This window comes from Excalfactoria chinensis, chromosome 2, assembly GCF_039878825.1.
Source record: "Excalfactoria chinensis isolate bCotChi1 chromosome 2, bCotChi1.hap2, whole genome shotgun sequence".
In the NCBI taxonomy this organism is placed as follows: Eukaryota; Metazoa; Chordata; class Aves; order Galliformes; family Phasianidae; genus Excalfactoria; species Excalfactoria chinensis.
Genome location: NC_092826.1, coordinates 25058497 through 25119444, shown reverse-complemented (window position 1 = coordinate 25119444; position 60948 = coordinate 25058497). Strand labels below are relative to the sequence as shown.

Here is a 60948-nt window from a genome sequence, read left to right as displayed (position 1 = left end):
ATGGAGTAAGAGATAATGGAGAGCATAGATCAACCAAGAAGGAAGCTGTTCTGAAATCCAGTCAGATCTCTAATTTGTATTACACCAGGAGTTCTCTCTTCAATCTCAAGGTTAAGATGTAGGTGTACAATTTGTCCTGTTGCCTCAGGAGAGGAGAGAAGAAAAATAGCTGGGGTAGATTCTCTCTTGAGTAGCCTCTAATTTTATCTTTTGTACCCAAAGGCGAAGTCACACTGAGCCCCTTGAATTCAACAAAACACAGCCCAAAGTACCATCTATTTCTTTTTCTTCTCTTTAGCTTCAACTTTAAGGATCTCTCCTTCTTCTGCTCTGGGGGATGGAGACATAGTGATGATCAGAGATTCATTAGTGGTTCCTCTGTGCATAACTGCACGTGGTTTAGGCTTAGTGTCTGCTTCTGGCTCTTCCTTTTGCGGAGGGGGTGCAGGTGTGGCTGCAGGCTCTGGTGGTTTCTTCTCCTCTATTTCAGTCTTCTCTGCTTCAGCTTCATGTTCCTATAACCAAAACATTAAATGTTTTCCAATGCTGCAGAACAAATTCAGGAAAAAGTCCCGTTCTGAATATACAGTGGTAAGGCACAGTACGGGGATACTAAGATTAAATAGGACTCAACTTGTATTCCACTGCTGGACTTTTCAATTTCCATGTGAAAATTACTATTTCAAGATCAGAAAACAATAAAACCTAGAAAGAGCTTGTGGGTAGTGATAATACCTGCTTCTCACTAATACAGCTGGACAAAGCAGTCATGTTTTCGTGCATGAAACCTTTCCTCAGGTCTCACCTTCTTTTATGTACTTATGCAAGCATACAAAGAAAAAGCATTATGTGATTCTGAACATACTCTCCAGTGCCCCAATTCCTTGGCCAAGCCTATTTGCACTAAAGTTTGCAAATATTCATTAAACTTGGTGAAGTTTCTGCTTCAATCTTGCTGTTGTAGTCACTCATTTAAGCAGAATTCTTTATTTCATTTGAAAGAAAGTAAGTAAAAACACAGCCCAGCAGTTACTATAAAAGCCAGAAAAGTATTCTGCCTCTTTTGGGCAAATACTTAGAACTGAACAATTTCATACTAATATGAATGTTTCTCTGAGCACAGAATAAGGTAGGACTTACTTAGCTGAAGTAAGTTTTCTCATAAATGCACAGTATCACATAGTTAGTCAGATCTAGCTGTGTGGTCTGTCTATACTTGAAATGTTGTCTTAAACATTTCTTATTAGCAAAGGTCTGACTTTGAATTGGAAAGCTCCCCGTACGCTTTAGTCAACTGGATTGGATTACTGCATTAGGACATTTGTGTTCACTTTTGTATGTATAAAATTAGAAGATCAGATGCTCTTTTTATCTTTTAGGGTCTCTTTTATTCTTTCTTTTCTTGAGGGTTTTTGTTTGCTGATGTTTTCCTTGCTCTTGTTTTAATCTGTTCTTCCTAGAGTCCAGATCAAGAAAGATTTGAGCCAAATTTTACAGTCCACATTTACAGAGATTAATTACCATGACTGTATCTCAGCTACTTGGAGTTTTTGCTACTGAGTGCTCTAAAGCTGCATTTCTGTCTGTTCCATTTGCCCAAGCCGTCCCGGTACACTTCCTACTTCTCTATCCAGCACTTGAAAGAATCTGTTCTATTATCTGTTATGTTACCTGGATGTCTTGTTCTCTCTTCATTTGCAGCAGCTTAGCAAGGCCTCCTTTTCCTTTAGCTCCAAACATTGCTTTAAACAGTTTTGGAGTTTCCTGTTTCTGTCCAAACAGACTGGCCAAGCCTCGGGGCTGCTGCACTGGTGGTCCAGGAGGAGGTTTCCCCTTCTCTTTCAGCAGCACCCTGGAGGTGGGAAGGAATGGGAACAAACAGCAGTGCAATGAAAGCTGGAGATGTTCTGGCAAAACTGAAATGTCATGCATGGATGAACAGCTGAAACTTATCCTAGATTCAATGGCAAAAGGGAAGGAGGTAAGGGTGAGGGCTTCACCAGCTTTGATAGTATCTAATAAATTGAAGGATACTGTTCTAATCTGAAGTTGCTTTTTCATTTCTTACAGCTTAAACTAGTGAAGGCTCAAGTTAAAGTACTACAAAGCAGACGTGTTTTATAAGGTGATAAATCCTTGCAGGGGAAGGATGCACGGACTCAGTACCTGAGATGGGAAGTCTCTCAGCCGAACTGCTGGATGCAAATTCAGAGAGCATTTATTACTCTATCTGGAGTTTAACTGATGCTTGAGTGAGTAACTGTTAACTACACTTTCAGTGTAGGTCATGTCAGATGGTGGTACATATTTCGGTCTTCTTCAGTAAATTACCCCGAGTATATGAAAGTTACTTGATTTTCACACCTTTCACTAGCTGTGCTGATTAACTGGAGGAAGTGAGAATGAATGGTGATGGTAGAAATACATACTTTGTAACTTTGGTAACACTGGTAATTTGATTCCAAATTTGAACACAACTGCAAATCTCTGTCAAAATAACACAGGTCTTCTGCTGGAGCCTAGTTTTTTCTGGAGACATGGCCGGCCATGCACAGAACATAAAATTACAAAACCTTGCTTAAGGTTGCTATCTAGTGTAGTGGAATTCCAGGGTCAGTCTGAACCAGTGGGTGAGCTGGGAGAGTATGTGAGTGCCTGGAGTGGCAGGGCGGTCTGGAGCCACCCTACTTCTGTGCAATCTGAGTCTGGGTGGGTTCCTCCCTTCCAGCTATCCTTTTCTCCTTTAGGGGACTGTACAAATGGGGGAGGGTCACATTCCTCAGCTCATCCCTTTCTCCAAGCTGTTACCAGGAGGGGTGAGTTAATTTCTTTTGATATCTTTTCCTATAGCGCCTATTACTCAAATGAAGGCTGTATCATTGCCATCATTTGCCCTACATGTAGAGAGGGCTTTGGGCCCACATGGGGATGTAGATACGAGGGACGGGTAATTATTAAACACCTACAATGGAGAGAAGTTACCTGAAGAAAGCAGAATGCAGTGATTTCAATGATTTAGCAGGATATGATTACAGTGGGCAAGGAAGCAGGTGATGAAGGTGTAGGACATTGAAACGGAAATAACAAGTAATGATGATTGTACCACTGTTTTGAAACAAGCTGGAAGTCAGGAAGGATAATTGCCAGGGATGATTAGTCAGTGAGCTTGTTCTGTCTTTCTACCTGTTGGTGTTGAAAACTAATCTCTGAAGACCACAAATGTGGAAATTCTTAACAGATGGGCAAGATCTGTGCAACTGACACTACCTTGCTTTGTGCCATGGGTATCATATCAGCCTACTTAGGGGCCCCTCACTGTGTCTGAGAGCCAAGAATATGTGCTATTGGTCTTCAGTAACTGAGTACCAGAGCTTACTTTTCTCAGTATTTCTTACTGTCATTGTGTGAGTCCACAGTAACTGGCTGGCACGTGGCACTTTGGAGAGAATTTAGGCTCTTCAGTGTCTTTGGCTTTCTGTATGGTTACAGATTGAGGCTTACTTTCGTTTTTGTCATACCTCATACTATGAGCTAGGAATGCCACGAATTCAACAGACAAAAAAGTTTCCTACAGAACAGATATTTAGGCTTTTCTGGAGGCACAGAATGCACAGCTTTCAGACCTGTGTGCTTATCTTTTGTCTTACCAGGTGTTACTTTAAATCAGCTTCTAACTGGTCCTTCAGATTTTGAAAAGCATGCAAGCCTATGAAGCCTATGGGTGCATCGAAGCGTATCTCTGCAGAACTAATTAGAGGTGTTTGGTTGCATCTTTGAAAACCTGCAGCTAAACACACATCTGTCTTGCATTTTCTGACTTGTCTATGTAAGGAGTTTTGTCCTGATATACATCTGTGCCTCTTGTTTTGTTACCTGAAGTGCAGCTGCATTCAGTATTCTATTTACCACATTTGCACAACTGTTGTAATCCCTGCCATGGAATCATGGCTTCCTGTATGTACTAGCAGACAAAATCTGACTTCTAAATACAAATGCGTTTACATTATTCTCCAGAGAAATGAATGGAAATATGGCTAGGAGCCACAACTGTCCATTCAAAAGCTAAACATAGTGATTTAAAAATTGTTCTTAGGACATACTTTGCTTTCTTCATCAGAAGTTTTTCTGAGTCAGGATAGTGCACCAAGATTTCATTGAGTGTTTTCTTGTCTAGAATGAAAAGGTTGGCAAAACCGTGAGCCACCACATTGGCAGTCCTTCGATTTCCTCCACCTGCGGCTAATAGGCTGCAATGAAAATAAACATTGTTATTCACCTTGCTGCTTGAGTGAGGAATCTCTGAAGTTGGTTCTCCACCTAAAACGTAACAAAAAAGCTTAGTAATGTACCCCAGTGTTCTGTCTGATTTCTCTAAAGTCCCTTTGCAGTTGTGATTGGAAATATCTTCTTATATCAAGAAGACATACTGTCACTTCTGGTCAGGATTGTTGGTGGACTGTGAAAAGTGTTGCTGGGAAGAGATGTATCACACAAACATAAAATCACTGAGATTGGATCAGACAACTAAGATCATCTATTCCAAACATCAACCCATCGCCACTATGCCCACTAACCATGTCTCTCAGTGCCACATCTCCGCACTTCTTGAAGACTTACAGGGATGGTGACTCTACCACCTCCCTGAGCAGCCTGTGCCAATGCACTGCTACTCTGTTAGAGAATAAATATTTCCTAATGTCCAGAGTGAACCTCCCCTGTTGCAGCCTGATCCCATTCCCTCTCATCCTATCACTGTTAACTGGGACAAAAGGCCAGCTCCGCACAACAAGGGTGATGAGATCTCCCTTGAGCCTCCACTTTTCCAGACTGAACAATCACAGTTCCCTCAGCCACTCCCATAAGACTTGTGCTCCAGACTCCTCACAGCTTTATTGCCCTTCTCTGGACACACATTTCTCCCTAAAGACACCACAGCAATGACCGCATTTGTTTTAGTCCTTGTGTGAACTTGGCATTTCCTCATTTTTATTGTTGAAAATGATTTAACATCATAGGGAGAGCAGTATAAGACCATTATAATGGAAGGCATATTTACAATGAATAAATGACTCCAAGAATTGTAATTTCCCTGAGTGAATAACTTCAGGGGGGTTTTGGTTTTCTCACATATCACATCTCACATTTGGATGTTGGCAAGTTTAACAATATGGATTTGGAAGGCCTTTCAAGCTGACAGTTACAAATCTTTCTGTCAGAAACTGAAGGCTATTTTGTTTAGAAAGTAAAGTGTTAGACCAGCTTAGCAAGCAGGCGTTGGACATCGGATTGGTGTGTACATGAAAAGTAAATTGTCCAGAAGAAAACAAAATGAAAAGAATTAATTGATCCTCTTTGATGTTAAGCAACAGAAGCAGCATTTTACTCTTAGTAGTAAAATTGCTTTATTGCTATTTAAGGAGATTCATCATAGAGATCTGTCCCTTAAATGTTTCACAGTGTGTTACTGTGTATAAAGTATATTTTATAATACCTAAACTTAGAGGTTATTAATAAAGGATAGTCAGGACCATATAAAAAATAAATTTATACTTATTATCAGTACTAACCAGGGTATACCAGTACTATTATTTAGTATTAAGGATATGAATATAGCATTTATAAGCATTAGATTCTACTGATAATATAATTGATTTATAAAGGATCACAAGACCTCTGAACTCTGTGTACGAGTCTGTTTTTACACAGGCACAAAGTTTTGCTGCTATCCAAGATAAGAATCAACCTATGAAGTCAAATATAAAATGCAGCATATTGTCTTCTTTTACAGTCCTGTACAGTTTCTCAGGCAGAAAAGTATTTGCACAATAAGAAAAACAGTTGAAGAAAATTGCAAACAGTTTTTGAGTTCTGATAAATCACTTCTCAACAAGTCATTGCACAATCATTTTCATGCTTTCCTAATAACCAGCTCATTTTGTTGAGGCAGATAGATAGAACTAAAGAGAACAGCACTTTTCTCACAGTGATGATGTGAGGTGAATTTCATGAGGGAGGCAGTCATTGTTCACACAGAATCCTGTTTGACTAAAGGCAGCATTATGGACTCTGTCTTGGCCATTCTGCTGAAAGTCATGTGATAGACTAAATCTTTACAAATAATTGGTATTGTCCTTGCAGTGGTTCTTGATGCTATAACATTTACAGTAATAAGGGAAATTGCCTTTTTACCTTATGGTTTTTACTGCAGTTAGCCTGAAATGATTTTATACTTGTATGAGATGATAACTTCTGAATTCTTATGATAGCAATTTAAACCGGGAGGTATGAAGTTGTCAAAGCAATGACTTAGCATATCTATTTCTTCTTTATAGCTGAGCTCAGTAGGAAGCAGTCATTCATTGAAATTAGCAAACTGATCCAGGGAATGGTGTGCATATCAACTGAATGTGCAGTGCGGTGGCTCCTCAACTGGGTATATCTGGAAAGAGCTGGTAAATAAGGAAGGAGTCCGGATCTGGCTTCTGATCTGAATGACAGACCTGAAATGGCAGAGCTCACTGAAAAGCAGCAGCTACTGCTGCTGGGCCAAAGTAGAAACTCAGTCTTTCACAAAACTGAATATTCCCTTTAGTTTTTGACTTTTTAAAGGGAAGTTAAAGTTGCAACACCCATTGAAAGGCTAAAAATGAAGCCAAGCATTTAGAAATCTTCCTGTCAAAAATACTGTGATTTTTCCAGAATTTCCATTTTCTGATGGGAAATTGTTCTAGTGAGATAATAATAAATGAATGAATTAGGACAGCTAGCTCAATGTGTACACTTCTCTGGGCTAATGAAGTTCTGTGCTGTAGTTTCCCTCTCTTGAATTTTTCCCTTTCTCAGTTGTCTGTGCAGACAGGCTCTCATTATGGCAGCGTTCTTTCTGCCTCTGTTTCTGAGATTATTTTGTTTCCCTAAGATGACATTATCAGTACAGGAAAGTAGTAATGAGGGTAAGATGTTAATTGGAAGGCAGCTCCTATTGCTTAATCTGTTTCTGCAATGATTTTTAAAACAGGATTGGCAAAGGACTGGCTTGAACATCAGTCTTGCTTTGGCCTTCTGGTATAATTCAGGAGATATTTTTGAAAGGAATGAACATTCTTTGTTGTCTTCAACTCCTTTGCCCGTAGAGACTTTATAAGCATGATTTATATGCATTTCGAACAGTGAGATTAAATAGCTAGTATCTTATAATTCATATCATTAGACTGCTCAGAATGAAACTGACATGATTGTCTACACAAATCATGATTAAAAAAATCAGGTGGAAACGATGGCAGTTCAATCCCAGATGCTAACCACACCACAAATACTGAAGGGAAAATTTGGATGTGCTAAATAAAGCAATATTTCATCCATTAAGGACTTTTTTTTTTCCTTTTCATTTTCCTCTGCTGTACAGTACTCAGAAGACCTTGACAGAGCTTATACAGAAGGGCACGGTATAAACTCATTTTCTAACATACTGCCACAAGGAAAAGGATAAATTCTGCTGGTATACTTATACTTAGTGCTTCATGTCTTCACTTTTCAATTCTGGAGATTTCTTCTAGTTGCTATGTGTTTTCTCATCAGGTTTATCCACTGCCTGTCATTTATATGCAAAGTAACGGGGTCTGTACCAGTATGCTGTCTCCACCAACACAGTGGGTCAATGATGAATAAAACAAGATGAGAAGTGTAGGTTAAAAGCATTGCTGAGGGCTTTGCTGGCCATCCCGGCAATTACGTGAAAAATAAAACATACTGGGAAATGAATCTTTAAAGGCAGCTGTGTAGATCTCATCTGGAAACAAGTCCTCACTTTTGTTAGATCAAAACATTAAAAATCCCTTCCTTGTTTTCAATTCAATCATGAACATTCCTCAGTATGAAAACAAATGTCCTCGCTCCAAATGCAAAACTAATAAATAATTGAAAACTCTGTATGTATTATATCTCTGAGATGCTGCAGCTTTTCTTTTACCCTTTCAGTTCATGTCCCTACCTGAAAACCACTGCATTCTCATTCTGCATAGTGCACAACATGCCATTTTCTATTGAAGTTCTCTCTGGTGTTGTATTGTCACACAGAGAAACATTTTAAAAATAACTTTATTGCAAAGAGCTGGTATACCCTCACTTTTCCACTCAAGGAAGAAGGTCTGTATCTATGGGGTATATCAAGTGTTCTCCACACACAGCTCTGAGAAGGCTCTGTACACCCATTGCTGTCAATAAATGGGAAAGTTTCCACTACCACAACAGGAGACGCAGCAGAAGATAAATATAAACCTAACACAAAGCTGATTACCACTTTTCAAAAGGCAGATTAAGGCTACCAGCGAGAGGATTAACAGTAACAGGAGTGCAGCTGGAAGAAATCAAGAATCCAGTTTATCACATGCAGCAGCACATGTATTTTGTTACTTTTCCTCAGGCCAAATCGGTGGGGGATGCAGTGCCTAAAATTTAGCTCTTAGTTGTCTAATTGGTGAACAAGGCACAGAAGAGCTAATGGATTTTGCGAAGCAGCTATGTGGAGAATAGTAAAAAAAATGCATTTGTAACCGTTTGAGAAAAACTTTCTTCTCCAGAGAAACTTAGACCCCCAAACCTGGTCTGTCAGACCCTTTTCTCTTTTGTATTCTCTTAAACAAATGCATCTGAAAATGTAGATACTGATTTTTGTCAACTTAATGTCTCCTTCAACTCCTAAATGAATCAATCATCTCTGTACTGATTATAGATTTCTTAGACTTTTTATCTCTTTCATTGGAAATTATCATTTTTACTCTCTAGTGTGTAAGGGCAGCTGGTCTCACTATACAGGCAATAAAATACATTTGGTCCTGCCTTTGTGCAGACTTTCGAACTGGGAGATGTGTTCAACCTTTTAAATCCTGAAGGAGAAACCCATCCATGTAGCCTTGTGTACATTACCCTGAATACATATTATACATTATTTGTTGTTTAAGAGTCTGAGATCTTGGCAGATTAGTCTCTGATGTTTCACTTACATGGACTTTCCCTCACTTATCTGTATATCCCTGCTCAGCATTCTCTTAGTTGGCCTCACCCAGCTTTCTAGCCTTTCCATGATATCTATCTCTCATACTTACCAGAGAGAAGCTAAACAACCATTTATTTAACCATTGACTATTTAACCATTTTTGAAGAAAGTGGTGGACTGACCTGATCTCCCCAAATACAGCTCCTGCTCGTAGTGTAACCAGGACTTTTGTGCCATCAGGGCCTCCAAGGACTTGAACTTCACCTTGTTTGATGATATACATCTCTCTGCCAATTTCTCCCTAGGCACAGAAACACATTCATATGTAATGATCACGATTTTTGGTTTTCTTTAAAGTAAAATCATCTCACAAACATCTATGTAAATGTCTCTCCCCTTTCTTATACATGGTTTTACCAGCATTACAGAGAAATAAATGTGCTTCTTTGCCTAGCACTGAGCACAATTGTAAGGACTGACTTAGCGTATCTAATTGATGAGAGACAGTATTTGAGCAGAAGTTAAACCATCCAGGCCAACCTGAAAAATGAAGACTAATAACAAGCAGGACTGTATCAGTCACTTTCATCCTCTGTTCTAGTGGAAACAAAAGTAATTCTTCAGCATATTTAATGAAGTGCAAAAAAGCCTGTGCTTTATAGTTTAAAAAACTTCAGTTTTCGTTCTCCTACTTCTAAGCTTCAGTTAACTAATTTACAAGGAAAATAAGAATAAACGATCATTCAAAAATTTGTCTAATTCTGTTTAATGACCGGATGGTTTAAGAGGTTATTAGCTTCCCTATTATCTTCCACAAGACCTGCTAGGATTCATCAGTATCATCATAAAAAGCAGGCAACCTGGAATAAACATGATCATAACAGTTCTCATAATATCTCGGTGACAGGCAAGTAATTACTTTTCTGCTTATGCTACTGGAGTATAGCAGCAATTTCAATTTAAAAGTCAAAATGCAGCAGCAGCTCCACCAGAATTGAAAACATATGGCTTATACTTCTATCTCATAATCTGCTTCTGCAAACCTGTATGTCAGAGCCTCCTAAGTGAAGTATGATGAGGCTAATGTGCATCCACATAGGAGCTCTCAAATTCCAACAGGATTTTATTAGCTGCTACAACTTATAATGTCAATAGGATTACCATGGTTGTTGGACCAAATAGACTTGGGATCACTTGGTCAGAAGATGAGCCATCTATCTTTGCTATATAAGGCTGTGTTTGAGCTAAAATTCTAGGGGACAATGCGACAGCATTCAGTTCGCAGTCTGGAGATGACACTGATTGAATACAGAGAAAGATCAGGTCCTGCTGTAGGGAGCAGTATGGGATGCACTGTATTTTCTACATTCTTGGGAATTCATCTCCAAAGTCTGTGATATGCAAATGAAGCACATGCAAATCATCACAGATTGAGATCTGTAGGCTACGTTTGTCTATATAACTATACAAAAATTGAGCTTGCTCCATTTTAAATACCCAGACTTCATGAGGTGTCACTGGATAAGTCATATTTACATTAAGAACTTTACCATGCTACTGTAATTTTGTTTGATAACAATAAAATCCATTGTCTTGTTCTAGGTTGAAACTTGAGAGCAAAGTTGTTATTATACACAGTATATTAATTATTTTTATATTATCTACTTCACTCAGAATTAATTTTATTTGAAGGCTACTTTTGACCTCTATCTGAACTCTTTTTCTAAAATACATATTATTATGTATTACTACACCGCAGAGCTCACCTTTTTGCAAACAAAATCACCAGGTAAATACACGATGGATTTCAACCTTAGCAGCATGTCATATATCATCTGAGTATCACATCCCTGTCAAAATAATCAGAATAATGCTGAATTGATTCAGGAACACACAAGTGATGATTAGTGCTTACACTGGATACAATGCATACATTGCATACAATGCATGTATGTACTATGCTTACACTAGTACATGTACAATCTGGGGTTTTTGAAGTCACATGTAAAAGGAAAACATGGCAAGGACCAGTTTATAAAGGAGATAAAAGAACTTTCATTTCAGATAGTGATAAAGTTCTTTTTGGGTCGACCATCTCTAACTTATTTTTAATGCAGTAAGCTTCTTTATACCTAAGTTTGACTACTGTAGAAATGCAGCATTTTTTGCTGTGGGTTGTAGATCTCTTAAGGAATATTTTTTAATACTGATCCAGAAAAAAAAATCAGATCATGTAAAATGCCAGTATGAATCTGTGAATTCCATGTCTTCAGAAAATATTGCAGAAACAGTTCTACTATGTAATGTTTAAACAGAGACATCACGATTTCTTGCAACTGCCCTAAAAAAACCCAAAAACACCTGTGAAGCTTAATGTATTTCAAGATTACTTCTGAAAATGCAATGTCTTCCCACTTATTGTGTCACAAATCCAATGTTAAGTACTGCATTAAAGTAACCTCTCTGGAAACCTATCATGATAACAATGAGAAAGCTCTTTGAACAAAATGTGACTGAAATACAGCTTTCACTACATCAAATTTATGTTCTCAGAACAGATAGTATATTGGTGATCTCTCAGACAGTGCTAAGCAGTAGACAGCAAGGTGAACTGTGTCAAAAATTGTATTCTTCTATGCCTGGCTCTTGTGGATAACTGTTTTGCAATCACTTAGGGTCTGAATATAACATCAGCTTTAACACGTGGGTATGAAAGGACTGTTTCTCAACCTCATTTGCTCCTTTTTATCTCAGATTTGACACACACAGAAAAATCCAAAGTCATCGCTTGGCTTTGTCCTGACCCGTCTACACTGACTTAGCTATATAATAGCCATAGTTTGCCTTGGGTATTAACAAATGTATTGTTTTGTGTAGCAAGAAGCAAACAAACAAGCTTTCCACCCTACAAATACCACACATTACTGCATCATTTTGTTAAAGTACTTGCTTTGAATAGGTCAACTTTATTGACAATGGCAAAGTTCACATCAATCGCAATGGCTAATTGCATTTTGGTTGGCATCTGCTCCAGTAATTCTGATTCATCTGTAAAAGAAAAGAAAAGAAAAAAACAAACAACATCAAAACATTGATAGATGGAAAAAATACAGACATAAATGAAGAAAGACTGTGTAAAAATGAGCATTGTATAGAAACATAACTTCACAGAAGTGAAGTGGTTGGTGAAGTAATTCTTGCATTCCTGAGTTCAAATGAAGAAGATAGGTAGTATGCCTTTTCTTTCTTTTAAATTATCTATGATGTCCAAACATATAACTGGAGTATTATGTAAATTAATACAATTTGTGACACAGTAAGTGTCATATGACTTTGGAGTTTTTTGCTTTTCTGAAGGAAACTGAACATCCTCCTCTCACCCTCAAAATTCAGTAAAGAAAAAAAGTACATTTCACCTTATAGCTATATCTGCAGAGATCACTCAGCTGCTACACAAATGGAATAGGAAAGCCTTACCCAGCATTCCCTGAGAGTCCCATGTGTATTCATACCAGGTTCGAACACGATTTTGAACCAGTTTTGGAATTGAGTATGTGTTCATATAAGAGACAGTGTTATCCATACAGGAACGATAGTAGTTCTGTCCCGCTGTAGCTGCTCCAATTACATCTCTCATCTGCAAACATCAGTTATGTTACTACACATTTCAACAAAACATTCTTCATTTGAGTATGTTGTCAACAACATAAAAAAGGAGTAAAACATTTGTTTACAAAATTCCTGATTAATTATACATTCAGTTCCATGTTTTATAGAGTTGCTTCATCTGCTTTTTCAAAAACATCAAAGACATAAGCTAGTTGTGTAAAGGAACAGCCTGCACTATAATTTTTAAAGAACTCATTTGTGTTTTCCCACTTATTCTGCTTTTATTTCTATAATTGGATGAAAAATATATATAATATTTTCTTAAATACCTGTAATAAAGATTCTCTAGATTTGTTGTGCCACACAAGCCAGAAATGAATCACTTAGTACCACAGAATCATAGAATGGCTTAGGTTGAAGGAGAACTTAAAGATCAGCAGGTCCAACCCCCTGACATGGGCAGGGCTACCACCCAGCAGATCAGGCTGCCCAGAGCCTCATCCAATTTGTCCTGGAGTGTGTCCAGGGATGGGGCATCCACAGCATCTCTGGGCAGCTGTGCCAGCACTCACCTCCCTCTGAGTGAAAAATTTCTTCCTAAAATCTAACATTAGGGTTTAAAGCCATTCATCCTTGTTCTATCACTAAAAACTGGGCCAAATTTCTGTAATAACATCATCTGGCATCAAGAGAACCAATATCCTGCCAGTTTTAAACTGTTAAGTGAATCTTGATCAGTCTTAAAAATCTACTTTGGGCTATAGGTTGATCTTGAACATTTTAGTGCAGGAACATGATTTAACATTCCAACAAAAGCATAAAGCATAATTTATTTTTTTTTGCAGAATGGTTTAATACTGCAGTGGAGCAGTGTGCTGCTGGGGTAAGTTCTGCTCCTGATTACAGAAATAAGATTGATCACAAAAGAAATAACAATCTTAAGATCCTTTTGTAAACAGGAATTGCAACAAACTACAATGAAGCTGTTTTAATAACAAGTTTTGATTCTGCAGTTAACTACACTGGTTGCCAAAAGCAAATCTTCTTTGACAGTTATATCGAATTAGCAAAATATAGACTTACATGCTTGTAAACTCTGAAGCTTAACCCAATAACTTGTACCGGTTTCATCTTTATCTTTTCATCTTAATTCTCCCAATAGCAGACATGTACAAATCAAAAGATCTGGAATGATTTGTACAGAAATCCAACATAAGACACAATCTGACATAGGAGCCACACCATTTATTTTTCTGGAGGCAAGGTAGTTTAAAACCTATGGATTTAAAGCTCAAATTTAACAGTTTCATGCTGGATATCATTCATGCTAGATTACGTTTGTTTTGAAAGTATAAATGATTTGCTTTGCTATAGGCTTTTATTTTTCTTTTCCCCTCCTGCCAAATGAAAGCCAAGATAAATATTCAGTTTTCTGGTTAGCAAGTATTTTGTGTCTTCTGGAAAAGAGCACAATTCTAGTCTGACAGAAATTTTGAGATTTCCATTAACAGCTTTAGGTCAGTTTGTGTGCAAAAGTTACAAAAATGGGAACTGAGTAAACGCATGCAGTGGCCAGAAGTAGTATGGATGATAGTGAAAAACAGGGACATCCATAATGAAGCTAAAGTTTTTCCTGGAACAAAATAGAACAAAACTGGGTATATTATCGCTACATTACAGTGCTCTGAATCTATATAATTACTGGATTTTTGACGTACCTGACCAATTAAGCTGGAGAAGACAAAGACACCCAAGAAAAAATTCAGCAGTTGAAAAACTATCTCAAACAGTGTTTGTGGTTCTGGAAGGCCACCAATGGTGATTAAAGTACGAACTGCCCAGTAGTAACACCTCAAGTACCTGTGGATACAGACAGGGATTTCGTTATCAAATGCAGGTATCAATATGATTGAAGCTAAATATATACATGCCTGGGTTGTCCATTTCAGTGATGCCAAAAACCTTCGACATTTTTTATGAACAGTTATAATTTTAGAAATGACAAGAGTTACGTAAATCACATGGAACAGAATATCCTCACTGACAACTAAAATGCAATATACAAAGAATGCATCAGTTGTTCCATGTTCTCCAGTCACTTTGTGGAGCAATGCGGAAGACTTCCATAGATGAAACTGCCTGCGTAGAAATTACTGCATTCGTGTTTGACCAGTGAATATACCAAGGTGTGGGTAGGCTGGAAGAAGCCATGGTGTAGAAAGAGACTTGACAGATTTAATGTGTAGCAGACTAGATACATGAATGTCTTGAAAGTGTCTTCCATGGGTTCACTTGATGATGGCAGTGAGAAGCTTTATGTTGCATATGACAACTGCAATGAAGTCACCTAATTTTTCTGTCCCTTTATTCACATTGTTTCTGGGCTGTCTTTTTTGTCTCTTCCTCTAATGTCATGTCAAACAGAAGTTATACCTTCTCACAAGCCTCAAGTCCAGCTGCTCCAAACCTCTGTGTAACGCAGGACAAGACTGACTTCTGCATTAACTTCTCCTAGTGGCTGCCCTACACAACCGTTTCCATCAACCCAGAGAACATTTTCTTGCCTTATTCACTGCTTTCCTCCACTCTTGGGAAGAGCCATCCATGGCTACTATATGAACATCCTTCAAGTGTTTCTCAAAAATTCTCTTAATCTGGAGGACAAATATAGCAGTAAGCAGTGGTCACTCATTAAGACTGTACTGCGACTTATGGGTTATATTGTCTTTTCCTGTACCCATTTGCTTTCTCTCACTTCCTCTACTCTAGAGAGAGACCTTTGACCAAAGATTTTTGTTCTTTATGTACAGTTTTCTTTACATAGCCCCCTGCATGACGAGAGCTTATTCCATTCAAGTTTATTAGAACAAACAAACAAACAAACAAAGGACCTGTACAGAATTCATTATTTGGATTTTGTGAGAATAGCCACATTAAATCTTTATGTAAATAAAGTGGCATCTCTATTATTCTTTTTAAAATTTCATGCTAAAACATGGCACTGTTAGTAGTCTAGCATCCCCCCATAGTATGCATCTGGGATGAATTAGTTTTGATCATTGCCATGAATGTGCTATTGTTTCCTTTTTTCCTGAGATAGCAACTAACTGTTGTAGGAATGGTTTTAAAAACCTCACACTCGTTAGAATATGACTTTATAAGTCTCTATACAATTAGATTTCGACTTTTGTAATGATTAAAAGTATGATTTCCTATCATTTCACTGATGACTGCATCCAAAACAATCAAGATTCTCTCTATTTGTTGAAATTTATTGAGCTTGAAACAAAAAAGCAAGCAAACAAAATCGAAACAACACAAGGAAACAAAAAAAAAGCCTCTCCCTCCCTTCCCCCCCTTTTCCCTCCCCAAAATAAGAAAGAAATTGTTTATGAGATGCATGTTTTGAGACAGTCCATCATGGATCTCCTCATGCATGCCTGTATTTTGAGGTCCCCTGATCTGATGCAGTCTTCAGGAGTATTTCTTAATTTGGTGCCTCTCCCTTCTCCCTTTAAATCCTTTCTTATTAAAATATGAACTCCACTCCTAAATGGTTCATATAATAATAATATTGGAGGGTCAGTTTTGAGCAATTAGAAGAGAGAACAAACTCACAAACAACTAGTTCCAATGAAGAATGTCCCATTCTAACTCACTTTAAAGTGTTTTCAAGTATTTCACCTAAAACATCAGAACTTTCCAAGCATTCTTTTTCATTGTTTTCACTGCAATCACATTTTTCTTGCTCTCAGATTAATGAAATGCAGTAGTGGTGATTACTTCTACCATAGTTTCTGTGTTCTAGATTTTAATAGACAGAACTGGTAGTTTCCATTCATTGCATAGGTGTCATTGTATAATTTTTCCTTGTTAGAGATGATGAAAGGAGAACTAAATTACAACAGTGCAAAATTTTCACTTAGGTTCAAAAAAAGCTTCACCTATTCATGCTCCAAGCAAAATGTGTGTAAGTGGCAGCTTTCAATCTGAGTTCTGTAGCATAGAGAAAAAGGAAGAGGAAGCCTCAGATCTGTGTTAGAAGAATTACAGATTTAGGCATAAAATGATGTCTCTAGCTTGTCTGAGAGGATTTGTCATATGGGGCAGGTTAATGTATTCATTTGTTATAGCTGTGAATTTTGTAGTGCCTGAAACACGCATAATTTGCAAGTATAAAAATGGAAGAAATTTGCAGTACTTCTCTGATAGTTATATAGGAAATGAAACTAATTAACAAACTCTCTCATTCACAATGGCCTTGAATGCCTGGATTGTTACGTCTACCATGATATTCTGTGATATAATTTCCATTCTGGTCATCTCTACCAGACACGGAAGAGGCTCCTTGGAGGAATTTAGGTGCCATAGCCATGCTTCTTTGAAGACTCTCAGGGCTTTTTGCAGAACTGCCCACCTTTTTCTAAGGACATCATTAATGCAGAGAATTTTTCTGTGATTTTACTTCAAAGAATTTTTTCTACTAGCAAAGTGACAGGATATTCACCGTCTCTTAGGCACAGCTTTTATATCTTCTCCATTTATTTATTTTACTGTTTGTTTTCATCAGACATAACAGCTGAACAGTTGAAATAGAAGGGAACGTGTTTCCTGAGAAATTAGACTGTAAGATTAGTTAGGGAATGACAGAAAAAAGAAACAGACTACAGCTTCAGTGGTGTCAGCAGCTCTGCTTCCAGTGAGCTAGAGAGTCTGGAAAACATCACTGCTTACCGTACAGCTTACTCGACTTCTGTATGATTACTGTTAGAGCAAACAACCTGAGACAAGAAGGGGATTTTCCCTTTGCACAGCACAGACAGGATGTTTATCCTTTAGGCAATCCAGCTTCTAGATTTTTTCCTAAAATATGTCGTAGGTATGAAAAAGTTTAGAAATACTGCATATAAGATACCTTGTAATGTTACACCAATAAAAATATCTCCCACATAAAAGTCTACTTCAGAACATGCTGAACTTTTTACATACTTTTGGTTAATCGAGCTGAATGAAACTTTTGTGCATACAGCTGTCAGATTTGAAGGTGGCATTCACACAGCTGAGTGAGGAATTATTTCAGGACTCCTCCCTGATTACAACCAGGACAGATTTGAAGTGGAATAGAGATGTTGTTAGGTGGTGTTCTAGTGATGTCCTTCTTAGTACTTATTTTTTCTTGAGTGAACTATTCATCGAGTAACAGTGGGCATGATGAGTTCAGACAGTGAGGTGAAAACTACAAAGGCTTATATAAAATATCGCTATGGGCAACAGGGCTGAAAGCATTAGATTTGACGTCTATAAGGCTTGGGCTGAGGTTTCACATTTTTTCCAGAGATACAGAATGGTCTCCATGGCAAACACAGTGAGTTTGACCCTCCAGGGTTATTTGTAAGCATGGTTTATTGCTGACATGCACATATGCAGCATCTTTTACAACATCTTTTAAAACAGTCTTACTGCATGTTGGGCACTGCAAACCAAAGGAGTTGAATTGTTCTAGGCACATACAGTGATCATATTAGGGTTTCAGAAGGAAGTTTTTCACACACAGGGTGGTGACACACAGGAACAGGTTGCCCAAGGAGGTTGTGGATGCCCCATCCCTGGAGGCATTCAAGGCCTGGCTGGATGTGGCTCTGGGCAGCCTGGTCTGGTGGCTGGCAACCCTGCACATAGCAGGGGGGTTGAAACTAGATCATTATTGAGGGTCCTTTTCAACCCAGGCCGTTCTATGATTCTATGATTCTATGTCCTGGGATTTCCAAATATCTGCTAAGTTGTGCCAGAGCTGGAAGGCAGCAATTTATAGAGAAACATTATTAGTATGTAAATGGATGCTTTGATTAGTACACATGCTGGGGAATTTTGCATTCCACTCATGGATGACTTGCAAATGGCAGAAAATATATATTATGAGCAAAGTGAAATGATTTGTACCTAACTTTATGTTGAATGGATGGGGTTGCATGAGAATTTGAGTTCCCTGGGTTTAATTTTCCTTAGAAGCAGTAGCAAGGGAGACAGATATGCCTGGGGGTCAATTCAAAACAATGACATTAGGTTCCTGCTTTGAATCACTTGCTAGAGAATTTGTTCATTTTCCCAAGGAATTAAACAAATCTCTTACATAGCTGAACTAGACTGAAAATAAACACATATGGTTCAAGTTGTTCACTTATCTATAATTAAGGGACCTTTTCAATATCCTGTTTCTCTCTCCACATAAATTCTGCATTATGGTGCTGCATCTGTGATGATATTCACTTGCATTTGTAAGGACTGAGGTCTGTTGCCTAATTACAGGAAGTTCATCAAATGCAGTTTAATGCAGGGAACATCCTGAGTGTCTGATTTGGGTATGTTGCAATGGGAGTAAAGCTTGGGTTTCAACATACCTGGGATTTTATTATACAGTCTAAGTTAAATTGAGGTGAAAGACTAATTGTATACATTCACCACCAGTGAGGATGAGGTAGATTAATGGGTTTTTGAAATGTATGGGAATATGTGCTTCTGTATATTTTATTTCATCATCTCAGTTTAAAGACTTAAATTACTAATCTATTATTATTTTAAATAATAAATTCTACCCTAAATCCCACATGATTTCAGTGTAACATCATTTGAAAAGTGTCTTCTCATGGAAAACATACCACTAAATGCTAAAACCTGCCCATTGCCAGAGCACAATTGCATTGTCTGTGGCGAGCAAATGACTTCTATCAATTATTCGCATGAATGAAAAGTAAAATATTTTTTACAGTGAAAAATAAGAATTTTCCATATGTTTTCTAGGCTAAAAAAAAAAACCAACACATTAAAAGCTTGAAGACTCAGTAAGCTCTCTACTTTGAGAGCCTTCAGATGGCTTAGTTGTAGTTATCTTGATTTTTAATTAGGAGGCAAGTACTCCCAAGAATGACATTAACTGAAAAAGCTGTGAAAGAACTTCAATATGCATTTTTCTTATGAGGTATCCAGAATACTTGATTGTGCAAGTAAATACCTGTGTATAAGTTTACTTACATAAGTGGTTCCCCTGAGCAACAAGCCTGCAAGCTTGCATCTGGTTGCAGTGTTCAAGCTGTGTTATTTTAGTTGTCCGTGAAAACTTCAGATGCCTTCTTTTTCTTTTTTTTTTTTTCTTCTTTTTTTATTTTATTTTTTTGCCCTAATTATAAAAAATCTATGCTACTTTACATGAAATGTGTTTTACTCCAAAGGCTATTTTTCTTACCCTTCAAAACAGTAACTTCACATCAAAGTTGTGAAGTACAAAACAATTTCAAGAAATAAGAGTATGTCTCCAAGCTATTAACAGAGAGGCGTGAAAAGTTGTTTAAAGAGTAATTTATGTCATCAACAGTACATTATATGTGGTTTTGCAAACAGCGTAATTAATGAACAAATTGAGTTTCTGTGTCATTCACTATTTTATGGTATTTGAAAGAAATGTAAATTATTTCATACACATGAAAATACTGGATATGATTTTATATAACGACACTCAGAATCTGCAAGGAATTCGCTTATTTTAATCTTGCCTCCTTTCCATCATTGTAATGAGTGTCCCTTATCTGGCACCCAGCCTTTTGCTGTCACAAGGAGTTTGTGAAAAGTGTGCCAACATCCACTCCTTCCCACTGGGGACACTCCTTGCTACATGGTTAAGCATGCCCTTCTCCAAAGATCAAAGAAATCCAGTAGAATTTCTTTCAGGCCAATCATAATGGTGTTTAGCCAGAATAAAAAGTTGTATTTTAATGACACAATGCTGTGTGGCAGAAAAAAAAACACCTGTGACTCCAATTTCCTTGAGGTATTGTTCTGCCATCCTTCTAACAGTTCCCATGGGCGCGGGTAATCAGTAACTTTAATTTATGGTTCTTGTCGCTTTCTAAATGTTTAATTAAGTTAGTGCTTAGTACTGACTCATAAACCCATAAAAGCTGAAAATAGTAAACCAATTATTCACTGCACCTGCCCTCCAAATATGTGTTAGTAATGAAAGCTGCTCTTCAGTAGTCATGGTGCTAAAAGTTAGCTACCCATGCACTTGTAAAGCAACACATACCCTGCATGAAAAGTCATGGGGAAGAGAGGGAATGCAGGAAGGAGTAAAATCAGGGAAAAATTCTTGCAAGATAGAAGTACTTACATGTTTCCTTGTCCATCGTATACCCATCTAGTACTGCCAAGTCCTTCATAGTCTGAAGCCCAATAATACAAGCATGCATTGATGTGCAAGATAAACAGCAAATATCCAGTGGTTCGAATGACCCTATAAAAGTAAACAGATTCCAAATTACAGATGACTGAATTCCTGTAAAAAGCTAATAGTTTTTTCTCCTTTAATATGGAACCTCTTGCTTTTTTTTCTTGTGTCACCACTGTATATACTAAACATCCAGTCTTCCTACGTTCACTCTTCTATGGATGCCAGCAGGTGAGCGCTGTTTCTCTGATTAAGTAGCTCCCTACCTGTATTTACTCTGTGAAAAAACAGCAAGCAAAAAATCCTTTTCTCTCATGTTTGTCCAAGATCGAATGATTATCTTTCCTAGCATGTTTGACACAGGATCATTTGCAAATTACGGTTTCCTGATAATTTCATAATCCACTCCTTTAACTGGCTATGAATATTTAGAGAAACGGGAAAGTATACTAATGAGGCTAGAATATCTCTGTTTGCCAAACCCCATTCAAGATAAGATAGGCTCCAAATCTGTGAGCCAGAGCCAAGAAATGTCTGAGGTCAGAAATGAAATGGTTTACAAGAGCTTTGCTAGGAAGCCTACAATAGATCCGCTAAATGGTATGATTTAGTGGCTATAGCAGGCGTTATATCATTCCTAATCCCAGTTCATACACTTATGAATGGTTCTTCAAATAACACCAATGATGAACTACTTAACAACTGAGTGTCTTTCTATTTAATACAGTAATGAACTCATTGTATATCCTCTGTTCAGTGGATGGGGATCAAAAGGAAGATCTCTTGGACTTATCTTTCCACTCAAACATTCAGGTAAATAGAAGGAAAAGTACAGGACTTGCCTAGACACACACAGGCTGCTCTTGTAATGACTGTGTCAACTAAAACTAAAGGCAGTACAATTTGAGTGCATAGTAGCTGAGAGAGAGGGTTGTTATATGAAAATTTAATAAAGTCTACTTGAATTAGATGTATAAAGTTAACAGGAGATCATATTTTTGTGGGTTCTTCCGTAGAATTCTCTCCTTTGCTTGTACATCTAGTGCCACTGCATGTCCTCCTTTACATCTCCATGCTACTGAGCACTCTGCCTACGTGCACTCTTCTTTAGGATGCCAGCAGGTGAGTGCCATTTCTCTGTTTAAATGTTCATGTGATTCTAGGACAGTTCTGTGTAGGACTGTAAGCTGTTAAGAACAGCAGATAGCTGACATAATCTATCAGTATTACAATACTGACCATTCTGGATCTAGTGCACCTGTTTGAATCCAGGCAAATGAACTGAGGCCTGCGTTTCATACTATGTATATTGTATTTCTCTGGGCAAGTACCAAATCCAGCATATTGGGTAGATAAGATGTATTAGCTTTTGCTGGCTCTATTTCTACAAATTCAAACTGGTGAGGTTGTGAAAAAAAAATAAGATTTTTCAACCTCTTTTTTGATTTTCTACATCACATAATATATCTTATTTGCAAGATATGAATATCAAGTTTGAAGAAAAATGTTGACATACATATGCTCAAGCTCATGACTTTATTTTATTTATTAAGTACAAACAAACAACTACTGAGGATTTGGCACTGCTATTAGAAACCTTATGATGTCATTCATTAGCTCTTTAGCCAAAGAAACTTTTGTCAGACTGTTCAACTAAGTAAATTTTTGACAGGAACTTTAGGGTGATGAACATATCACCTGAAAATAACTTCTATCCTTGAGCAGGCCAGTTGAGCTGAACAGGATTCCCTATATGAACGAAGCTTTACATTTATTATTTGAATTATTATAATAAAGAGAAAAATACTTTAAAAATATATCATTTTAAATAGAAAAGTTAAGACATACCAAATTCCATCCTGTACTTCACTGACAACTTATGAAATCAAACTGGTGCTCTTTGCCTGGTTTGCATGCTACAAGGATTTAATGAGCACATACCTGTAGATGTATGCTTTGTCCAGGATAGCTTCCAAGCGGTCATTGAATTCAAAGAATGTGTTATGCTGAATGGAAAAGAAGTGAAAGTAATCAAATCACTATCCTCAACCCCATGTCTTTTTCTTTTAATTGTTCACATACATATTCTGAAAATAATGTATTTTGCAGCAATCTAATTTTCTTTATAAGTTTATTTAAAAGATGAACTGCAAACCAAAGAGGAGAACTGAATAAAACAGTATTTTGGTTCTTAAGTGTCCCACTCATTCTAGAGGTCAGATTTCAGCAATTGCGCAAAGCCTGTCATAGCACAGAGAGCTCAAGAAGGGTTTGTCCTTGCCTGGAGGGAACCTGTCAACCCGTATCATGAAAGGGAGGGAGACGGCTGCTGCGTAGCCCCACCTCAGACATTCCATTGCACACCCCACATCTTTGGAGACTATAAAAAAGGTGGATTTATGATTTTTACATATGATGTGTACAGTTTATGCTGCCCTTAAAATTCCAACCCTTGCTTTTTAGAACCTGGCATTATCATCAGGAGTTTGGTTGGCTAGAGTATATCTTGACTTGTATTCTTTGTTGTTTTGTTTACTGATGTTGCATAGACTCAGGTGATTCCTGAAGACATTTTCCAATTTCTAAGCGCCATATTCCTAAATATTATAAACATCTTTTCACTGACTTTCAGAAGCATTTATGTGGGGTTAGTCATCTATCTCTAATGCAGAACTTACCTTTAGCATCCTATTTACTCTAAATGCTGGGTTGAATCCGAAGAAAAAGTATAAAACGTCAAATGGCAATACTGATATCAAATCGAGCTGTTGAAAAGAGATCAATTTAAACTTCAAAATAATCATAATGCATTTACTTGCTGTCAAAAACCTACTTCGAATAAATCATGATTGAATATAAAATTTCGACAGTCAGTATACTATGCCTATAACTTCCAAAGTACTGTTAGGGAAGATTATCTCTTTGGAAACAGTAAGAGCTTTGCTCTGCCCTACTTTTAAGCCTCTCGATTTTCACCTGTTTCATGGGGATTATTGACAGTGTCTCAGATGTTTAGCTATTAGTGCATTCTGTTATTTCAATTAGGGTTCCGACAAGACTGAAATGGTAGACATGTGGCTGGAAAGTAGAGGTGAAGAGAGTGATACACATGAGATTTCTACAGCTTTTAAGGTCAGGATGCTTGAAGCAGTCTGAGAGAGCATGAATTAGACTCTCTGCTTGCAGTCTGCAAAAGCCATCTGTTGCATACAAAATATTCATCATGGGATCATAGGATCTCATCATTATTAACTTCATCATTCTTATTATTGATACTGGTTTTTGTTATATTTTGCCTTTCCATATCATCCATAGATGTTGTACTTATGGATGTGGTTTAGTGGGCAATGCTGGTGATACGTGGATGGTTGAAGTAGATGAACTTAAAGGTCATTTCCAACCTTAATATTCTACGATTCTATGAATTTTATTAATTTTATTTTATCCAATTATCATTATTTAGAATTGCATCTATAACTATTATGTTTTACAATTAAATATTGTTTATGAGTACGAAGCAACATCATCTTCAAATAGAAGAACTAACATGCCATCAATTCTGCACTATCTGCCAGCATTTAAAATCAACAGTAATTTTCAGGGAAAGAAGAGATCCCACGTAATCCTTCTCACAGAAGCAACAATATTGATACCAGTAATGACGGATCTGCTTACCCGAAACTTTATAGTGCTGTGATAGAATTTCTTCATTTCCACTTTGTCTGACTACAGTAATCATGAAAAGAGAAAAAAGCAACATTAAGAATTGCATGTAAAGAATGACCTTTGCTACTCTACAGTAATAATATTCTTCTATTAATAAGGTTTTTTAATATTGCCATTAAAAACTGTCTGAAAGAATGGAGTAATATCCACTCCTCCAATGAAGAAATAGTATTTTCATTTGACACTTTTTTCTTAAGCCAAATTTCATTAGATCTAGATTTGGGGTTTATCTGCTTTTTATCCAAATCTGAGTTTTTGTCTAATGAAGTATGCTACATTTGCCTTTTTTCCTCTCAAAGTCTCTGTACCAGCTGTTGCTTGATGCAACACTTTTCAATTTTAAGGCCAAACTACATCAGTAGTTTCCAGAGAAATGAAAAGAAAGATTCTAATAGAGCTGTTCAAAATTAGCTCATTGAAAGCCAACGTTAACATACAAGCATTTTAAATATTATAATAATCAACGTTGCATTCATTAGTAATCATTAGACATTTATTTTTAAATTACTGTCCCTTGAAACTGATCTTGATACCTTAGTAAGAAGGGCTAATCAAAAGAGCAGAGAAATGTATCTATTATTATACTTACAGTATTTATACCAGGGTCATTTTTAAAATAGCCTTATAATCTTAAAGATATTTCCATTCTTTTTACTATCATCATTTAGGCATTATACTAAATGCAGGAGATCCAGCAGAAGATGATCTCTTCACCCACTAAAATCTATGAATTGTACAAACAGCTTCAGCAGTTTTATTTCAGGGAAATGAAAGGTCAGCTTCCTCCATTACAATTTCAACCTTGTTCATAAAACTTGAGTTTTGTAGGATTTCAGCAAGATTAGCAGTTACTGAATTGCTAGGCATGGAAAAATACACTGTATTGCACTGCAATCTATCTGCACTATATTTATGTAGTTCTATCTGAGGTTCCTCTGTAAATGTATTAGCAATTTCTTTTATGCACAATATATAAAATTCTACATAAAAGCAGTGAACTAAATCTAATTCCAAATTGATTTTGAATATATATAATTTTGATATTTTTGTTTGTTGGGCATAATAGTGTCATGCTGAAATTCTAAACTCATTTGTTTTGTGCATTTGGTTTTCTTCTATAAAATGTTAAAGAACTGAAAGTAGGAAAGATTAAAGAAAAGTCAATGCTCTATATTCCCTATTATATGCCAAAGGTAAGCCTTTACCCTTTTACAGGCATGCGCACATGGTTTTACTTTGTATTATTCTGTAAAAAGGTTATGTAAAACAGTAGCAAAAGGCAGAGTTGTTTATAAATATATATATGTTCCCCCTTAAAAAATTTCAAATAAATAATTATAAATATCCTGAGGTTACAGGAATTTATTCTGCTTTTGTAAAAAAATATATAAATAACCTCACAATCTGTAAGAAAACATTTACATACTGTCCAGCTCTAGCTGGACATGCACTGTCTTCTGCTGTGATTCCTGAACAACTTGAATGGAACGTCAAACGTTTCACATAAAACATGACAAAACATATACGCATGTATGAGTATATAATCATATAATCACTCTTTCCAGTAAAGATGCACCTATTTACTCCTGGTAAGAAAGCATTTTATGCTTATTTTGACTGTTGCATCTGTTATTTTCCAATCTGTTTTACTTTTTTAAAGAACTTCCATATGTCAGATTGCAGTGCTTGTCCAGAGTGCAGGTATTAGATACACTTTCTTCTTCCAAAACTGAATAATAAAAGGTCAGAGAAGACGAATACAGGTATACTTTGCTAACAAAAAAATTTGTGTAGACTTGACCTATTAGAAAGAACCATAGCATATTTCTATAATGCACTTCAATGCATAGTCACTACCGGTGGAAATCCTACTTCCAATACTTACAATTATATCTCCACCTCTTAAAAATTGCACTCGAGGTTGGAAAACCAGCAGGTCGCAGAGGTAGCAGATATCACAGATGATGTCTATGGCAAGCCAGTATATTGTGTTACTTGGAGTTTGGTATGGAAACACAAAGCGAAGGGGGATAAACCAGCAATTCCAGTTATAGGCCACTGTCACAAGCATAAGCCATGCTACGTACCGGCGATCTGAAAGACAGAACAATGCATCTGCAGACATGAAATCATATTATTTTCTTATTTTGCTAGACATAGTTATGTTAATGCAGAATTTGGGAACCTTCCCGCAGAGAGCTACCTATAATTATCCATTTTTTAAATAGCACAGGCTGATAAAGTGACACAGGTTGAAACTAAGAATTACAATAGCAATTGCAAAAGGGTAAATAGAAGAGTTCGTGGCAGCATACAAAATGTAATGCATCTGAAAAACTCAGAATGTTTTGTTGGTGCATGCTATAGCTGACAAGAATTATTTGGCCCTAATGTATGACACAGATTCTAGGTCAAGTGGCACTGAATATTAACTGTGGTTGTTTTATACACCAACTTTGTGGCAATAGAGAAATTACTCTGTCTTTCCATATCTTTGCTACTATCATCAGTTTTCACTCTTTTCCCTATTTGGAATGAAAGTTATTGAGGGTAGATTATATGTGTGCCTCTGAATTGCTAAACAGAATGTAATCCTTACTTTGGCTTGCAAGTACAATGTAAAACTGAGCCACTAATTCAGCATGTCTTTACCCCATTTTAAAACACAGCTTTTAATTTACCTGTGTATGAATCTATGCTGTCTGGTAGCTTTAGATAGCTAATGTACTTTTTCAGAGGAGGTTTTTTGAATTTACAGCACAGCATATCACAGTAGTGATCCTCTTCTGGCTTTGCTTCTGCTTCCTCTTTCTTTTCTTCTTTCTTTTCTTCTTTTGGTGGGGGCGGAGGCTTCTTCTTTGATGGTGCTAGTGACACAGAATGCCACAAAATGTGTCATTTTAACAATGGCTTAATTATGGTATCCGATTTTAACAAGTACAAGAGCCTCATCATATTAAACAACACTTGGCAGTGAATAAAGCTACAACTTATTGTAATATTGAGTGCATTAGAAAGCAGATTGGAGAATAAAATAACATTTGATATAAGCATGAACATCTACTATCATTAATAGTGATAGTAATACTAATAATAAATCACTAGTAATGATACTATCACTCAACTTCCTGTTGAGTCCAGTATATGTTACTGCAGTTTCTTGGACAGTTCCCAAAGCAAGTGCCATAAAAGACTGAGGTAATTCATAACTCAGCTTTCTTTAATTCACCTGTGCATATTTTGGTATATGATTGTTGCATATAATGTGTACAATTAGGATGGAGATAAGAAAAGATATCTCTGACATGGGCAGATTTCTCCCCTTGTGTAAGATCTGATATGCTTGACAGAGCAGGTGAAGCTAATGGGAAGCCTATGATTTTGTATGTTTCAAAGGTGAGAAAGCCTAGGGGCATTCCTTTGAGCTCTATTCTTCCATTTTATGCTGGATACTTTTGTCCACATATTTGTCCAATTAACTCTGGTTGCTTTACTTCTAAGTAAGCTACACAATCTTTGAAGCAGATTTAAGAAGTGGATCTACAGTGATTTGGGAAAGAAATAATTGTGAGTTCTATGAGGAGAACAAAAGAGGTAACTGAGCAAAGAGTAATTAAAATGAAAGTGGAATAATTTTCTTCATTGATACAGTTCATTTTACTTCTGACACTATTTTTTCTAGCTTATTAAAAACTGGATAAGGAATAAACATCTCAAAATGACAGAATATCAAATCACCACATTCGATTTTTTGTGAAAAAGAAATAATGTAAAACAAACTTTCCTCTAAAGAGGAAGAGCATTATATTTGTTTGATGTTTCATATTTTATCTAAAGTCAACGTTTAATGAATTTCAGATAAGTTTGCTCTGTTTGAAATGTGTAAGTAGAGTCCTCAGGGTGTCTCAAAGATTGCTGTCTTGGATAAAATGTTATTTATTTTCACACAACAGATCTAATCTCAGACTGACCTGTATCTACTAGTGAGAGAGATACGTTTCCTCATCAATTTTAGATTCATCATAATGAATAAAGATATTAGGATCTACTTTAAAATATATAAAACTGCTTGACAGAGACAATTCTAGACATTAATTGAGATTTTCCATCAAATTCTGCAGTGATGGGATTCAAAAGGAACTTGTACCATGGGATCTGGCTTACTGTAAATGTTTACAGATAGCTTGACTTCACTGGGCACAAACTAACCCATTTCAATGACTAAATGTGATGTGCTAAGAAAAACTTCCTGAAAAATTTCATCACAGCATTTTCTGTTTCAGCAAAGGAATTTCATCTTTCCACTCAACAGATGCACAACTATTTATTGTACTCTAGAGTCACTTACAAGCTGTAGGACTGCCTTCAGGGGAGGACAGCACTGGGTCTTTCAGCTTTTCTTTATAGGCTGTGGCCCTTTCCCGCATTTTTCTGACAATCTCCTGAAGCTGGGCATCAGCATATTCATTTGTTTGGAATCCTTGAGATGTTGCATTCTGTGTCCTGTTTAAAACAGAAGAGAAGAGCTTTATGCGATGAAAAGCTACGGAAGAAACTTCCAATTCTACAGTACAAGCAGAAGTCAAACATTAAGACTGGATCTTTATTGGACATGGTGTTTATTCATACCCTTTAATTCATTATTAGGTGGGCACATAAGTTAACTTATGTTGCTTTCTGTTTGTGTCCTCTGATACTGCTGGATACTAACAGCAATCTACAAGATAATGCAAACAGAGGAGTTCAGGATACTATACGCTCTATACAGCCTGCTATACAAATGAATTCCCACCATTACTTTTCACTAATTTCTTATTTGGCTACTTAAGGCATAGAGCTTATCCTATGTTTTGGCTAAGATACAAGGCATGTTCCCATCTGTGAAATAAAATGTGATATTTACTGTGGTATATCCAGAAGATGACAGGACACGACTGAGTTACAGACTCTGATGCAGTGATACAGGTGGTAAGAATATGCTAACGTTATTCATTTATTTGATCTAGGCTTTTTTTATGACTTTTAGATAAATGGAGGTTAAAAAAAAAAATCTCTTTTTAGCAACTGTAAACAAACTAATGGTGTTCTTCCTAAAAACTTCTCCCTCATTAAGAGGTCATGAATTCTGTGTTTACTCAGACTGGGAGTGACTCTAATACTACATTCCAGCATTCATCATTTCTTCAGACTTAGAGACCTTTAATTTTCAAGCACGTGCACTCACAAATTCTGCATTGACACTAATGGTTTTAATTGGATCTATACATATCACACACTTGATTAGAACATCTGGCTGAGAGTATTTCTTGTTTGACTACATTTGGGCTTATTCTCACTTGAAATTTCATCCTCAATTACTTCTTACTATGCAAGCTGGAGCCATTTTAGAGTACCAACCAGCTCCGCAAAGCATTTGGACTTCTATGCAGAGACTAGGATGTAGATTTTAAGGCAGAGATTCCGGAAGACTGTTTAGAAGAAATGGACCTGGGGATATCAGTTGATGCTCTGCTGAATATGAGCCAGCAGTGTGCTCAGGTGTCCAAGAAGGCCAATGGCATACTGGCTTGTATCAGAAATAGCGCTGCCAGCAGGAGCAGGGAAGTGATCATCCCTCTGTACTCAGCCATGGTAAGGCTGTACCTTGAGCCCTGTGTTCAGTTTGGGCCCCTAACAACATGAAAGACATCAAGACCCTGGAGCATGTCCAGACAAGGGCAAAGAAGCTGTGAGGGGTCTGGAACACAAGTCTCATGGGGAGTGGCTGAGGGAGCTGGGTTTGTACAGTCTGGAGAAGAGGAGGCTCAGGGGTGACCTTATTGCTCTCTACAAGAACTTGAAGAGAAATTATGGTGTGGTGGGAATCAGCTTCTTCTCTCAAGTAACTAGTAATAGAACTAAAGGGAATGGCCTCAAGTTGTGCCAGGGGAGATTCTGGTTGGATGTTAGGAAATATTTCTTCTCTGAGAGTGTGGTCAGGCGCTGGAACGGGCTACCCATGGAGGTGGTGGTGCCACCATCTCTGGAGGTGTTCAAGAAACTTCTAGATGTGCTGAGGGACATGGCTTAGTGGGAATTGTTGGTGATAGGTGGAAAGTTTGACTGGATGATCTTGTAGGTCTTTTCCAATCTTGGTGACTCTGAGATTCTATGATTTTGTTCTGTATCCTAGATGTAACCTTTTTTCAGCTGGTGCACCACAGTGTCAGAGACAGATGTGATTAGTGCAGGCAGTAAACCTGGTGGTTTACACCCACACTGGTTGCAGCTGCTTCATCTGTACTGAAATCCTGCCAGCTATGCTCGATATGGTGAGTACTGTCCTGTCTTTCTTAACAGTTTACCAGCTCTGTATCAAATAACATGGGGGTGAGGATGCTACAGTAAGAGAAGCAGCATATGAAGAGTGAAGCTTGAAATTACCCATTTTTGGAGAAGAAAAATAGAGAGAAAGTGGCATGACAATATCTTGGAGAAAGAAGTGAAAAATACAGCAAGGTAATCTTTGAATAAACACCATGTCTCCTGAACATTTAAATTTACTTTTATGTTCCTAACAGAAGGAGCTGTAACTAAAAAAGGAAAATGTCAGAGCTGTTTGAGAATCACAGTTTTCTGGAGACACAACACATATCATGTTGCCCGAAGAAGTGTAATATAAGGATGTGAAAATGCTACAGCAATAAAACCATTGGATGAAATGAAGATAAGTCATTAGAAGCAGAAAAAGCGCAAGTCTGAAGTATGTGCTTATCATTCCTCTAATTTAAGACTTCTGTAGATTCTATTTCTTAAAACTCCCCAGGATGGAGATTAATCAGACTGTTCTAATACACTTTTTCATCTCATCAAGGTTTATTTTGTATTACATTTTTCCTCTGCCATCTGCAGCATAATGAAATGCTTTTGTATTTTGAGCTAACATGTCACAATTAGTTTTACAGCTTCTAAGCAAGGAATTTCAAATAATTTCTGCTCTTCTCTGTTGTTGTATTTGCTCAGGGCATAAGCTATTTTATAAAAAAAATACACTTATCAGAAGTCTTGCGACAAAGGGCCCTGCTATCTGCTTTTGAGGAAGAAGCCAAAAAGATGTGTGGGATTTCTTGTTGTTTAACAGCCTCTGCAAAACAAGCTAAAGTCTACTTATCATAAACGTGGAGTTTTATCTCTGCAGTATAGCCCAAAGGAATCATGTTGTTATTTCTAACTGATTAGAAGATCTGTGAATCTGTTTAAAGGTATTTGCCACACAGTTGATAAGAAAATGATTTTCCTTGACATCTGATTTGCATGATTATTTTTTTTTCCTATGTTACTTTCTAATAATGAAATACTTAAATTTTCTGTGATTAACACAAATGGAAGAGGCTAGAAGTTGAAAACTGCTGATTTGAAGGTGCGTTTTGTGCCTTCTTATGAAGGTACACTTGAAAATATCTTCTCTAATGAAGCCCTTTCTAACTTTGATCTGTATCACTTTTAGTGGCACATGCCATGAGTATGTGATGCAGGTGCTGCAAGACTGCCTGTCACTGCATGTTGTGATCTGGGTGGAAACTGAGGCCTGGAGCAGCACTTCCAGCCTGTCCTCAGATCAATTCTCCAGCAGAGTTAGTTAAGGTGTTTTCTGCTTTTAGTTTGGAGATGTTCCTTTCACTCTATGTGTGCTCTTTAATGCGTAAGCCTTTTATTGACTCTATTTATGGGTATTTTACAAATTCATATACATAAGCACATATCTGCCAGTAGGACAAGTGTGAATGGCCATCAGGAACAAGAGCATATTTTCTGGGTATGAGAGCCTGCTAAAGTTGTTCAATGCTTTGAAGAGACCATATTCAATGAGAGTAATTAGTTCATCACACTACATTACAGTATTTTCTGATTGTGGTTCTCTACGACTCAGATATTTTGTACCTGTGAGAAGGGCTAATTTGACTTGATGGTTGGACTAGATGATCTTGGTGATCTTTTTCAACCTTAATGATTCTCTGATTTGCTGATTCTATGACTTATGTTTTTAACCTGCTCTGTGAAGGAGATAATGCCTCATTTGAATATATCATCGTGTTCATTCTAATCTCACAGATGTAATTACAGACTGTATTGATTTTGCACTGGGCTCTTTCTGGCTTTATTCTGTGTACAAAAGGTTTCAGAGGATGAATAAGCTTGTGGTATCAACCAGTTGCTGTTTTCCCTTTGCCTGTGTTACCTAGTTGAATATTTTGTGCTATGCTGGAGCAGATTTGCAAATTCAGCGGTAAATCTCCTTCCTTACTGACACACTACCTAGCTGGGCAGAAAAGCACTTCTTCACTTTTCTCAGCTGAGCTGTGCTGAATGCAAGGATTTGTCTCTAAGCTCATGCATTATTATTTAAGCAAATTTATATATGACCTTTATGCAGTATTTTACACTAGGCTTAGACCTATACTTACAAAAGCATGTATCCCTTTATAGAATGGAAGAACCTTCTGGAAGTAGTTACTTCACATGGCCCACAAAATGGAAAGTTAGGACCATATCTCATGTCCTGGTCATGTGGCTTGGTTATTACCTCAAACATGTTTTATATAGCAATAGCAAGATATCTAATGATAGAATTATAATATTAATGTATTTTTTAGACTTGTTAATATATATAATGATAGAGTGATAGCAATAATGAATTTTTTAAAGTATTTTTATCTTGTAGGTTTTCCCTTGATATAATTTCCCCCAGGTGAAGAAAAAATATTTAGGCACTTATAGCACAGCAGAAGAAAAAGGCCTTGAGAGAACAGGTTATGAAAATACAGCACTGTGTGTGCTAATGTATGTAACATCTTTTAAGTACTGCAGCTTTGAATCTTTCAGTGTTAAGAGTTCAAATAATACAGGAATCAAAATACAATGGGTGATTTTACAGTAAAGGAATTGTAACCTTTTCTAGTTTGCAATCTTGAGTTTAATTCCTTTCTTCTTTTTGGTCATGAATACCAAATACTGAGTTCAACTTTCTCTTTTATCTACCATGTCACCCTCTGGTGTATGAAAGACTATGAAAATGTATTTCATAAATGCATGCAGTCTGAAAAAAACCCAACATATTTCTTTCTCCTGAATTCAGTTATAATCCTTCTCTTTGCATCACTTAAAAAATCTTTCTCCTGTCTATCTGGGAATGCAGTTCTTGTTCTTGCAAGAGACCTTGTTTTTACTGAGCACTGACAAACTGACACCTGCGTCTTGACTAAATAATTTGTTGTCTTGAATAAATTATGTAGAACCTCTGTTTCAAATAACCAGTTTTCAGAAGAATCTGACAATGGATAGCTGTGCACATGTCTACAAACCACGATGGTATAGCTGAGAAAGATTTCAGTGTGACAGAAAAATGTAGACCTGGGCATCATGAAAGGTATTGATTCAGAGTCATCCTCAGCATACACTATCGATTCCTCTTTGGGTAGATTTACAGAGACCAGAACCCTACCTATATCTACTCCCACTTCCAATCTTAGATGACTTAGGGAACTTCATGGTTTTCTTCACGGCTTTGACTGTAGCTATTCTGATTAAGCTTTCTTCATAGTCAATAGAAAGCTTCCCTGAAGGAAGGTTCATGATAACTAAGATATGCTTCTTCTCTTGTTTATGAAAGGAGTCTATCTTCCTTTACCTGCACAGGTATTTTGTATAGGAATGGCCTGTTGTATTTTCTTCAAAAATTTGTTTAGTACAAAATGTAGTAGTCTGCTAATGATGATTAACAGGAAATGGAACTGGGAAGATTACAAAGTAGGATTAATTTCTACATGGGGAGATTAAACAATTTAGACTGAATAATAGAAATAAGAGCAAATCTAATGCTACGTAATGAAGACATTTATTTAAGAACAAATAGAATTTATTTTGTAAATGGTAGTATTTTCAATTGCAGGTGGCAAAAGATAAATATCCAATAGTTAAATATCCACAGCAGGGTGCCTAAGAACCATAATGTATTTTCGTTATGGCAACAGTGAAGACATAGACCTAGAATGCATCTGGCATTTTGTCTGTGAAGGAAGCATTAATGTAGGTATATAAGAAAATGGTTAGAATTATTCTGACCGTCTATACTCTAAAGGTGAATTCATTCAGGAAATGATAAAGTCTCTTAGAATGACTGAGGGCCCTGAAAACCTATCTTATAAACGAACAACAAAAGAGGTTGAGTAGGATCTTTAATTTAAGTATTAGTAGATAAACAGTCAGGGAGAAGAGATATTTGAGCTGAACAAAATTGTAACAAGAATAGATGTGGAGAGAAACAGTATGAATTAGTATGAAAGTTACTAAGCCTTTACAGGCTGCGAGAGCCTTTCAATGTGGACAGCCTTCTAATATTCTAGGATGTAAGGAAATTATCTCAAGTTACACCAGAGGAGGCTTAGATTGGATATCAAGAAGAATTTCTTCATGAACGTGTAATTAGGAAATAGAACGAGCTGCCCAGGGAAGTGGTAGAGTTTCAGTTCTTGGGGGAGAGATGTGTGTATGTGGCAGTTAGAGACATGGTTTAGTGGTGAACTCGGTATTAGGTGATGGCTGGATTTTATTTTATAGATCTTTTGCAACTTAAATGATTCTGTGATTCTGTGAGTGAGTAACAGCTGAAATAACTCTGATAATACTGCAAGATTGTATCAGCTAAGATCATTAAAGGTGTCTTAGACAGTGATTCCCTAAAATGTAATAAAACGGATACACAGGAAATCTTCAGAAAATTTGAAATACATAAAGACGGGGAAAGTGAATAAGTTAGTGAACATGCATAGGTGTCACTAGGTCAGTTATTATAAAAGATCTAAACCACTCAAATGTTAACAATGTGAGGTGAGCTTCATTCATATATGAGTTTAACATACATATTTGTGAGCTTATATGTCAGCTTCTATGTGAGCTTGACATACATATAATATTTTATGGACTTGAAATAAATTGTTGACACTTTCAATCCCATGGAATGTCAAGAAGTCATTGATTTAATTTTAATTTTCTTCATCAGTCTTAAATTCTGTATCATCCAGTTCCTCGTAATTTCTTTTTTTAAAGAGGAAAAGTGGCTGAGTGACACCCAACTTTAGTAATCTGAGAGATCATGTCTTTCCCCGTTTGCTGCATGTTCTGAAATACTGGCAGTATTTTAAATTTTCTTTGCTCTAAGAAAAGATAAAATATTTTTTTTTTAAATTTTCATTCTGTTTTAGGGCTGTGCTTACTTCACAATGTAATTTGAATTAAAATTGATGTTACTTTTCTCCTATTGTCCACTTTCTTGTATATTTGATTAATTTGAAGGTAACAATGTAATATTTGGGTGAGTACTTTTGATTGTATATACATTCAAGATAAGGCCATAAACGTTAATTAGCTTTAAGTGAACACCATGTAAATTAAACTACCCACTGCAATTGATGACTTTCCTTAGTTCAGAGTCTTTGTAAAGAAATTATGCTTGTTTGGGCCCTAAGCAAGTGTTTTGAAACAAGTTATAAAGACAATTCATTTTGCATATCTCATGTTTTATTCTTATAGCAAAATGGATAAAGAAGAAACATCATTCAAGGAAGCCACTGTCTATCTGAGTTATCTACTGACACTGGGCTCCAAACAGACTTCCTCATGCAGCACTGACAAAAATTTAATCACTGAGGCTGCGTGACATTCTTTCTGTTTAGTTCAAAGGTAGCAACTTCTTTGACAATCCTCTTAGTTATTCAATTGCAACAGGTTGTGAATCCTCTAATCTTCCTTACAGTACTCTCTAGGGAGACGGCTGCCTTAATACTGAACACATGGAATTCTGATTGAGGTACCAGACTAAAACGTGAATAAGATTTTATTTTGATTAGCAATTTTATGGTATGATATGTGCAAAACAAAGTAGGATATGTGTTGGAAGTACCAATTAACTTTTAAAAATCACCTTTCTTTAATGCCAGTAGTGATATGAAGTTGCTTAATTGCACTGGGTATTTACCATGATTTAAAAAATAAAGGCAGAATCATTTCTATCACTAATCACTCTAGAACAAAACAGAACCTTATAGGAAGGCACCATATGGGAATAAACAAAGCTGACGTGCCATTGGGTCATTCTTATTTGTAAGTGAGTAAGTCTCTGAGGTATCTGTCTCTTACCAGGAATGTTTAAAGATATTTTTTAGCACTTACACATAAGTGTTGTATACAGTTCATGAGCACACTGCAAATCCTTCTTTAAACTTTCTATTCTTTAATTTATAATAACTAAAGGGGAATATAAAGCTAAAATGAAAACATTACAATATTTCACAGTGTGAATTAAAAAAAAAATAAAGTTGCAATAAAGTTTCCCAAATGAAAAGCTTCAATTTCAGTTGACACTTCGATTTCCCGCCCGAATTCATTCAAATCCTAAAATATATATTCACACATGTGTAGGACTAGAGAGAACTTTTAGATGTGCTAAAATCCAATCTCCCACCACTCAAAAAGGGATGAAATACATCTGCACCATTCCAGACAGAAACTTGTTTAAACTTATTAAAAATATGTCTAGTAGTGTCTATTCCACAATTTTCCTAAAGTATCGATTTCAGTGCTTCACTAACCTCTTTGTAAGATGTTTTCTCAACAAAATTTGCCCAACAACTGTGAATACGGGATAAGAAGTATAGATTCGCCTTTCTATTTGGATTTTTTTTTCTTTTTTTTTTTTTTTTTAACATAGGTGTTTTCATTTTTTATTATTATTACTATTCGTAGGGAAAATGAAAGAAGTCTGGACTGCCAGACTACTTAGACTTCTCATCAGATCCCCCTGATGGGATCCCCAACATAGGATGACTTTGTCTAAAAGTCTAGTATATGAAAAATGAGCAAATAATTGGATACAAAGAATTTTAATGAAAAATATTGGGCAAGACTAGTTATAAGCATGAATACTAAACACTTGTTATAAAGTAAGGGACAGTATTACTTTATTGTATTATATCAAGTTTTATGGCATGCCTTAGTTTTATACATCTCTTAGATTTATAAATAAAGACACTGATGCCATTGCTATTGTTTGGTGCAAATATATTACACATACTAGCGTTCCTGTTGCAGAATTATGCAAATATTTAATAACCAAGATGACATTTTAAATAAATTATTTCTTCTTTCACCAAAAGGTACCTTCTTAATTTGAAAAGTGTTAGGTCAGCAGATTTTTACAAAATGCTTTTAATTAAGGAAGTAAATTACTGACAAAGTAGCAAGCTACAACCTTGTTTTCCTACATTTTCTAAACTAAGAAGTTTTACTGATTATGTAGTCAGAAGTAACTAGTTGTGAATATATCATTTAAAACGATGTGAGGAAAGAAAAGAGCACAACAACACTTCATATGTGTTTTCTTCTTTTTACTTCATATGTACTTTTTGTGTAGGACATTCTTGTCCTCTTACACTCTTCATTTAGTATTCAAGAAAACACTTAAAAACTCCTAAATCCATGATTTTTCCAACTTCATGCTACCTACTTGACTGCTCTACAGAGCAAATGGCATTAGATAGCATTGGCAACTGCAGAACAGAACAGAATTTAAAGGGTGTAGGAACATGCATTTCAGCTATATTTTCAACAAGTTTATTCCAATTCAGTACACCAACACATTGTTATTTATTTTTCGGGTTCTCTATTTAGCCACTGCAAAAACTACAATGCAGGCACTAAAAGTGGTGAGCTCTGACAGATAAGTAGATAAAAAATATAAGATTTAAGAAAATAATTTTGATTTTACAAAATGTACAGGGTGTGTTAAATCTATCTGCAATTTTATGTACTGCATTCTTTAGCTGGAAATGGCAAAAGAAAGGTATTTCTCTTTGGAAAATGTTTGCAACTCTTTTTAAAATGTGATTTTTCAGGATTGCTCAGCATTGACCTTGTTTTACTTTCTCCCAAGTCAATTAGAATTTAGAGCCATGAGTGTCATCTTTTTGGGTCCCTGGCATTCTAACAGTAAGCTATGGTTTTGGGAGGCTCTGTAGAGACTTGATATTGACCTCTTTCACCAAGGTGCTAAGATTTTGTTCTTCTGGTTCAGCATCATTTCTCTAGGATACATCTGCATGGTGAATTGATGTGTAGCACCTAGTGGATGGCAAGCACTAATAAGCACTCTAATTTTCTTGGTTGAGGTAATTGAGCTAAATGAAGTACATTACTCACAGAGCAGGCTACCAGCAGGAGTTCTCTTTATTAACCTGGCTATGCACCACATAGCAAATTGCCTCTTAATCTCTGTTTGTTTTGTTATCTTTTTTTGCTATTAGCCAAATTAGAGAGGAAAAAAAACATCTCCTTTATGGGCTTAAGAAAGGCTGGTATAACTTACTAGGTAATGGGATGTAGCTATGAAAAAGGCAAAATGCAAACACTTTTCAGTCTTCTTGAGCCACTTGATCTCATGACAGTTTGCAGCACAAGAGCTCTCCTGGAAAATGTTAAAGGCTGGGTTTCTGAATTTGCAAAAGCAGAACACTGTGTGGGAATGTTAAGCATATTTTATTTATTAATTACATTTTATTGAAATTTATTTCATGCATTTTAGTTGAATATGCTTTGTCAACAGTACCTAGATTGTGTAGGCAGCATATCAGATACAGTTTTTTGCTCTTTTCTGAACAGAACATTTTGAGGTGAAATGCAAGAGCATCTGAAGTCCTGGTTACCTACTGTATTTTTTTCTTCATGTACTGTTGGATATGTGGCCTGCAAGTATCAACTGTCATTTCACACAGCATTTTGCAGAGCAGGGTTCACCATCCTTGACTGGGGTTTTAGTGTACTACCATAATATAAATAGTACAATGTAATCATCTTGGTAACCTGAAAAGATGAAGCACTCTTACAACTTTATCCAGGCTTAAAGGCTTTTAAATTACACAGAAGAGTGAGGGGGTTATTAAAGGCTTCTTTATCCCCCCAATTTTTCTCTGATCTATGCTCTCAATTGTTTTGTGTACCATTCTTCCATCCTTTATGTTTTTGAGGTTTCTTCAGTTTCTCAGTCTCACTCCTTGGGGTCAGTATATTGTTAATTCTTCCTTAGGTATCTTTCTCACCTCTAATCACCGCTATGCCATTATCTTTTATATAGCTAGCTGTCTTAACCAACTGTCATGTGCACCAAGCACTGTGCTGACTTTCATGCTTCGGTGTAGGGTAATAACAAGGTCTTGTGTTTGTCTCTCCTGTGTCAACTTTGTAATTATGTCTTTTCAAAACTCCTCGTTAGATGTTGGGTTCCAAACAGTACCCTCACAAAGCAAATTATGGTGTCTTCTCTTGTGTATAAATGACTGTGCCACTCTTCTTGCAGAGCAAGGTGGTCTGGAGATCTTAGGGTGTAGGGATTTTTTGAATAAATTGTAACTTGAACCAAATTCAGCAACATTTTCTACTCATGGCTAAGACATTCCTTATACTTTGCGATTGATGAGGTGAATTTCTGTGTTTGTTTCACTGCAGAGCAGTAACTTTGCCAATGCTCATTTCAAAATATTTGAAGTTTTTTTTTTTTTTTTTTTTTTTTTTTTTTTTTTTTTTTTTTTTACATTTTAAAACCAAGAGAAACCATCAGAATGTCTTGTCTGTTCTGTTTGACAGAGCCCATTATTCTCAGTGTGCTGATCTCTTGAAACACTTGTCTGATTCTGCTAACTTTTGCAACTTCATTTCATCCTTCCTGTGCCTTTCAGTGGTCTCTCCATGTTGGTAGGATACAATACAAAAAGTGAGTGTTTCCAGCTGAATCTAGCTGATCCAATGACCACCTGGTTGCTCAAGTGCAGAACAAAGGGTGAGAAGATGGGACCAAGGAAAGGGCTGTCACGTCCTTTAGTCATCATCATGAACTCAGACTGGCAGAAGCTTCTCATCAGTTGTATCTATGATGGTGGTAACTTTTCTAAACTACATAGTGAAGTAACAAGGTAATGTTTCAAGTTATGAAGAAAAAGGTATTTTAAAATAAAAAGTACAAAAATGATAAATAATTATTTGAGTAAGCAAATTATCTGTTCCTGGAAGTGTGGCTGCTGCGCTCAGGGCCAGATCTAAAGCAGTGTCTTTGAGAGTTGTCCCTACCTTTGGCAACAGTGGGGAGAAGCACTGCAGTTCAGCCAGGCTGACCCCTGCCCAGGGACCCTCTGGCAGCTCCCTGCTCCTTAGGCAGGAGCAGTCTTTGCTGTTTCCTGAGGATGAGCCACATTTGCTTACATGCTGGAGAGTATCTTGACTGAAAGATACGCTGCATTTCAAAAAAATGGTATGACTATGTACATGAACACTTGTTTTTACAAACCCTCCCCAACAGAAAGAAATCTTGTTGTAATATGAAGGCAATAAGATGCCAGTGTCCTTTATAAGAGTGCAAATTAGGTTCTGACTGTTGTTCTGTTCCCTCATTTCTTGCTGTGAAGAGACAGCATGCTCTTAGCCTTCCTTCCTAGAAATTATTACTTCTCAGCAAATAGCTATTCATGGAAATGGACTATTGTTCTGTTGTGCTGTCATTAGAGGAGGAGGGAAGAAACAGTGCATTGGCAGAGAGTCAGACTTGTGTGGAATCCTATCTAAGCCATTAGCAAACAGGCACTTAAAAGTTTCAGTCTCTGTTGCAGTTCAGTGCCTTGGTAGCTGTCTGTAGGTCTGTGCTTTCAGATGTAGCATTGGGATGACTGTAGGAAAACTCAAGCTATGTCTTTCCACCATATATTAATGTCCATCACAGTGTACTTTTATATTTGAAAAATGAGTATGTGTCCAGTGGCAAAGCAAATTTTTTTTCTCGTCAACAAAGAGATTCTGTGGCAGTTTCCAGGAATAAATGCTGCCTTTATCAAAGTTGTCATTTACTTAGCAAGAGAAATAACCATTTTGTTGCTTCAGAGGAGACTCAGAAAGCTTCCTCCCTATTAATAGATAACACAGGCTGTGTTACATCATGAGTAAAAGTCTATTCTAATGCAGGTGAACTGGAAGGAAGACACATCTGGTGTGCACCCTGCAAACTGTCAGAAGTAGTCCTACTGACTTCAGATTACTGCATTAGTATGAATGCTCATAAAGCAATATTACCCAAACCTAAGGATTTTAAAATTTGAATTACGTAGAAGTTTGTAACTTCACCCTAGAGCATCGGAAGCTCCACATGAATATGCACTAGAACTTCTTTATGGTGAGGGTGATGGGGCACTGGAACAGGCTGCCCAGGGAAGTGGTGGAGTCTCCTTCTCTGGAGATATTCAAGACCCGCCTGGACGCCTACCTGCGTGACCTGGTGTAGGGAACCTGCTTTGGCAGGGGGGTGGGACTCAATGATCTCTGGAGGTCCCTTCCAACCCCTACCATTCTGTGATTCTGTGATTCTGTGAAATTCTGTATCGAGAAATACAGGCCCAATCTAACTGGAAAGTATCATGTTTCAAACATGGCTACTACCCTTATTCTTCCTTAATCTACATAAGTGAGCCTGCAGAGATACATTTTAAAAAAATGAAAGCTACAGTAAATGAAGATAAGGTGAAACTTTTTCTATTAATATCATTTCCATGATCATTTTCATTCACCTCAAATTCTGAATGTACTTATAAATTTATATAGCTTTTCTCATATAACGAAGGCAATTGTTTTCCTTAAAAATATTCTGGTAGGTAAATTTGAATGCATAGACAAAATAAAATAGTGAACTTGATTGACATTTTTGTTTGAATAGACTCCCATGAGTCTTAGGGACGATGAACTAAATTTGCCATTTTAAAATGATTCTCCCTCCAGCTCTGAAAGCTTTATAATAGATCTGTTTAGTTTAGTTTCATACAAATGTGATGACACTAGTGCCGTGCCTCTCAAGCCCTACTGCAGAACTGAGTGGCTAACTGTTCTCACAGTGGAATTCGCCAAGGATATATTGTCTTTTTAGAAGCTCTTCTAATTAGACTGACTAGATGCATCTAACTGCATGCATGGATGACAGTGCCTCAGAAGAGCTCTGAGAATGCTTAATAGAAACATTTTAAATTTCATTTTAACAGGCAGATTTTCTCTTACATTAAGCAACATGCCCTTTGTTTCATAAGCATGCTGTAATTGTGTTAACCAGAACTTACCAGTGGAACTGTAAATATATAATAATATACCCTACAGTCACAAAAAAAGGCTTAATCTTGGCTTTCATTGTTGACCTACTGAGTCACATTCAAATTACTGAGTTATTTATAATATTTACAGACACTTTAGTCAGAGCTGTTTTTGTTGCATGTATTATTTTATAGAGGCATATGCATTAGTATTTTGCTTGATTATTGCTTGTCACTGTACTGCAAAGTCTGTGTTGGTGAAGGAAAGGAAATAGCCAATCTTCTCCATAAATTAAATAACTACATGTCAGGAAAATGCTTCTGGTTTATGTCATCAGAATAATCAAAATATTATAACGCTAAAGGAAGTAGGAGGAGTTTCTACCCTGTTATGAACAGAGTATGTCCGTAATTTACCTTTCAAAGGGATCTCAGCAGGCTGGAAGACAGGAAAGTGAGAACTTCATGAATCTGTGCAAAGACACGTTCCTGCACCTGGATTAACCCCATGCAACTTGTAAAGGCTTGAGGCTGACTGAGTTGAAAACAGCTTTGCATTAAAGGATCTGAGAGTCCTGGCAGGCCAAATTTAATATGAATCCATATTAAATAATCAGTATTACCCAGTGTGTTCTTGCAGAAGGTTGGTCACTTCATTGCTTTAGAAAAAACACAGCCAGCTGACTGAGGAAGTGTGGTTATTTGTTCTTTTATGTGACTTGTGAGATGATATTTGTGTTCAGCTGTATCTTCTCCCATAAAAAAAGACACTGACAAAATAGTACAACACTAGCCTGGGGTTATTGGGATATCTGGGGACTAGGTGTATGAAGAGACACTAAGACATTTGGGTTTGTTGAGGTGAGAACAGAAGAGTTAAGAAAATAGAGGTAATTGCAGTGTTCTGTGACTCTGTGAGTAGTTATAGAGAATATGAATCCAGACTGTTCTTGGAGGTTTACAGCAAAAAGGCAAGGAATGAGGTAGACCAGATCACCCAGGGAAACTGTAGAATATCCATCTTTGGAGATTCAAAACTAGACTGAACAAAGCTCTGATCAACTTTTTCTAATTTGGAAACTGCGTCTAACCTCTAAATTCTTTGCAGACATTTGTTCCAGGTTCCTGTTGGTGCTGTAGTAAACATAGATTATTACAGGATTATACGTTCTTGGATTTCTCTCTCAGTCCTATTTTAATAAGTCAAAAACTTTAATAAGTTATAAAATAACTTATATAAAGTTAAAGCTTATATAAGTTATAATATAAACTTATATAAAATAACTTATAATAAAATTTAATAAGCCCTAAACAGGGCTTTTCCTCTGAACAAAAATTATTGTTTAATTTCTTTGTCTCTTCTCAGGAAAAGAGTGTTCTAATTAACTGATGGCATGTTCTAATGGTGTTTTAAGAGTATAACAGCAAAAATATGTACAGGGTAAAAATTTTTGAGCCAGGATAATGTGACAGACTTTCAGCTATTCACAGCAGGAACCTGGGGCTTACAACTTTGCTAAGGTAGAATGATAATAATTATCAGAATTGCTAGAGTTATTTTATATGAGTATTAAGTAAATCCTTTTCCTTATTCCTGCAATTTAGAATGAGATATCAAACAATCTATCAATAGCACATACTAAATGAATACTGTGTATATGTGGTTGTCTGAGAATTAAAATGTTCTTCAGATCTTTACAGTTCTGGAGACATCTCTAAGAACTGAAACACTGCACACCGAAATGTACAGTCACGGTATCAGGGATAAAAAACCTTCACATTTTCAAATTGATTTTACTCACTTGGCATTTTCTTTCCCATTATTGAGCTGATGCTGTTCTTGTTGAGTTGCCTTAGCTGGTTCTGTTGATTTTTCAGTTTGTGCAGTTTGTGAAGACTTGGCTGGTTTTTCTGGAACTCCCTCTGCATTTGGAAATAAATTTTAATTTGTGAATACTGATTTTTAAAGAATTACTACAGCAGTTTTAGAGGAATCAGAACTTGGCTTCCATTATCTCTTCAGTGCTTGTGACACTAATACTGAGACCTGGCTTTTGAATGATTTCCTGCATAAATCTGTTTCACTGTGAGTTGAACAGAACATGTTTATGCTGAGAGTGTCTTTTAGAATATGAAACTTACTGTGATTCTTAATCTTGATGCTTGTGTAAGTAGCTCAACAATGATTAATACACAGCTCCTCTAAATTTATAAACAACAGGAACATGTGCAGTATAGTAGAATTATAGTGTGTACATATTTTAAAAATAGAGGACAGATAGATAGGTCTGCAGAGATATACCTCATGAAATACAGGAGGAAAAATGAAAAGCAGTTTATTTGCTTAGGCATAGCAAATGCTGATAACATTACTTATGTTCCAGTGTTTGAACTGCATTGTATCTCTTGTTGCTTCAGCTGTCATGGTAGTCCTATTTGTTGCTGAGTAAATTATGATTATAATTATGCATCATTATGGATGTATGTACAACCTTGGCTAGTCTACTTCATTTTTATTTCAAGATTTCTTTTTTAAAATAAATTTAGTAAGAAGTTTGTTTCACTTTCCTGTATGCAAATGGCATATTCTCTTGCCACTTGAGAGAACTTATGTGATTAATTCTTCCAATTAGTCTTATTTATTTATTTTAAATGTATATGGTTGAAAAATAAGTTGAAAGCGGTCATCAGTCTGCCACTTTGCATAAAGGAGGAACAAACCCAGCCTTCATAAATACTTTTAAGTAATATGATTACAGAGGAAAAAGCTTGGCATGGAGACATTGTAGCAAATAAATGACAACCCTGTTGTTTATGTAGTATTTTAAATGCAAGACAGCTCAAAGGAAGTAAAACCTGGAGTATTTTTGATAGGGAGTTATTCATTTTGGAGGGGCACAAGCAGTCACAGTAGTAAACTGTAAGCTACCCAGCTGGAAGATCATTGCTTCAAAGTCACTGAAACAAAACTCAGTGAAGGAGAATGGGTCAGTTTGCTTACAGATAATCAAAACTATCCCTATATGACCATTATTCAGATTTGGGATTTTTTTTTTTTTTAATTTTTTTATTTTTTCCCATGCATCTCTTCAGAACAAGCACAATGTTTTTTGAGACGAGTTTCAGATTTTACAGAATGAACAATTGTTTACAGAACCAGTCAGGCATTTCTAGAGAGAATTCTTTTCTTAGTAATTAGGTTAAGAAGTGAGGATGCTCAGTGGGACTACCTGCTACTCTTACAGGAATTAGTGTCTTAACGAGGATCAAAGACCCAGTGTGGAGTAAGAAGATGAAATAAATGCTCCAGTCAGAGTCAGACAGTGAAGTGAAGGGAAGGCAAAGAAATCCACTTCCCCTATCATGCTGGTTGTTTTGGTTTAGGAAGTTTAGGGGTTAATTTTCTAATAGTCTTAGGGAGAAATGTAGCGATATGAAGTATAAAAAAATAAGTTGCAGGATTTGTCTTACTTATCAGCTGTAAGCTGTGAAGACTTTTGAGAGGAATTCCATTTAAAACTCTGACATTCAATAGGATTATGGCTTATATTGATAACAATATCTTGCCCACGTAATAGCAATGAAGATTATTGTTTCCTATCTTCAGGAGTTAGTATCCCAGTACTGTCTTGAAGAAAATTGTATTGGAAATCTAGGCTGGGGAAAATTTCCTCTTGCCTGAAGGGTCCACCTGGGAATTCTTAAGGAAATGAATAAACCATGTACAGGGAGGTAAAGCCAGCAGAGGATTTCTGCTGTTACTGTCACTGGGAAGGTTCAAGATGGGATGGAAGGATTCCCTACAATTTGATTACACAGTTCAAATATTTCTCTTTGAGTTATAGTAAAAAACCCTTTATATATACATATATTATAGGTATGTCAAAGGAAGTATTTTAAAATGGATTCAGGCTTCTAATGCAGTGAATACATTTTCATAATGAAATAAAATGCATTTCTCCAAGGAATTTCACTAGGTAAGAAAACCTAGGAATAGCTCTAGTTACAGAAAATAAAGACATTTTATGATGTACTTTTAACTGACTAATTTGTGGCTCTTGATTCAGAAAGGAATCTATTAAATTCTCCTTAACCTGTTAAAATTCCGTTGATCCCAGAGGATGTCTACAAATGATACTACTGGCTCTGTGCTTTCCTTGGCACATAAGCCTCCTGTGGTTTCGTGGTCAACATAACGCAATGTAGAAAAGGAGAGGGAAAAGCCAAATTTTTCCTCTCTATCTACTGTTTCTGCTCCCTTCTGAATTCTACAGTTTTAGTTCTCTGATTTTCTGGAAAAAAAAAAAAAAAAAAAAAGAAAAAAGCAACACAAAAAAGGCCATGAATTCACAGGTGACAGGAAGAATAACCTCAGCATTTCTCCATCTTATTGGGAAATTTCACCTGCCTCTGATTGCACCTATGCTAGACAAGAATTGTGACCTGATAGGAACAATCAATACATTGAAATGATGCTGAAGGCCTAGCATCACAATATATCTGTTTAAGTTGTATGCAGATTGGGTCATCATAGAAACATGGAATAACTTAAGTTGAAAGACACCATCAAGTTCTAGTCCCCTGCCATGGGCAAGGCTGCACCCACCAGCTCAGGCTGCCCAAGGCCCCTTCCAGCCTGGCTTTGAGTGCCTCCAGGGATGGAGCACCACAGCTTCTCTGGGCAGCCTGTGCCCTCACCACCCTTTACTCTAAAGGAAACCAGTCACACACCCCTAGAATTCTTTTTGTTGAAAAACTAAAGTGTACTGGGGGACAAAAGAAAAGATGATTGACTTCAGAAGGGCATTCTTTTGAAATATAGTATCAGTTTAGACACACTACACAGAATAACAGGCTCTTGGATGAAGCAGTCTCTGGCATTGCACACGTATACTGTACAGAAGACCACCAAGGAACAAAATGTAAGGTTCTTGTTTATAAGCATCCCAGTTGAGAAGGATGATGGCTTCTCAGCCTGCTAAGTACTGTGAAGATACTCAGTCTGAGGTCTCAGCCTACACAGATCTTTAAATGCTGTCTGCACTTAGGCAGATGGAAAGCATTGTAATAGATAAGTATTCCAAACTTCCACAAGTTTTTAAAGTTCATAAAATTCCAGTACAAGCACAAAGCTTATTTGCATTAGGATATCCAGGCCTGGCATCACTGCCAGCTATATGTCAGGTTTTAGTTCTTCTTTCTGTGTGAATTTGGGAGTGTTCTCTGTGTAGTCACATTTAAAAAGCTCTAGACACTCTTCAGTGCTTAGAAAATCTAAATCATACCCGTCTAACATCTGAGACCAGCTTCAAGGGAATGCCTTTAAAGAACAATGTGTTAGTCATTTTAGAGAAAATCCAGAGCACATGAGTTGATTTCTAGAATGGATGACAATCCATCAAATGGATGACAAGGCTTATGGAACAGCCAGTAGGGCTTCTATTGGTTTTAAATAAGTTTGAACATGGTAAAAGAGTAATGAGAGTGCAAAAGAAGGCAGAATTGTGCCAAGGTGCGAACATCTAAAGCAGTTTTCAAAACAGATGATTCCAGGAATAATTTGGAAAGGGGGTTGATTTTATATTATTTTTTTTTATTTTTTTTTATTTTTTTTTATTTTTTCCTGTAACAGTGGAATAGCTTACTAATGTCATAGAATCACAGAACGTCTCAGGATGACCATAGAAGTCAGCTAGTTCCAGCCCCCTGCCATAGGAAGGGTTGCCAACCACTAGCCCAGGCAATGCAGCTCCCTTGTTCTTGTTTTGGTAAAGCTACTTCCTCCTAATATCTAACCTAAACCTCCCCTGTCTCAGTTTAAGACCATTCTTCTTTGTCCTATCACTGTCCACCCTTCTAAACAGTCGTTGCCCCTCCGGATCTACAATATTCCTGGGTTACTTTTGTCAAAGGAATTTGCCTGATTGTCCTTGGCTCCCAGAAGTGTATCTGCATCCATAGATACTTGAAAAATGTGGCTGCAGGGTAATGAAATGCCTAGAAACCTAAATAGAAGGGAAACCTATGGAAGAAGGAGGTAAAAATTCATTTCTGACATTACAAAATACACAGGTTTTTAATTTTCCAAGTAAAACTTTTGGAACAAATGCTTTGTGCAAGATAAAATGATACAGAAACCAGTGGTTCAGAGCAAAACAATAAGAAGGTGTACATTAACTTTTAATACAAATCTCATCTTCAGTGGCTAACTATAGTATTATAAAAGCTTATTTTGCATGCTAGTAACAACAAAAAGAAGGATCATTTAAAGAAGCTGAGTTTGTTTTCCCAGCTTTTAGCTCTGTCATTCTCATGAAAAATGGATATCTGAAAGGAATTAAAAAGCTTCACATCAGCAGGAGTGGAAGCAAGCTGATTAAACATATTCAAGTCCTGGATAATCTTGAAAAAATACATTCTATCAGAATAATAGCTGTTGACTGTGTGCCAGTGAAGGGTATAAATTATCAAAAGACAAGGAATAAGATTATTGCATAAAAGCATCTACAGTGACAGGTTTGGCTCATGGAGCTGCTGCGGGTTATATCAAAATACTGTGTTTAATCTGTGTTTTTTGAAATACCCTGGATTTTTATGTTCTATAGGCCAGGTTATGTAAAATAGCTGAAGAGCAAGATTCATAACTGGCCAAAAGCAGGTTTTAGCTCCTGAACAATGATTTAATGTAAATATTTCCTGAAATCAAAGTTCTTCTTCCCTCTTACATGGTTAGGTTAGTATTTCAAGTAACTCCTAGTTTAGATCCATCCTCTCTCTTGTACTGTCTTCTCAGTCTTCAGCGGTTTTGAATTCATTTCTGCACAATGGCAGAGCAATTAGGAAGGTTACCAGATTTCCTCCCCTATCTCTCTAGTCCAGATTTTTCATGGGAAGTTAGGGCATTGGCATAGAAGAAATTTAGATTTGAGCTGCTTTATTATGAAAGTGTCTCCATAACAGCTAGGCTAGCATACAAAAGGTGACAGCTGTTTTTATTTGTTTAGCCAAACATTTAGTGGAAAAGTGAATGTTCATTGAGTATCCAAGTGTACTTGTTGGGAGAGAATCTGAAATGGCTTAAAATTCCTTTAGAGCTGTCCTGACTTAGAGGTGCTAGGCATTCAGAGATGTTGATTTAATTTGCATTAATTTCTCCATTTTTTATTCTACTTGGGCTTCACACTTTGAATATAGATTTTCTGAGTCTAACAAAAGGATCAAATTCCTATTTACATTATAGTATGGCATTTGCATTTCACTGGGAAGTTGGTATATAACATTTTATGCATACTTTTCAAAGCCTTTCATTTCTGAAAAGGCTAAATACGTTTGAAATTTGAAAATGGTGGTCTCCTAAATGGGATGCTATGTCTACTTTATGATTCAGATGTACAATAATGTCATATATAGAAGTATCAATGATAGCTTTAGACTGGTTTTCTCAATCAGGTTCTATCAAGAACAAAGATATGACAACTTGGGCTTTAGTGAAAGCTTAATAAATATGTCTATGAATCTGGACAAAATCTTTGAGATAACTGCTATTTTAGTAGAGGTAGGAAGACTGAAAGACAGGATAGACAGGATATTGGAATTGGGTAGGACAGTTTCTACGGAGGGAAAAGTGAGAAGATAAATGAAAAGAGAACAGGCTCTGGAAGAGCTTTATGTGTGATTATAAGAAGAGCTTAGAGAAAGGGACAGAAGAAGGACAGGTTGGGAAGAATCATACAGTTGCAAGCAGGACTATGGAGGATGATAAAACAGACATACTAGCAGGTGCAGACCGTAAATGACTTCCTAAATAGTGTGACCATCAGCAGAAATATTGGAAAACTGTAAAACAAGTGAAGCATTTGTATAGCCAGGCAGTTATGGAAGCTGATAAGAATGCAAAGAAATTATAGCACTTGGATTCAGTATCACAGATAATCTCTAATTAGGTGAATCATAGTTTGTTGAGTACATAAAGTAATATTGGGAAAAATTAAAAAGTGAATCCATTATGAAATAAATCCACTTAGCACAGTGAATTACAGAATGAGATAATTATGCAGGAGCTATCAGAAAGTAATTAATTAGTGAGAGCAGACAACTTAGGAGGTGGGGATGAGGCAATGAGCAGCCAGCAATGAAGCCAGAAGGGGTGCTGCTGAGAGATGTAAATGGCCAAGTTTCTACCAATTGTGCCTCCTGAGTGTAGGGGACATCACGCTGCCTTGTGAAGTGCTAGGAGGAGGGGAGAAGGTGATGGCTGCTTTTGGGCATGTGACAGGAAGGGGGTGAAGATGAGCTCTCCTCAGGATGTTGGTTTGTACTTCAGGTTGGTGTAGCCGCACCAGGAGCTTCTGATTAGAGGTTTTACTCATCTGTTTCATGCTGATTAAACCAGAGAAATTGCTTAGAGATCTCATGAAAACTTTTCTCTGTCTAGTTTGAATTCCTCACCTTAACTGGTCTCTTTTAACTAGCTTTGTATGAGCTATGTCTGTACTTTTTAAAATTCTGTCTAAATGCATACATACATCACAAAATGCTGTGTCTGGTCTCTTGTCACTTGCTTCTCCACAGATATTATTTATTTTCTTCTAACAGCTGACTATGGGATTTTAGACTTGTTACAAAGATTACTAAGTATTGTAGGAGACTTTATTTATTGCAACAGCCTTGGCATGGTCTGCTTGGAACTAGCCTCACTTTTCTTCCCTGAGTTAATGGAGTTCCTTATTCAGTGTGGTGCCTGTGCAAGTTCTTTGGATTGTATATCCACTGTCTATCTAACTTATTATTACCCATATGCAAAAGAGAAGCTCTCTTCTGGTTGGCTGAAAATAGGACTTTTAGACTTCCAGAGAACTGTGGATTTTAAAAACAAGCAGACAAGTATCTGCACTGCTAGCTGCTATGCTGTCCTACAATAATTAGTGAAGTATTTGTTTCTGTGCCACCACTTCTCATGTTTTCCTTTTCAGAAGGGGAAAGAAGTAGTAGAAATATGGTACCTTGAAATATGGATCCATGAATTTTCGTAACAATGTAAAACTAGATCAGATTTTTGATTGAAGCAGAATCATTTTCTGAAACCATATTTAATTCTGCCATGGAGTAACAGCTGTGATTTAATGTTGCTAGAGAAACACGTAACTTCTGAGTTAGTTTTACAGTGTTTGGCTTACAGTTACAGTTAATCCATTCAGAACCATTTTAATCATTAGTTTACTAATACAGTCATTTAATAATAGGATAATTACATTCAATTGATCTTGTTTGAAGTATCATGATGTGAGGAAAGGAAATGTGATACTGTTTACAGTTATATGAAGTGCAAGAAGTGACCATACACGTTTCCTTGTGATCTTTTTGCAATGCTCTTCTCTTAAAAAGATAACTTATGGAAAGAAAGTGGAAGGTTCACTGAAAGGAACCCGAATTGCTCTCACAAAGAAAAAGGATGAGGTATTAAAAAAACATAGGCTCTAGGCTTTCCTTTGCTACCGGAGGATGGAAAGAGATGCTGCAGATGTGGGGGTCATGGTCAATGAATGGTTATTGCTTCATTCATTCTTAAACTTTATTTTGGTAGCTGTTTCAGTATTCATTCTATGTGACTGTTTTTTTGTTTATTTATTTATTTCAGAGCTATGGTACTCTGATATAAGGTATGTCTATTAAAATAAATAACTAAAGAGGTATATGAAGGAGGAGAATAGCCATGGCCAGCTGTCACAGCTCCCAGACAACCAGCTGTTCAGGGAAATAATTACCCTGTATTACTGCCCTGAGCTCTTTAATCCAGACCTGGAAATCATGTGATGGCAAATCACCTTTAATAGCATTGAATTCTTATGTTTGTAGAATAACAACTCAATTGATCATGTTCCTCAATAGATTTGAATATCATGTGGGACAAAGTTTTTCTAATTTTTATTTTTCCATCTGTATGATTGAAATATGCAGTTTTCTTACTTAAGCCAATAAATGTCTTTATTTTAAGAATTCTTAAGAAGACTAAATCAGGCTTAGAGTAATAGAAAATAGGTTTTGTTGGACAGACTGATAAAAGTGGACAAGCCAATGGAGTTTGTGAAAAGCTTGAAAAGTTTGTTGCCTTTTTATGATGGTTGAATAGTGCTTCTATTCCTACAGCAAATTGTTGGCTCAAATTCAGTGAGAACTCAGAGTTCTTAATTTTTATCAGAAATGAAAAATAAGGCCAGCCTCCTTAGCATTTTTAAGAGGAACAATTTTGTATGCAGTATACATATATATTTTTTCCAGATGATCTTGGAGCACTCATAAACGGTTTACTGACCTTGTTCCTTTGGTGAAGGCTCTGCCTTCTTATTGGCCTCAGTTTTCTGTGGGTCATCTTTTTTTGTTTTTTCATCCTTAAGGAAATAAGGAGGAACAGAAATTAGATGGTTATTGCTGAGAGTAATATGTATGGTTTGAAGTTTGCAGCATTTGCTAGGAATTTGGCTAATCAAGCTGACACCTACTGAGATGGGTCTAAATGGGGGGGGGGGTCTGTAAACTTTGGGGGGGGGGTCCCAAAATGGGGGGGGGGGGGTTTCATTATCCAAATGATATCCTGGAATGGGGGGGGTTTCCTGGGTTTTGTGTATGTTCTTGGAATTTCCAGCTAGGTTCACAAAAAGACTCTAATGCTTGAAACCAAAAATTGATGTCTTCACATGTGCTGCACAACCATAGTTACGCAGTCTAGAATTCCACCTCTGCCTGGTCCTAGGTCTTCTTTAATGATGTGAAGGTTGGCTTGTTCAGTACTGCCACTCACAAGCTAGTTTGCATCCTTAAATTAAAACACGTCATGTGCTTTGCTTTTGCGTAGTGTTAACATTGGTCTGAGGGGTGCAAATGAGAAGTGCACAGGGATTTTTATGTGCTCACTGCACTGCATCATAGACAGGGCTAATCAATCCCCATCTGCCATCCCAGACCAAATATATTTGCCTGTTGTTCATCATGCTAGTTAATAATAGTAATAATTAAGATACTGTGTTTTGTAAGAACATGGAAAATTATTTGACTTCAGGAGATTTCAGGGCTTCCTGCTTTCTTCTCTTCCCTTCCCAAAACAATACATTCATCTGCAAAAATTAAAATATCAGTGTGAGTATATTGATCTACAGTCACCAGATGTTAAGTACCTGTCTCCTTTTCTCTTTAGAGAATATATTTTCACAAACAGAAATGTCTTAATTCTTAACTCATTCATTTTTCTATCCATACTTCAGCAGTATCATTTTAATAGTACCATTTGGATCTTGCACTGATGTATGGAATCATTCTGGTGCGAAGAGTAACCCATGTCTCTAGGGAAATCTAAATATATACTTCTTTCCTACAACAGTGTTCAGCTGTTCAAATTCAAGATTTTTCTTCTTACAAGAAAATGTTTTATTGACACAAAAGCAGTTGATATGAAGAACAACACTCAGTGGCCCAAATGCTAATCAATCACTTTTTCTTTTGGTGAATAATGTCATATGATGCACTGTAAGGAAGCAGAATGTGGAATAGTCTTCCAGAATGGCAAGCACTTGTTTTTTGTTTTTTCCTCATAAGTGAGAACTTAGGCTTTCCAGGACCATCATAGCTGATTCACTGCCACCTTTGGAATTTTCCCTGCAGTTCTTAGAAATTTTGAAGTGAAATGCTTTTGAAGTATTAGGACTATTTCATTTTTCATCAGAAACGTTTCCTTAATTTAGTACAATTCTGTATCAGTTTTCCTGATGCTTTGGTCCATCCACTAAGTGCAGTCCTCATTAATGTATTCCTAAATAATTAGACCACACTAAACAAACATAACAAAAAGGAATTTTTCACTGAAATTACAAAATAGTGGAAATTGTTCATCTAATTCTGATGAATTTAAACACTTCTGTATCTCCCCTGTGTTTTAAATTCTTAATTGGATTTTCAATTACCAGAGTTCATCATTCCACAGCTTCTTTTCATAAAACTACTTGCTTTAGTTTGCTGTGAACTGCTAAATACCTTACACAGCTTCTAAAAACTGGTTTGCTCTATATTCATGTCTGAGAAAGACTTTTGTGACTGAAGAATGGAAAATCATGGTGATGAGAGGCTTTGAACTAAAGGAGGACAGATTTAGATTAGATGTTAATAAGAAATCCATCATGTTGAGAATGGTGAGGCATTTGCACAGGCTGCCCAGAGAAGCTGTGTATAACCCATCCATAGAAATGTCCAAGATGAGATTGGATGGGGCCCTGGGTTACCTGATCTAGTGGAATGGGATTTTAAAGTGATCTTTAAAATCACTTCCAACACAAGCCATTCTACAATTCAGTGATGTCATTTTGAGTTGATGGCAATAGGGACTTGCCTGCTCAAAAAATTGTTTTTTGTACGTTTGTAATAATCAGAAATTAAATCTGAGTTGCAGTTGGATTAAACTTCATCTCTTGTTGAGGTTCAGAATATGAGCTTCAGAAAAATGCAAGTTCTAAGAAATTATTATTCAAACTTATAAATGATTCTTTTGGTAAGGTAAAATTTTTGGAACTTATGTATATGTAAATTTAAACTCACAGAATTTGTCAGCCTTCGTAAGTGCGAGACTACTGTGAACTTGTTAAAAAGGCACTTAAACTTAGCCTTCTAATGATTTTTTTTTAAATTGTTTTAGTAAGCCCGATTTCAGATTAATAGCTCAGAATGATACTAAATAACAGGTTTTGCAGTCCTATCTATTTGGTTATACCCTAAATTGTTAGCATTTTGCTTGTGAAGTTGTGATTATGTCAAGATAAGAGAAATAAGAGAAATAAAAGAAACCACAGAAGCACTCAAAACACTTTCTGACATTATTGGTAGAAAGATAAAAAATATAAAATATTCAAAGGTAACAAAGGAAGAGTATTCTGCTTTTCATACCAAAAAAAAAAAAAAATAAAAAAAAAAATCCATTAACTGATATGAAAAGAGCGAGTTAATTTTTATAGCAAAGAACTGCTAAAAAAATGTTGACTGTAGACTAAAATGACTTGCTGTATTTTTCAAATTGAATTATATTATTAAAAGCAAGCCAAATGAAATATGTGTTTTAAAGAAGGTTACTAAATTACTTTATTTTTCACAAAACAGTTGGAAAGCAGGGTGATGTATACCTGTATGTCACTCCACTATAAAGAACACATATACTGACATTTTTTGCCTGCAGGGAACAGGGTGAAGAAGAATACATCAGCACAAAGAAAGTGGCCATAATAATGCTTCTAATTCCCTGTTTTCAATGTTAGATTAGTCCTATTTGGAAAGTCATTTGCTAAAGGAGGAAATCTTTCTTCATAAAGAAGAGGTGGGAAGGAAGAAAAGAATAAAGGCATGTATTTGATTTTGCTTAATAATGATGAATATGCTCTGCCTTAAATCTCTTTAAACACAAATACTCCCCAAACAAAAGATTGAGTCTATAAACAATACACTTTACCTGGTCTGTAGATGGCTTGGATGGTGGAGAAATGCCTTCATTTTCACCGTCTGCTTGCTCAGGTGATAATTTTGTTCTAGAAAACACTCCTTTTAGTCTTTTAAACATCTCTCCCATTCAGCTGTCCTGAAGCCTCTATAACTCTTGTACTGTGAGTAGGTAGTAACATATGCTTTCTTGCTGTCAGTAATCAAGCCAATTAAATTCTTAATCAGGTTTAGTTCTGATTGATGCCTTAAAGAAATTCCTTTCACAGTCTGTTCTAGCTGTGGCTTTTGCTCACCACTTGTACCTATGTTTTGTGTTATTTATGTTATGTTTATGTGTAATTTTAGTGGATTAAATTGGCTAATGTGGGAAACATTACTCGTCACTTATTTGCAGACTGAGCCTTTTTGAAAGCAACAGTATTCTCATTATGAAATTATAATTTTTCATTTTTTTAATAAGTATATTTATTCCTTGATTATCAAAAATATTCCTTGACTATGATAAAGATGCACATAAAGCATAATATAATGAAAATAATATGCATTAGTGGAGAATATATATCTGTTAAGAATTTCTGCAAAATTATGTATATTTCTCATTTCTCATACCAAGCTGCAAAATGTTTTTTTTTTTTTCTTTTTCTTTTTTAGATAATGTATTTTTCATTTTAATTTGTAATAAAAAGACATGAAAAAAAGAATGTAACAGACATTAAAAGGAGAGTGCCCTTGGGAACCTGTTAATAACTGTTGACATCCATAGTCAATGAATGTGTTATTGAGTTGGTCTGTGACTAATGAAATAGATGTTTGTAACCACTTAATGTGATACAATAGACTGACCATAGCAAATATAATATTTTGATACCAGTGGAGGTACAAGTTCACTCCTGACCCTAGTAAAGTGATTAATCTGCCTTTATTTCATTTCTCTCTCATGTAGTATGGTTATTTAGTTATTTTTATCAAGCTTTATATGTGCTAAAAGCAATTCACTTAATTGAATATCATAATGCTCTGTTAAGTAAGAAGATTAAGAGTGCAGCAGCAAATCAGACAGCATGTATCTGGTTAGCCTAGCTATGTTGCCTTTGACCACTTCTTACTATATGCTGTATTTATGACAAACCTTAGAGGATACAGGCATTTCAAATCTGCCTCAAGTTTTCTGTCCATTCAGGTGGAGTATATCCTATTTTTATTAATGATGTGCCCACATCATTTTCTTTCCTATTTAAAAAAAAAAAATGATATATGTACAGACTTTCTGAACTTTGGGTAACATTATTCTTCCAAGGATTTTTTTAAATCAATAAGTGAATTTGGAGCAAGGCATTTGCAGACTGGATTTTATATTTAAACTTTATGCAAGAGATTATATTTCATGAAACATAGCAGGTGTCTTAGAAGCTTAGGTCATTTAAATGCTGCATATCCACTTGAAATGTAATCATTTCCAAAACAGCTGGCATGAACCTTTTCCATCTGAAACTGTTTTAAATAGAGAAATACTTCTTAAATCTTAGGAATATACAAAAGGTTGCATGACTTCTTCCCCCCACCTGACACTCATTATAAAATGCATGAGTCCTGTGAGCCAAGACTTAAATATCAGTATACTTAATGGGCTTAGATTGAATCCCAAGGATGGCTTTGTATCCTCAACAGGCAGTTTCTGTTGCTATGTTTTTGTGTATGTATAGACCAGTAGCCATGAATGAAATTTCATTATTGTATTATGTAAGTTGTAGCATATTACAAACATCAGAACCTGTGTTTCACTTCTATTCAGATTCTCCCACAATGCAAAATGTAATGTGCAGATATTTTCCGTAGTTATTTGTCTTCAGATTCATTTTAGGACTCAAGAATCTTGACAACTAGAAGTAATGCAGTATTAGTCAGAAACTGCATCTCACATTTATCAGAACTTTTTCTTTGAGTAGCATAACGTTTGAGAATTTTCCCTGTTTTTGTAGATTAACAAAAATCAAAGCACTAATGTATGTCTTCTGTCATCTTGAGAACTCTAGTAGGATTTTTTAATATATGCTTACATATATTTACAAAAAATATTCTCAAGCTCGTATTTTCCGTATCTACTTATATTCTTGTTTTTAAAACAAATATCATCTTCTAACTAACTATACCTTTACAAAGAGGATGAATTTACGCTTATAGTGAAAATGTCTCTCTACACCTTTTACTGCAGTCATGATGAGATATGCATTAATATTGGCAGCATTCAGTGAGGCAACTTAAGAAATAATGAGGATAAGTACATGTACTTGTATATGTCAGGGTGTAGGTTACTCAAAAGATAACTTCTCCCTGTTTTGATGCAGTAATTCTTACGTTGATTCTTAAGAGTTTTCTTATGTTGCATATACAAAGTGACACAAAATTATCAGAATCAATATCTACGACCCAAATTTGAGACAGTAACGGGTCTTATCATAGAATCATAGAATGACCCAGGTAGGAAAGGAACACAATCACAATGGTCATGTAGTTTCAACCCACCCTGCTATGTGCAGGGTTGCTAGCCACCAGACCAGGCTGCACAGAGCCACATCCAGCCTGGCCTTGAATGCCTCCAGGGATGGGGATTCCACAGCCTCCTTGGGCAACCTTGTTCCAGTACGTCACCACCCTCTATGTGAAAAACTTCCTTGTACTATGTAACCTAAGCCTCCCCTGTCTGAGTTTAAGACCATTCGCCATTGTCCTATCACTGTCCACCCTCATAAACAGCCATTGCCCCTACTGTTTATATGCTCCCTTCAAGTATTGGAAGGCCACAACAAGGTATGGAGTATTCTGAAAATGTACAATAATATTGATTGTTTTTTCCTTCAAGAAGGTCCTACTTTCTCCTTTACAACTGACTTTTATATGTTGAATCCAATTAACAGAATTTGAGCAGTTTACAAGAAAAACAGATGGGAATTCTTCTTTAGCAATAGGCTGGAAAAGACGAGGTGCTGATATTTCCTATTTCTTTTCACAATTCTCTGTATAAAATTATTCAGTTAGGGTAGGAGCCATATCTTCTGGAATGTTCCTTGGATCCTGGCTTAGCCCATAGTGAGAGATACTATCATCATGCCGTAATGTGATGTGTGGGTTGGAAGAGGTGGCAAAATTGACTGTCAGCCTGCCAAAATTACAACAACTTATGGCAGCTCTCGCTGGTGACCTCTTTTAATGCAAGTAATGTGTGAATCAAAGAAATGGAATATAAGACAGAAGGAAAATATAAGCCTACTTATGTTTAATTATGCTAGTGGTCTGTAGGCATAATGAAAGTTCTGTAAAGGTCCTGACTACAAGTAAATGCACATATCCCTTGTATGTCTTATTTTTCCCTCTTTCTGCCCTTCATCTCTCCCTGCTCCCAAAGGAAAAAGGCATCAGCATTATGTGTTTGTGCCTCTTATGAGTGTTTATAGGCAGAATTTCTTTAGTAACTTTGTTGCTGCCTAAAATCTGATTCATCACAAGAGAACTTTGTCAACAATTTGTTCACTGAAATGAATATTCAAAAGGAGTTCCCACAGACCAAGGGACACAGGAACAACTCCTTCAGAAAAGCAGTTGTGAAACCTACCTGGAGCACTAGACAAGGACTAGCCCAATGGAAGAGTGGGGCTCGCAATAGCCCCTATCACTAGACCACATAATATCATAGTATCATAGTATCATAGTATCATAGTATCATAGTATCATAGTATCATAGTATCATAGTATCATAGTATCATAGTATCATAGTATCATAGTATCATAGTATCATAGTATCATAGTATTGTGCGAGTTGGAAGGGACCTTAGAGATCATTGAGTCCAACCCCCAGGATTCGAGCCCTCTGTGTAGCAGCGCGGCACTTCTACCACTTGTGCCACAGGGGGGATTCGAACCCGGGCCTCCGGTGTTGCAAGCGGCAGTTCTTCCACCGTGCGCCACCGGGGGCACACAATCTCATAATCTCAAACTATGATAAATTTTTGTTTCTTCTCTATCTTATCATGCAATTAGTACTGATTTGAGATATCTCAGAAATCATCCGCGTGTCAGAAGCCTTTTTATTTTTCTACTGTGTTGATAATGAGCAAGCAGCTCAGTGATGCTGAGCTTCTGGATGGATTAAAACACGAGGACAGGAAGTTGTTTACTTAGATTCAGGTAATGCTGTGAAGAATTCATGCTGCCTTTTTACACAAGTTTTCAAGGCAATGTGAACAATAAGCTGTGCCTCCACTTGAAAATTTTAAATACATCATTACTGGAATACGCTCTCCTAATTAAAAATTATTGACTCAGACACTTATCATATAGATAAAAAACTCCTACAATATCTATTGGAGCTCAGCTAAAAACAAAAATATTTTTAAACTTAACTGGGTTCATCTCATTTTAGTTGACAGTTTATTTTAATATTCCAACTACTCCACTAAAGCATCTTTCTTTACTTTTAAGGTTACCTCTACTCAGCTGTCACATAATTCAAGGAGAAGGACAATTTAACCTTATCTAGCTCAATGAACTGAAACTGCACTCATCTGAGGTACTGGTCCTCTGTCTCCACTTAACACTGGTGTGATTCTCATGTAAATGCATTAGCAGTGAGAGATGGTTACTTACACCAGTGATATTTTAACTTCAGTCAACTCTCTTGCTCTTTGATACTTGGCATGTGTATAGTTAACTTGAAAAAAGGTAAGATCCCCTTTACTGAATTGAAGAGGTGGGAAGAAGCTAATAGGATTCTTTCTCTGTTTAAT

The 60948-nt window shown here is 36.5% G+C and overlaps 1 protein-coding gene across 1 annotated transcript; it reads right to left on the bottom strand.

Annotated features, from left to right (window-relative positions):
• Window positions 1-275: 275 nt before the first annotated feature.
• CNGB3 (cyclic nucleotide gated channel subunit beta 3) lies at window positions 276-56285 on the bottom strand. The gene is made up of 18 exons (XM_072327283.1): window positions 56178-56285; window positions 53007-53082; window positions 44497-44617; window positions 28897-29051; window positions 27230-27415; window positions 26434-26642; window positions 24498-24548; window positions 23501-23587; window positions 22764-22828; window positions 20766-20888; window positions 14323-14464; window positions 12473-12632; window positions 11946-12043; window positions 10762-10845; window positions 9178-9296; window positions 4101-4247; window positions 1672-1852; window positions 276-515 (listed from the first exon to the last, which is right to left on the bottom strand). The coding sequence occupies exons 1-18, from the start codon at window positions 56283-56285 to the stop codon at window positions 276-278; spliced, it is 2352 nt and encodes a 783-aa protein (XP_072183384.1).
• Between the last annotated feature and the right edge of the window lie 4663 nt (window positions 56286-60948).

Excerpts from the sequence above, each read along its gene's own strand:
- CNGB3 (XM_072327283.1), bottom strand. The coding sequence starts at position 56,285 with ATGTTTAAAAGACTAAAAGGAGTGTTTTCTAGAACAAAATTATCACCT. Across the intron at positions 27,416-28,896 it reads TGAAGGCAGTCCTACAGCTT|CACCATCAAAGAAGAAGCCT; the intron begins GTAAGTGACTCT and ends CTGTGTCACTAG. Across the intron at positions 26,643-27,229 it reads CAGCATAGATTCATACACAG|ATCGCCGGTACGTAGCATGG; the intron begins GTAAATTAAAAG and ends TCTGTCTTTCAG.